General features: G+C 46.1%; 2 protein-coding genes, 1 long non-coding RNA gene, 1 other non-coding gene and 1 pseudogene across 6 annotated transcripts; 1 reads left to right on the top strand and 4 right to left on the bottom strand.

Annotated features, from left to right (window-relative positions):
• Nucleotides 1-26173: 26173 nt before the first annotated feature.
• On the bottom strand, nt 26174-31922 carry LOC123050328 (uncharacterized). Of its 2 annotated transcripts, XM_044473141.1 has the most exons (13): nt 31279-31922; nt 31053-31144; nt 30402-30471; nt 30261-30312; nt 29947-30024; nt 29544-29595; nt 29362-29451; nt 28934-29251; nt 28553-28782; nt 27246-27999; nt 27039-27169; nt 26829-26950; nt 26174-26638 (listed from the first exon to the last, which is right to left on the bottom strand). In XM_044473141.1, the coding sequence occupies exons 6-12, from the start codon at nt 29568-29570 to the stop codon at nt 26830-26832; spliced, it is 1671 nt and encodes a 556-aa protein (XP_044329076.1). In that variant the 5' UTR covers nt 29571-29595; nt 29947-30024; nt 30261-30312; nt 30402-30471; nt 31053-31144; nt 31279-31922; the 3' UTR covers nt 26174-26638; nt 26829. The 2 variants fall into 2 exon arrangements, with proteins under 2 accessions (XP_044329076.1, XP_044329077.1); XM_044473142.1 differs by having other exon boundaries at nt 30402-31144.
• Nucleotides 28190-28262, bottom strand: TRNAF-GAA (transfer RNA phenylalanine (anticodon GAA)). Its single transcript has one exon. It is a non-coding gene; the product is annotated as a tRNA-Phe (tRNA).
• An 836-nt stretch (nt 31923-32758) lies between the features above and the next one.
• Nucleotides 32759-36893, top strand: LOC123050327 (uncharacterized). 2 transcript variants are annotated; one of them, XM_044473138.1, is made up of 9 exons: nt 32759-33402; nt 33537-33628; nt 34210-34279; nt 34369-34420; nt 34657-34734; nt 35086-35137; nt 35230-35319; nt 35430-35747; nt 35899-36893. In XM_044473138.1, exons 6-9 carry the CDS (start codon nt 35111-35113, stop codon nt 36220-36222), a joined length of 759 nt encoding a protein of 252 aa, XP_044329073.1. In that variant the 5' UTR covers nt 32759-33402; nt 33537-33628; nt 34210-34279; nt 34369-34420; nt 34657-34734; nt 35086-35110; the 3' UTR covers nt 36223-36893. The 2 variants fall into 2 exon arrangements, with proteins under 2 accessions (XP_044329073.1, XP_044329074.1); XM_044473139.1 differs by having other exon boundaries at nt 34369-34734.
• A 2476-nt stretch (nt 36894-39369) lies between these two features.
• Nucleotides 39370-40245, bottom strand: LOC123050326 (E3 ubiquitin-protein ligase RING1-like; annotated as a pseudogene).
• Nucleotides 40246-45298: 5053 nt separating this feature from the next.
• LOC123050325 (uncharacterized) lies at nt 45299-49781 on the bottom strand. The gene is made up of 3 exons (XR_006423753.1): nt 49522-49781; nt 49295-49421; nt 45299-45720 (listed from the first exon to the last, which is right to left on the bottom strand). It is a non-coding gene; the product is annotated as an uncharacterized lncRNA (long non-coding RNA).
• Between the last annotated feature and the right edge of the window lie 22308 nt (nt 49782-72089).

The following is a 72089-nucleotide window of genomic DNA, read 5'->3' as shown; positions in this document are numbered from 1 at the left end:
CTTCCTAAAATTAAAATGTTTGCTTGGCGTCTTCTCAGCAAGGCTCTGCCTACTGGTATGAGAGCAGGAAGATTCTCCAACCATATTCCTCAAATTTGCTCCAGATGTACTCAACAAGAGGATGATTTTCATCTTTTTTTCCTTTGTCATTTTGCTAGAGCTGCCTGGTTTGCTCATCCTTGGTATATTAGATCTGATGCTCTCGTTCATAGTCAGGACTCTTTGATTACCACCATTACTTCTTTAATGGGTTCGCATCATCCTCATGCTTCGTTCCAGAATATTTTCAATTTTTTATGGACTTTATGGAAAGCTAGGAACGATTGTCTTTTCGAGCGCTGGAAAGGGCATCCTAATAGAATCCACGTTATGGCTTCTAGTATGGATTGTGCAATGCAGGTTGAGGCACTTTTGTCATCTGATGACCAACATAGTGTTACTAACAATCTTCATAATGAACAGCAAATTCCTATGCAGGGCAAATCCATCCAATCTGATCTCATCATTAAGGGGCCGAAGATTTATTCCGATGCGGCTTTTCGAACTTAAAAAATACCAGGTGCTCTTCGAGGGCAGGTTGGTACAGGTATTGGTATCTACTTTTCTCTCCCTGCTGATCATGGGGAGCTCAACATTCAGATTCAAGCTTCTGCACCTGTAACCATTGATCCCATTCAGGCGGAAGCCACAGCCCTGGCTTGTGCTGCTCTGCTAGCAAACTTCTTAAATGTGCAGCAGCCTACTTTTTTAACCGACTGTCTTCCGCTTGCTTCTGCAGTAGCTTCTAAGAATATCTCCCATCCTGCTACGCCTTGGAATATCAGAAATTACTTGGCTTCTTTTATTAGAAGTTATACTAATCTCAACGCTCAGGTCTTACATATTTCCAGGAATCTAAATGGAGTAGCTCACAACCTTGCTCAGCAGGTGTATCAGGCAACAAATCAACCTATAATGTCTTGCTCAACTCGATCACACGCTGCAGACCTCTGTCCAGTGGCGGCAGCTTTAGCTCACTTCTCTGTCACAGGCTACCGTCTACACAAGGTGTACTGCTGCTACTAAGCTCAGAGGACGCTTCAACAAAGTTGTGATTACTAGGCTTCTTCTTCAAAGCTTTCTTCAGGATTGAAGACACCTTCACGCTCCTTCTTACTTTCAGGATAGATCTACTAAGTGCCCTTCTCGCATTCTTTTAGCTGCAGATCAACTGGTTGACTTGTTTCAACCTATCTTTGCTATTCCATTCAGCTTCTTTTTCTGGCTGTATCTCCTGCTCTGTATTCTCTGGCCTATGAACCTTGTAATGACTCTTTAAGCTGTCAATGGAAAATGGGCACCTTCCTGGTGCCTTGCTTTGTTCAAAAAAAAAAAAAAACAGGGTCTAAAACAGTTGGTTACACAAAACTGATGTGCATAATCGTGTCTGGACCACTGTTCAGCCTGTTCTGAACATTCGTGCAACTCCGTATCCTCTTGTGTTCCTGTGCGGGAATTTTTCAGCCATTCGATATAGGCTCGCCGGGCGCGGGGTAAGGGGACCCACAATGACGCCATGGCCGCAGGGATACCACCGCTGGAGGCTGGAGGGAGGAGCCACCGCGGGAAACCCAGGCTGAGAACCGAAGAGATCAAGGGCCATGTGTTTTGCTTCCATACCACCTGATGTGATTATTGTGTTGCAATAAAAGGCGGATGTGATTGATAAATCTGTTATAGTGTTAGCTTTGGGCTTGCGTCTTTGCTTCGGTTTCTTGAACTTGCATCGTTCCAAACGGACTACTGAACCAGGGGTCCACAAATAACCATTGATAAACCTGTTATATTGTTCGGATTAATTAAGGATAATCCATGCATTTACTAACCGCTGGGAGTTGCATCTGCCGCGTTAGTTCCCTGAACAGACACCTTCTTAGTGGTGTCTCTTTCCTTTGTATAAATAAATAGCATATCTCATCTAACAAAGGACCTGGTGGGCGAAAATGGCATTTGGTGGCCGAGCTACCTGCAGGCCGGAATCAGCCCCCTCAGTGCTCGTCGCGATCCATGCCAAGCAGGTATCCAGCTACTGTATTTTACTGTATTTTGTAGGAGGCCGCTCCACGGTGCCCGTATTTGCTAGCGAATAAAAAGTGCGGGCTGACGTATACTAGCAGGCGCAAGAGTGCTGCCCAGTTGCATGTCTTGTCACGCGCGCACAATGCCAAAGACACATGTAGTATACGACATGGCATTGACTCCGTCAACATGTGCCAGGTTGGCTACAGCAGTAAAAAATTATGCACTATTTACGCACCGCATCGATTCTGCTGGCAAATATGTTTATGCACTACCTTCTTTTAAAGTCATGCTTTTTTTTTGAGAAATAAAAATATGTGATCAATTGTATGGGAGGGATGCTTCCCAGGAGGTGTCTGTTGAGTAAGAGGTGTCTCCCCAACATACCCCTTCACCATGTATATAAGTGGGTCTCCCACGTTGCGATGGAACTAATGGATCATTTGGACTCTTCATGTGTCTCTTTTACTTTCGCTCTATAATACGTTATCAGCACATAGTCTCTGCCTAGAGAGTAATTCGGCCAAAAAAACAGCGGTTACACGCAATGGAGAAACGCACTTCCGTGCGAGACAAAGCAGCGACCATCACGACGATGAGGCACGAGATGCAGATGGCCATCGCGGCGGCGGCAACAGTACGCGATGTAACAGTTGGCTGCGCAGGCACATGCAGCGGCAGCACCATGGAGCATGCATGCATCCGTGTACAGGAGATTAATCAGAGTGTTAATTTCGTTTGTCTTCTTGTGATTAAGAAACATGGAGTAAGAAGAATCTGATCAATTGCCTTTTCCTGCGAGAATTGCCTCACCGAATCGTCCAAGAAGAGGCCGGCCCGTGAGCATTTGGCGCAGTCGGAAAATCGATTGCCTTGGCAACATGAACAGCACGAGCAAGTCATTCGTTGACATGCATGCATAGATGCACTGTTCAGGACAAAAACCGATCAGGACATTGTCTACTTCATTTTGCCTTCTCATGATCAATAAATGATCTATATCAATCGACTCTGTTTCCTGTACGTACATGCAGATTACTTCTTCCGAGCGCATGCACAGGAAGAAGTGGATGGATCAAACACCAAAGAGAAAGAGGGAGAACTCGAAATGAGCGCTGTTCTTGGGAAAGTACTAGGAGTTCTAGTCCTCGACGACGCCTCTAAGCGGTGAGATTTCGTCCTTGATTCCGCGGCGCGCTTCTACAGCACGGAGGCAGTGCCCAACATGCGCAGCGGCCTCGACCCCATTGCTGGTGTTTCCAGCGACGGCGGTCCAAAAGATTGGCGGCGCGGCGTGCCTCTCCAGACGAGGGACGGTGGTACACCAGGGAACCATCCCCTAGTGTACCGACACGCTCCGGCGCGTCAGCGTGCAGCCATGCCGCGCGGCAGCACGCAGCCGTCAAAGCTTGGTGGAGGCGGCGTCCCAGGTGTGCACGCGGCCGCAACCCCGGCGGGCGATGTCCAGTCGGACTCGGCGCGATGGTGACCAGCATGTGGTCCCGGTGAATGGCATGGCCTGGCACCGGCGACGAAGGGTCTCCGCTCCCGTCTCCGAGAGGCGCTGCCGCCAATGGCGGTAGCAGCCACCAGCCCTATGCGCGGGACTGTCTGGTCCTTGGCCCAGAGGCGGCGTAGGCGTCGCGTGAATCTCGACCGGCGACGACCCCCGACTACGGCGGCGCACGGGAACCAGCGCCTGCAGACGGCGGTTAATTCCCTAAGGGAATTAGTAACCGCACGAGAAAGAGAAGGGAGAAAATCCTATCTCTTTGGCGATTTTGTAAATCAGCCATTGGATTATTTGTTAATCCTAGAAAAGTCCCTGCTTTCTCTGATTTAAGGCATATATGCTTATCAGATCTTGCGTTTTAGCCCCTTGGCTTTAGCACTTTGACAATAAGATTATTGTTATTTGCATGTTAAGCCATGGGCTTCAAAGCAAATGTGCAGGGTAGACCATTGGTAAATTGCATAATAATGATTATGCATAATTTTATGTCATGTAAAATGACCGTTTGAGGCCCCCAAGTCCTCATATGTGTTGCATAAGTATGTTTATACTTCTGCATTTATTTGTATTACATGGGTAATACTGTTGCAAAGCAATATGTTGATTCCATTATTTGCATAGAATATGGAATTTGCTTGCAAGTTTGGAAACATGAGGTAGTGAAGTGTATGACACTGCCTGACTATGTCAAATTTACATATGTCACAAGGAATCGACAAATGGTACCTACTGCTTAATTGCAGGTTATCCAATGTTATTGTGAGGTCTATATTATGTCATTCTGACATAATGACTATCTTCAATTTTCCACACAACTTATGGACTGCATCATGGCAACGAATTAATTTCGTTCACAACTGTGAGGTCTACATCACCATGTGATGACTACCTTCAATGTGTTTTTAATTAACATAAGGTTGTGAAATGCAACATAAGAGTGAGGTCTACACTACTTAGTAGTGATTATCTCCATTTGTTCAAAGCAAAAGTGAAGGCACAAAATTTATGACATAGCAATTATGAGGCCTACACCGCTGGTGCCTACCTTCATGATATTTTTCCAAATACTTGTCAATTTCACAGCATTTGTCATTGGTTGTGACTATAGTGTCACATACTCCATCAGGAGATGAATCCAAGGCATTGGTGACTATGCTGCATATTATTCTAGGAAGAGAATTATGCAAAACACTTGCATATTTTGGTGATTACCTTCCATGCATACACAACTTATGAGACGCCATCATAGCTATGAATTAAGTTTCATGCACAGCTGAGAGGTTTATGCCATTTTTTGGTGACTACCTTCATGTGTTATAAATAACATATGGTTGTGGGGACTATGATCAATGGGAACTGTCCATAAGAGTGAGGCACCACTAGGTGGTCGGCTATCTCTATGTGTTTTAAGAAAATTAAAGGCTTGTCCCTTTTGAGGTGACTACCTTTAATTTGAAGATCTACACCACATTGTGGTGTTCTTCTGGAAGGCTTGCCCTATGAATCACTAAGAATCACCGTGACCATGATTATGCTTAGCCATAGCATTTTCATCGTACTTAATTTACTGAAGGTAAATTAATGCATGAGTATTTCATGCATCATATGGCTGACCTTTTCGAAAGGTAATGCGATGCGATGACATTAGGTGGGAATAATTATTTGACATGGGTCGTGGACATAGTGATCTTGTCGACCCATGGCCTTGTGGCCATAAAGACTCCACCTGTAGAGAATGTCATGGCTATTTATAAATAGCTAAAATGTGCATATTTGCATTTCACTACAGGAATCAGCTATTTTGCCGTCTGCCACGGCGGACGGCAAAGGCATGAACGGCGGACGGCAAAAGGCTCCGGCAAAGTAGGCTACGGTAAACAGCTACTTTGCCGTCTGCTTCCTGGCGGCTGACGGCAAAGGCCCTTTGCCGTCTGCCGCGGACGGCAAAGAGAGCGGACGACAATAGTTGCGTTGTCAGTCCGTTAAGTGGCTAACGGCAGGCCTTTGCCGTCCGCGGCAGACGACAAACTTTCTAGTGTCTTTGCCGTCTGCCTTATGATGTCATCTACACGTCACTACATGGCAGGCCTTTGCCGTCCGCCGCTGACGGCAAAATCGTTTACTCTTTGCCGTCTGCCACTGTAGGCAAACTGACCAAATGGGTCAGCTCCCAGGAAGCACAGTTGGCTGCCACGTGGCTTCTTTGCCGTCGGTGGCAGACGGCAAAGAGCCTCAATATTGGCTCTTTTTCTGTTTTTTATTAAATCCAACAATTTTCACAGCACATATATATGACATATATAGATATATTTCACAAGGCAATTACAGAGCAAACATATAAGATATCCAACACATAACTTCATCATACATGCATAGTTCCATCCAACCATACCAAGTTCCATGCATAGTTCCATCATACATAGCATGTTCAACATAGAGGCATCCAACCATATATATTACAATAGTTTCATCCAACGATACATGCATAGTTCAACGATACAAAAGAAATAGAGAAAGGGATAAGGAGCACTCCATCTATGCAAGCTTTCGTCAAGTGAATGAAATCTGCAAAATGAAAAATAAGAAAGTTAGAAATAGGTGACTAGAATAAGAAGACTAGAACAAGAAGAGTAGAACAAGAAGAAGACTAGAACAAGAAGAGTATGTCATTTATGAGCTAACTTACGTGAAATGGATCATATATGAGCTAACTAAGTTGAAATGGGTCGTTTATGAGCTAGCTAAGGTGAAATGGATCATTTATGAGCTAACTTAGTTGAAATGGGTCGTTTATGAGCTAACTAAGGTCAAATGGATCGTTTCTGAGGTAACTAAGGTGAAATGGATCGTTTTTTAGCTAACTTAGGTGAAATGGATCATTTATGAGCTAACTTAGTTGAAATGGATCGTTTTTGAGCTAACTTAGGTGAAATGGATCATTTATGAGCTAATTTAGTTGAAATGGATCTTTTTGAGCTAACTTAGGTGAAATGGATCATTTAAGAGCTAATTTAGGTGAAATGGGTCGTTTTTTAGCTAACTTGGTGAAATGGATCGTTTATGAGCTAAATTAGTTGAAATGGATCGTTTATGAATCATTTTGGAGTTAACCTAGGTGAAATGGGTCATTTTAAAGCTAACGTAGGTAAAATGGATCATTTAGGAGCTAATCTAGGTAAAATGGGTCATTTTTTAGCTAACTTGGATGAACTGGATCATTTATAAGCTAACCTAGGTAAAATGGGTCATTTTAGAGCTAACTTAGGTAAAATGAATCGTTTATGAGCTAACTAAGCTAATTATGCAATTTTTGACATAAGTAAGCTAAGTACAGATCGTTTTAGAGCTAACTTAGGTAAAATGGATGGTTTTGGAGGTCAGTAAGCTTATTAAGTCATTTTGGAGGAGAAGAAGCTAAGTCTAGGTCATTATGGTAAGCATTGGAGGAAATAAAGCTAAGTCTAGGTCTTTATGCATGTGTTAAGCAAAACACTAGATAAACTTACCAAGATCCAGGAGGTGTAGGAGCGGGCTGGCTCGTGTCGGTAGCTGGAGAAGGATCGTGCGATGCTTGTCTGGAGTTACGCTGCACCAAAGATCATTTCCAATGTCTTCTTAGCATGATGACACTCAAATGTTAAGACTAGCAAGTAATGTCCATTCAAATTAAACTCATCGTGGTCCCAGGAGCAATCACTGGCATCGGCGGAGCGGTCTGGCCGGTCTTCTCGCACACAGACTGCACATTTGGTTTTGACGACTCAGTCATACTAGTTAGTAATGAGACAAACACTACATGAATGTTTTGGCTAATCTGCAGAAGAAACTTACCACAAGGAGCTCGTACATGGCCCTTGCCTGCATGTCATTCCGTGCCCTCTCCTCCTCCATCATCTTTGTCGTCCTCTCCTCCAACTCCCGCTGCCTCTCCGCCGCCTCCGCCAGAAGTTTCTCCGTTCTATCTCTCTCACTCTGTATAGCAGCCTGCAACACCACTCACATGACCATTTGTAATCATTGATGGAAGCGCACACAATGTAATGGAGAAAGATAACTGAGTACGTATCACTAACCTTGATGGCGAGTTGCACTGGCCGTTCACGAGGCCTTATCTCAGGAGCGGAGCTCGACTGGCGCGCCTTGATCTCCGGGAGAGTGCTAGGACAACGGATAAGTCCATCTCCAATGGCTATGGAGCCATGGGACCTCCCGCCACCAGATATCATCACCAGCTCTGGATCAATGGGACCCTGGCTCGGGTTAAAGTCCTCCCCTTTCCTCGCCTTCCCCTCATCTCTATATCTCACGAGCTTGTTGTGGGAGGAGATGTTGGTGAAGTTGTTTGCATCATCGAGGTCAGACTGAGAGAAAGCCTTGACTTTCTTGAAAGAGGCAGTGTGGGCCATGGCATACAGGTCGTACACCTCTGGCACCTTATCCACCTTATTGTGGCGTGCCTGAAAGAGAGAAACAATGTAAATTAGTAATTAAAGGGCTCAAGCTAGCATGATGAATGAATTGCATGAATCATGAAGCAAACCACATACCCAGTTGCGCCCGAACTGATATAAGTTGGAGCTGCCTTGATGGTGTGGCACACCTTCCATTTGGGCACGTTTGTCCTTGGCCTCGTTGTGGAGGGCTATCCATTCTTTTGAGCACCACTCATTGACCAACACCTCCCAACAATCCATCCGATCCGCACACCATCTCGGAGGCGCCTAAGTTAGCAAACAGAAACTTGAGCGCTACGGCTAAGAATTACTAAATGAAGGAACTTAAGTAGAAGGCCTTAAGAATTACCTTCATGTACTGCTCCTTACTCAGGAACTTATCGCGGCACGCCGGCTTGGTCTTCTTGATACCACGCAAGGCGTAGTAGTCTCGAACAGGTTTGCAGGCATTACATGGCCTTTGGGTAGAAAGCGTCCAAATACTATCATCATTGCATCGTAGCATTCTCTACCCAAGTTGAACTGAGCCTTCAGAGCCATTACTTGTGAGATGGCATCCAACTGACAAAGCTCAGTGTGCTCATGGAGCGGACGTTTTGAAGACTCCAACATTTCATTGAAGGCCTTTGCAGATTCCTCCATCTCCTCGTCCGAATCCCGAGCATCATCGAAGTCTTGCACCATGTTTTCCATCCCGGTACCATGCTCGTCGGTGCGACGACGATCCACCTCAGCTCGGTCACGTTGGGCAGACTCACCATGAAATATCCACACCGTATAATCGGGCGTAAAACCACTCTTCTGCAGGTCTTTGCCCATTTCAGCCTCTGTCCTCTTTTCCCAATTGCCGCACCATAAACAGGGGCACCAGGTTTTCCTCTGGCCATTTGCAAATGCGGCTCGCACAAACCCCTTGGTTTTTGTGAACCATTCAGTGCTCCATTTGTTCTAACCAGTGTGACCGGTGTACATCCACGCACGATCACTCATCTTGACTTTCAGAGCTACTAGACACACAACAAATATATATATATATATATATATATATAATTCACCATGTATATATTCATCAGTTGATCTACTTTGTCAATTTTTTTACGTCCATGCAACCTACACTCTAATAGGTAATGATAGGTCCTAATCCCACCCGAGTATGTTTAGATTGGGTTCATTTTCCCATGCTATGCTCCGGATCCTACGCAAAATTTCGGCAGCACCTCCCCGCTGATCTCCTGATACACGTCTCTGCAATAAACAGAGAGGATGTGTACCCGGAGAACAACAGGGGAGGCACTGACGAAACTTATGCGTCGGATCCGGAGCAAAGCATATGGGAAAACTGTTGGGGAACGTAGTAATTTCAAAAAAATTCCTACGCACACGCAAGATAATGATGATGCATAGCAACGAGAGGGGAGAGTGTTGTCCACGTACCCTCGTAGACCGACAGCGGAAGCGTTATCACAACGCGGTTGATGTAGTCGTACGTCTTCACGATCCGACCGATCAAGTACCGAACGCACGGCACCTCCGAGTTCTACACACGTTCAGCTCGATGACGTCCCTCGAACTCCGATCCAGCCGAGTGTTGAGGGAGAGTTTCGTCAGCACGACGGCGTGGTGACGATGATGATGTTCTACCGACGCAGGGCTTCGCCTAAGCTCCGCAACGGTATTATCGAGGTGTAATTTGGTGGAGGGGGGCACCGCACACGGCTAAGAGATCTCAAGGATCAATTGTTGTGTCTCTGGGGTGCCCCCCAGCCCCCGTATATAAAGGAGCAAGGGAGGAGGAGGCCGGCCCTAGGAGGGGGCGCACCAAGTGTGGAGTCCTACTAGGACTCCGTAGTCCTAGTAGGATTCCACCTCCCATATGGAATAGAAAAAGAGGAAGGGAAAAAGAGAAGGAAGGAAGGGGGCGCCCCCCTTCCCTAGTCCAATTCGGACCAGACCAAGGGGAGGGGTGCGGCCACCCTTGAGGCCCTTTTCCTTCTTTCCCGTATGGCCCAATAAGGCCCAATACGTATTCCCGTAACTCTCCGGTACTCCGAAAAATACCCGAATCGCTCGGAACCTTTCCGAAGTCCGAATATAGTCGTCCAATATATCGATCTTTACTCGGCCATTTCGAGACTCCTCGTCATATCCCCGATCTCATCCGGGACTCCGAACTCCTTCGATACATCAAAACTCAATGAAACTGTCATCGTAACGTTAAGCGTGCGGACCCTACGGGTTCGAGAACTATGTAGACATGACCGAGACACGTCTCCGGTCAATAACCAATAGCGGGACCTGGATGCCCATATTGGCTCCCACATATTCTACGAAGATCTTTATCGGTCAGACCGCATAACAACATACGTTGTTCCCTTTGTCACCGGTATGTTACTTGCCCGAGATTTGATCGTCAGTATCTCGATACCTAGTTCAATCTCGTTACCGGCAAGTCTCTTTACTCGTTCCGTAATACATCATCCCGCAACTAACTCATTAGTCACAATGCTTGCAAGGCTTATAGTGATGTGCATTACCGAGTGGGCCCAAAGATACCTCTCCGACAATCGGAGTGACAAATCCTAATCTCGAAATACGCCAACCCAACAAGTACCTTTGGAGACACCTGTAGAGCACCTTTATAATCACCCATTTACGTTGTGACGTTTGGTAGCACACAAAGTGTTCCTCCGGTAAACGGGAGTTGCATAATCTCATAGTCAGAGGAACATGTATAAGTCATGAAGAAAGCAATAGCAACATACTAAACGATCCGGTGCTAAGCTAACGGAATGGGTCAAGTCAATCACGTCATTCTCCTAATGAGGTGATCTCGTTAATCAAATGACAACTCATGTCTATGGCTAGGAAACATAACCATCTTTGATTAACGAGCTAGTCAAGTAGAGGCATACTAGTGACACTCTGTTTGTCTATGTATTCACACATGTATTATGTTTCCGGTTAATACAATTCTAGCATGAAAAATAAACATTTATCATGATATAAGGAAATATCTAATACTTTATTATTGCCTCTAGGGCATATTTCCTTCAGTCTCCCACTTGCACTAGAGTCAATAATCTAGTTCACATCGCCATGTGATTTAACATCAATAATTCACATCACCATGTGATTAACACCCATAGTTCACATCTCTATGTGACCAACACTCAAAGGGTTTACTAGAGTCAATAATCTAGTTCACATCGCTATGTGATTAACACCCAAAGAGTACTAAGGTGTGATCATGTTTTGATTGTGAGATAATTTTAGTCAACGGGTCTGTCACATTCAGATCCGTAAGGATTTTGCAAATTTCTATGTCTACAATGCTCTGTACGGAGCTACTCTAGCTAATTGCTCCCACTTTCAATATGTATCTAGACCGAGACTTTAGAGTCATCTAGATTTAGTGTCAAAACTTGCATCGACGTAACCCTTTACGATGAACCTTTTGTCACTTCCATAATCGAGAAACATTTCCTTATTCCACTAAGGATAATTTTGACCGCTGTCCAGTGATCTACTCCTAGATCACTGTTGTACTCCCTTGCCAAAATCAGTGTAGGGTATACAATAGATCTGGTACACAGCATGGCATACTTTATAGAACCTATGGCCAAGGCATAGGGAATGACTTTCATTCTCTTTCTATCTTTTGCCGTGGTCGGGCTTTGAGTCTTTACTCAATTTCACACCTTGTAACACAGGCAAGAACTCTTTCTTTGACTGTTCCATTTTGAACCATTTCAAAATCTTGCTAAGGTATGTACTCATTGAAAAAACTTATCAAGCGTCTTGATCTATCCTTATAGATCTTGATGCTCAATATGTAAGCAGCTTCACCGAGGTCTTTCTTTGAAAAAACTTCTTTCAAACACTCCTTTATGCTTTGTAGAATAATTCTACATTATTTCTGATTAACAATATGTCATTCACATATACCTATCAGAAATGCTGTAGTGCTCCCACTCACTTTCTTGTAAATACAGGCTTCACCGCAAGTCTGTATACAACTATATGCTTTGATCAACTTATCAAAGCGTATATTCCAACTCCGAGATGCTTGCACCAGTCCATTGATGGATCGTTGGAGCTTGCATATTTTGTTAGCACCTTTAGGATTGACAAAACCTTCTGGTTGTATCATATACAACTCTTCTTTAATAAATCCATCAAGGAATGCAGTTTTGTTTATCCCTTTGCCAGATTTCATAAAATGCGGCAATTGCTAACATGATTCGGACAGACTTAAGCATAGATACGAGTGAGAAACTCTCATCGTAGTCAACATCTTGAACTTGTCGAAAACCTTTTTGCGACAATTCTAGCTTTGTAGATAGTGACACTACTATCAGCGTCCGTCTTCCTTTTAAAGATCCATTTAATCTCAATGGCTCGCCGATCATTGGGCAAGTCAATCAAAGTCCATACTTTGTTCTTCATACATGGATCTCATCTCAGATTTCATGGCCTCAAGCCATTTTGCGGAATCTGGGCTCACCATCGCTTCTTCATAGTTCGTAGGTTCGTCATGGTCTAGTAACATAACCTCCAGAACAGGATTACCGTACCACTCTGGTGCGGATCTTACTCTGGTTTACCTACGAGGTTTGGTAGTAACTTGATCTGAAGTTACATGATCATCATCATTAACTTCCTCACTAATTGGTGTAGAAGTCACAGGAACAGATTTCTGTGATCCAATAAGGGAGCAGGTACAGTTACCTCATCAAGTTCTACTTTCCTCCCACTCACATCTTTCGAAAGAAACTCCTTCTCTAGAAAGGATCCATACTTAGCAACGAATGTCTTGCCTTCGGATCTGTGATAGAAGGTGTACCCAACTGTCTCCTTTGGGTATCCTATGAACACACATTTCTCCGATTTGGGTTTGAGCTTATCAGGATGAAACTTTTTCACATAAGCATCGCAACCCCAAAATTTTAAGAAACGACAACTTTGGTTTCTTGCCAAACCACAGTTCATAAGGCGTCGTCTCAACAGATTTTGATGGTGCCCTATTTAACGTGAATGCAGTTGTCTCTAATGCATAACCCCCAAAACGATTAGTGGTAAATTGGTAAGAGACATCATAGATTGCACTATATCTAATAAAGTACGGTTATGACGTTCGGACACACCATTATGCTGTGGTGTTCCAGGTGGCATGAATTTGTGAAACTATTCCACATTATTTTAACTGAAGGCCAAACTCGTAACTTAAATACCCTTCTCCACGATCAGATCGTAGAAACTTTATTTTCTTGTTACGATGATTTTCTGCTTCACTCTGAAATTATATGAACTTTTCAAATGTTTCAGACTCTTGTTTCATTAAGTAGATATACCCATATCTGCTCAAATCATCTGTGAAGGTCAGAAAATAATAATACCTGCTACGAGCCTCAATATTCATCGAACCACATACATCTGTATGTATGATTTCCAACAAATCTGTTGCTCTCTCCATAGTTTCGGAGAACGGCGTTTTAGTCATCTTGCCCATGAGGCACGGTTCGCAAGCATCAAGTGATTCATAATCAAGTGATTCCAAAATCCCATCAGTATGGAGTTTCTTCATGCGCTTTACACCAATATGACCTAAACGGCAGTGCCACAAATAAGTTGCACTATCATTATTAACTTTGCATCTTTTGGCTTCAATATTATGAATATGTGTATCACTACGATCGAGATCCAACAAACCATTTTCGTTGGTGTGTATGAACATAGAAGGTTTTATTCATGTAAACAGAACAACAATTGTTCTCTAATTTAAATGAATAACCGTATTGCAATAAACATGATCAAATCATATTCATGCTCAACGCAAACACCAAATAACACTTATTTAGTTTCAACACTAATCCCGAAAGTACAGGGAGTGTGCGTAGATGATCATATCAATCTTGGAACTACTTCCAACACATCGTCACCTCGTCTTTTACTAGTCTCTGTTTATTCTGCAACTCCCGTTTTCGAGTTACTACTCTTTAGCAACTGAACCAGTATCAATTACCGAGGGGTTGCTATAAACACTAGTAAAGTACACATCAATAATCTGTATATCAAATATACCTTTGTTCACTTTTACTAGTCTCTGTTTATTCTGCAACTCCCGTTTCGAGTTACTACTCTTAGCAACTGAACCAGTATCAATTACCGAGGGGTTGCTATAAACACTAGTAAAGTACACATCAATAATCTGTATATTAAATATACCTTTGTTCACTTTGCCATCCTTCTTATCCACCAAATAGTTGGGGCAGTTCCGCCTCCAGTGACCAGTTCCTTTGCAGTAGAAGCACTTAGTCTCAGGCTTAGGTACAGACTTGGGCTTCTTCACTTGAGTAGCAACTTGCTTGTCGTTCTTCTTGAAGTTCCCCTTCTATCCCTTTGCCCTTTTCTTGAAACTAGTGGTCTTGTTAACCATTAACACTTGATGCTCTTTCTTGATTTCTACCTTCGTCGATTTCAGCATCACGAAGAGCTCGGGAATTACTTTCGTCATCCCTTGCATATCATAGTTCATCACGAAGTTCTACTAACTTGGTGATGGTGACTAGAGAATTCTGTCAATCACTATTTTATCTGGAAGATTAACTCCCACTTGATTCAAGCGATTGTAGTACCCAGACAATCTGAGCACATGCTCACTAGTTGAGCGATTCTCCTCCATCTTTTAGCTATAGAACTTGTTGGAGACTTCATATCTCTCAACTCGGGTATTTGCTTGAAATATTAACTTCAACTCCTGGAACATCTCATATGGTCCATGACGTTCAAAACGTCTTTAAAGTCCCGATTCTAAGCCGTTAAGCATGGTGCACTAAACTATCAAGTAGTCATCATATTGAGCTAGCCAAACGTTCATAACGTCTGCATCTGCTCCTGCAATAGGTCTGTCACCTAGCGGTGCATCAAGGACATAATTTTCCTGTGCAGCAATGAGGATAATCCTCAGATCACGGATCCAATCCGCATCTTTGCTACTAACATCTTTCAACATAATTTTCTCTAGGAACATATCAAAAATAAAAACAGGGAAGCAACAACGCGAGCTATTGATCTACAACATAATTTGCAAAATACTATCAGGACTAAGTTCATGATAAATTTAAGTTCAATTAATCATATTACTTAAGAACTCCCACTTAGATAGACATCCCTCTAATCCGCTAAGTGATCACGTGATCCATATAACCTAAACCATGTCCGATCATCACGTGAGATGGAGTAGTTTTAACGGTGAACATCACTTTGTTGATCATATCTACTATATGATTCACGCTCGACCTTTCGGTCTCCGTGTTCCGAGGCCATATCTGTTATATGCTAGGCTCGTCAAGTTTAACCTGAGTATTCCGCGTGTGCAACTGTTTTGCACCCGTTGTATTTGAACGTAGAGCCTATCACACCCGATCATCACGTGGTGTCTCAGCACGAAGAACTTTCGCAACGGTGCATACTCAGGGAGAACACTTATACTTTGATAATTTAGTGAAGGATCATCTTATAATGCTACCGTCAAACAAAGCAAGATAAGATGCATAAAGGATTAACATCACATGCAATCAATATAAGTGATATGATATGGCCATCATCATCTTGTGCTTGTGATCTCCATCTCCGAAGCACCGTGCTTGTGATCTCCATCTCCGAAGCATCGTCATGATCACCATCGTCACCGGCGCGACACCTTGATCTCCATGGTAGTATCGTTGTCGTCTCGCCAACTAATTGCTTTTACGACTATCGCTACCGCTTAGTGATAAAGTAAAACTATTACATGGTGATTGCATCTCATACAATAAAGCGACAACCATATGGCTCCTGCCAGTTGCCGATAACTCGGTTACAAAACATGATCATCTCATACAACAAATTATATCACATCATGTCTTGACCATATCACATCACAACATGCCCTGCAAAAACAAGTTAGACGTCCTCTACTTTGTTGTTGCAAGTTTTACGTGGCTGCTACGGGTTTAGCAAGAACCGTTCTTACCTACGCATCAAAACCACAACGATAGTTTGTCAAGTTGGTGCTGTTTTAACCTTCGCAAGGACCGGGCGTAGCCACACTCGGTTCAACTAAAGTGAGAGAGACAGACACCCGCCAGTCACCTTTAAGCAACGAGTGCTCCGAACGGTGAAACCAGTCTCGCGTAAGCGTACGCGTAATGTCGGTCCGGGCCGCTTCATCTCACAATACCGCTGAACCAAAGTATGACATGCTGGTAAGCAGTATGACTTATATCGTCCACAACTCACTTGTGTTCTACTCGTGCATAGCATCAACGCATAAAACCAGGCTCGGATGCCACTGTTGGGGAACGTAGTAATTTCAAAAAAAATTCCTACGCACACGCAAGATCATGGTGATGCATAGCAATGAGAGGGGAGAGTGTTGTCCACGTACCCTCGTAGACCGACAGCGGAAGCGTTATCACAACGCGGTTGATGTAGTCGTACGTCTTCATGATCCGACCGATCAAGTACCGAACGCACGGCACCTCCGAGTTCTACACACGTTCAGCTCGATGACGTCCCTCGAACTCCGATCCAGCCGAGTGTTGAGGGAGAGTTTCGTCAGCATGACGGCGTGGTAACGATGATGATGTTCTACCGACGCAGGGCTTCGCCTAAGCTCCGCAACGGTATTATCGAGGTGTAATTTGGTGGAGGGGGGCACCGCACACGGCTAAGAGATCTCAAGGATCAATTGTTGTGTCTCTGGGGTGCCCCCCTGCCCCCGTATATAAAGGAGCAAGGGAGGAGGAGGCCGGCCCTAGGAGGGGGCGCACCAAGTGTGGAGTCCTACTAGGACTCCCTAGTCCTAGTAGGATTCCACCTCCCATATGGAATAGGAAAAGAGGAAGGGAAAAAGAGAAGGAAGGAAGGGGGCGCCCCCCTTCCCTAGTCCAATTCGGACCAGACCAAGGGGAGGGGTGCGGCCACCCTTGAGGCCCTTTTCCTTCTTTCCCGTATGGCCCAATAAGGCCCAATACGTATTCCCGTAACTCTCCGGTACTCCGAAAAATACCCGAATCGCTCGGAACCTTTCCGAAGTCCGAATATAGTCGTCCAATATATCGATCTTTACTCGGCCATTTCGAGACTCCTCGTCATGTCCCCGATCTCATCCGGGACTCCGAACTCCTTCGGTACATCAAAACTCAATAAAGCTGTCATCGTAACGTTAAGCGTGCGGACCCTACGGGTTCGAGAACTATGTAGACATGACCGAGACACGTCTCCGGTCAATAACCAATAGCGGGACCTGGATGCCCATATTGGCTCCCACATATTCTACGAAGATCTTTATCGGTCAGACCGCATAACAACATACGTTGTTCCCTTTGTCACCGGTATGTTACTTGCCCGAGATTTGATCGTCGGTATCTCGATACCTAGTTCAATCTCGTTACCGGCAAGTCTCTTTACTCGTTCCGTAATACATCATCCCGCAACTAACTCATTAGTCACAATACAATTGAACTAGATGACTCTAAAGTCTCGGTCTCTACATCATCCCGTATTCACACATGTATTATGTTTCCGGTTAATACAATTCTAGCATGAATAATAAACATTTATCATGATATAAGGAAATATCTAATACTTTATTATTGCCTCTAGGGCATATTTCCTTCAAAAACGAACCCAATCTAAACATACTCGGGCTGTCCATGGATAGCGTTGGACAATTCGAAAGAATCAAGGTTATAAATATGCAAATGCATGCATATTTATAACTATGACGCTTTCGAACGGGAGACACATATTGGTTACGCATACTGATGATTCAAGACACATATATAGCTAGCTATCAAGTTTCATCGGCACGAACACCGGAACAGAGCAAATAATTAACGGGGGAGGAGGACATGTCATTTGTGCTCACCCACGAACGAAGGGGCAGAGCTCGTCAAACGCACGGCGAGGTTGTCGACCACCAAACCTCGCAGCGATGAAACAACTGCACATTTAAATCTACCTGATCAACACAATTATATATGATGTTTTCATAACAAAATCGAAAAATATATGACCTAACTAATAATTCACAAATATATGACCCCATCAGCCTCTGCAAGGCCAAAGAACACCTTTTCGGGAGGTGTCAGGGGTCGGGGTGCCGTGTCGGGGTCGGGGTGCTGTTTTGGGGTCGGGGGGTCAGGGTGTCGTGTCGGGGTCAGGGGGTTAGGGGGTCGAGTGTCGGGGTGGAGTCGGGGTCGGGTGTCGGGGTGTGGTGTCGGGGTTGGGGGGTCAGGGGGTCTTCTCATTCTTCTACTACTTCTACTTCTTCTCATTCTTCTACTTCTTCTCATCCCCCGTCTTCTACTTCTTTTCTTCTTCTTCTTCTTCTTCTTCTTCTTCTTCTTCTTCTTCTTCTTCTTCTTCTTCTTCTTCTTCTTCTTCTTTCTCCTCCTCCTCCTCCTCCTCCTCCTCCTCCTCCTCCTCCTCTTCTTCTTCTTCTTCTTCTTCTTCTTCTTTCTCCTCCTCTCCTCCTCCTCCTCCTCCTCCTCCTCTTCTTCTTCTTCTTCTTCTTCTTTCTCCTCCTCCTCTTCTTCTTCTTCCTCTTCTTCTTCTTTTCTTCTTTCTTCTTCTCCCTCCTCCTGTTCCTCCCTCCTCCTTCTACTTCTTCTTCTAAACTAAAACTAAAACTAATCTAAAATAAACTAAAACTAAAACTAATCTAAAATAAACTAAAACTAAAACTAATCTAAAATAAACTAAACTAAAACTAAAATAAAACTAAAACTAATCTAAAATAAACTAAACTATAACTATAACTATAACTAAAACAGAAACTAAACTAAAATAAACAAAAAGAAACTAATTAAACAAAAAAAGGGGAAGAGGAGCTCACTTGGTGGAGGGGGAAGCCGGACGGCTGCGGCGGCCGCTGGAGGAGGCGGCGACCCGGTGGAGGGGGAGGCCGGACGGCTGCGGCGGCCGCTGGAGGAGGCGGCGACCCGGTGGAGGGGGAGGCCGGACGGCCGCGTCGGGACGGGGCGGGGACAGCCGCGGCGCGGCTTCCCGACGTGAAAGAGGCGGCGGGGCCGCGGTGGAGGTCGTGGAGGGATGCAGGGCGGCAGGCTACGCCTGACGGGGTCGACGGCGGCGGCGCGGGCCGGTGTGGGTGGGTGATGGTGACGGAGGGGAGGGGCGGTAGGGGCGGGGTGAAGTGGAAGGGGCGGCGGGGGTGCGGTGGAGGTCGGGGGTCGCAGGGGAGGGGTGTAGGGCGGCGGGGCAGCCGGCTACGACAGACGGGGTCGGCGGCGGCGGCGCGGGTGTGGGTGGGGACGAATGAGAGAGTGGGGAGAAGAGACGGGGCGGGACGGCCGTTAACGTAGCCGCCTCTTTGCCGTCAGCCAACGGTCGGCAAAGTTTCTTTGCCGTCCGCTTGTGGACGGCAAAGAGGTGGGGCCGGTGGGCTTGAGTTGGTTAAACAATAACTGGACCCACCCACCTCTTTGCCGTCTGCTAGCGGACGGCAAAGATTCTTTGCCGTCAGTCAGCGGACGACAAAGAACTGGCTGATGGCAAAGACTTCGTTTGCCATCAGCCACATCTTTGCCGTCTGTTTTCTTGTGGCTGACGGCAAAGACCTTCTTTGCCGTCAGCCAGTGGACGGCAAAGAGGTGGCAGACGGCAAATAAGTGGATTCCAGTAGTGTTTATGTGACATCGCTATGACTCGGTTTATAAACTTAGTATGTAATGGATAACGAATATCCATTTTCCCTCTAAGGCTTCACTGAGGCGAGATATATTGTTATAAGCATCACACGAATGATTATTCATTCGTATTAAGGACTTCAAGTCTGTTGAGGCTTATTATTCTGCTGTCTATAAATCAACACTAAGTTGAGATTATGTGATAAGGCGGCTTCAGATACATATCTGACTATAAGTCCTTACTGCACTTTACATTCTCCTAGGATGGTAAACAGAAATATCATCTTTGTTTCAGGTTGCAATGCCTGAAATTCACGCTAGTACTCTTAGTACTAAGCAATAGTGGTTAGAGAACCACGAGGAGTTGAATGTAAAGTGAAGAGAAAAAAATGACAAGCAGAAATTGAGTGTATATCTCAAAAGGGAATGGATCATTTAATTTAAATGATCATAATGACAACTTTCAAGTTTGTCAAAATGGTGGTTTTACGAAATGTCGTACTAATGATTACCAATCGGTCAAGTATTGGGTTGAATCATACCACCGGCTCACTGGAGGCAAATGATTTTAATGGGATAAGTTTGAAGTTCTACTTCAAAAGGAAACAACCAGAGAACATTCTGGCATGACAAAAGGGGAATAGACTCCTCTATATTGATGATATGCTTGTGGAATGATATTCCAAAGATATTCTGGAGATCTCGTGTAGTCTCCTAGTTATCCTTAAATATCATTGGCCTATAATTGTACTACTACATATAGTATAAATTGCAACATCTTGTCCCTCGGACATGATAGTTGAGATAATTGAGTGTATGAATTAGTTTATACTCAATCTTGTTGCATATATAATAATTTTTCCTCCTTTGTCATTATGATATTGGACGATTAGAGAAATTATTGACAATTCTGTTGGCTCCAACTTGACAAGTTGCAATATTCCCAACAATCATCAGATTGTTTTGTGCACTGCATGTGACATTGGGGAATTAATTTTAAGGCACTCTCACCTTAAAATTTGAAATGAGCCAGCCAATACTCTTGATTGCATTCAAGAATATGTTTGGATTATTCAACCATTATCTGGGTTATGTTGGTACTTCATGGTGTTCATAGATGCATCTAGAACATGGTCTTAGATGTGTATCATTCACACAAAACCATGTGTTTACTGAATTAATTGCTCAAATTGACGAATTTGGAGCAAATTATCCTCATGTGGGATAATTCCATTGGAATAGAAATGTCGTTGAACTTGATTCACGAGCATTCAATGGTTATATTCAGTATATAGTACATAACCAGAATGGTTTGGCTTGATCTCTTATGAAAGAGATTCAATATTGCATAGCCAATGTTGCAGAATTGTGATTTACCAACATTTTGTTGATGGTAACATGCGGTCTCACACTCCGCATATTTGATCTAAATGAGATCAAATGATACTGCACCCCCTTGCAGTTTGTACGTGGAAATAAGTGAAGTATTTCCCATCTGCGGTAATTCGGTTGTATACCGATATCACCACCCCAGCGTACATCATGGGCCTTCACATATGGTTGGGATCTATGTGAGGAATAACTGTGGTATGTTCGTTAATCCGCCGAATACCTTAACCCTTATAGGGGAGTTATTTGCAGCCCATACGCTGATTGCTTTTGCAATAAGAACATTTTCTGGCATTAGGGGGAGATGAGTACCATAAAGAATGCCAGGAAATGGATAAGAAATGTCATAGACATTTTGTCCACGTACTTAAGAATCTGAAATGCAGGTTCAAGTTATGAAAAATTTGCAGCATATTGCAAATAATCTGCCAAGTATATCTACTGATGACAAAGTTGTCACTATGGTCAAGTACCAGAACGAGTGGAGGTACCTAATAAACCACTCGTCTCCCTAGATGAGAGCAAGAGGGGGATAATTCTGGTCGCATGAGATTAAGTTCTCATATGTTTCGGCGAAAACAGAGGAGATTGACCCCTCGATCAGTAAATATGATTCAACCTCTGGTTGAATGACACCTGAGGGATGCGCGGCATCCAAAGTCCAACACATATGTGCACACATTTTTATGTGTTGGGACATCGAAACACCTTGACTCCGTTGTTGTGGGAAATCACAAGGAGTTAAGAGGCGTAATAAGAATTCCACAATGATATTGATTCATGAGAATCATATATGAGAAAGTCTACATATGTCGACATAAAATTCTTTCGAGAATTGCTAGAATCCTTTTGGGCCCTGAACCAAATCCATGGAGAGTGTTGTTGCACTTATATTGGTTCAAATGAAAGGAAGCAATTAAGGAAGATTGGCACTCGCTCATCAAAAGAGAGGTATTTACCATTGTAAAACCTGCTCCTCATAAGTATCTTCCAGAGGGAAGAGAAGTGAATTTTTGTTTGGAAACAAAAATAAATGAGGTGGTGAGAAAGCGAGGCTTGTAGCACAAGGGTTTTTCGCAGAGACCCGACATCGGTTACGATATAACATACCTTCTTGGTATGAGTGGAATTATGTTTCGATACTGAATGTTAATGGCAGTATAGATCCACACGGTTGATGTATGTAATGTCTACATACTCCCATGGGTCAATTAGTTTGGATGTATATATTGAAGTCATTGAATGACTTAATATTCTGAATCCAAAGGTAAATCGCAACATGCATGTGTGGAACTTCTGAAGTCATTCTATGACTTGAAGTAGTCAGAGAATTGTGTGGTGCAACCGACTAAGTGAGTTATTCCTTGACAAGGATTACTCTCATACTAATGATTGTTGACGTGTATTCATGAAGAAATCCTGGGTTGGATTGTACATCACCTTAATTTGTGGTGTCGATGATCTTATCATCAAAGTCTATATAAGACATGAAATACACACAATCATGTTAAGACGGATATTTGGGTTAAACCAAATTATGCTAAGCTTATGACTTGAGCATATTCCCCTAAGATATCAGTCTTCATATATCCGAAAGTATTGGAGAGGTCCAATATGGATATATTATATCAAAGACACATATGGTCATGTTATACCTAATATGGGATATAGATCCTTGAGACATAGGGTAGATGGTGATGTGATAGAGGAGCATGAATTGCCATATCTAAATACCATCGAAGCACTCATATATCTTGCAAAATATGTCAGGCCTGACACTATAGTTTTTGGCAATTTATTGAGAGTGCAATTCTCTGAAAGGTATAAGGTTTGTGTAAGGAATATCCTGGGATATATCCAAGGCACGGAGGGTCTTGATCAATTTCATTCGAAAAATCAAGATGGGACCATGGTTTGATATATTGATAGTGGCTAATTATTTGATCCCACAATGTCATATCAAAGACTGGGTTTGCTGGAAGAGTACTTTGAAGAAAGTATTCAGAATAGACTCTAAGCGAATCCTTCCAGTGATCATTCTATATCATTTGAAGCATCAGAAAATGTGGATGACTTCATAGAATGATTGGCCACATGTGAAATCATGTGGAATTATCATTATCTACCAAGATAATGTCACTTGTATTGCTTATGGGTTATATTTATCCTTGTGAATTACAAAAATGTAAGAGGATAGTATGCAAACAAATTATTGTGATATTCACAATGTCTCTATCAATATTTATATTCCAGAACTAGGTTCGTGGAATTGGTATGAGATATTCTTGAGGTTTGCAAATTTCAGGGGGAGTAAAATCCCAAGTTATAACCCGTTGGTGATCTTGAGATCACTCATATTGTACTCTTTTTCCCTTTATGAGTTTTCCATGATGTTTCTCATATAAGGTTTTTAACGAGACAATAATATAACTACAAGTGCGGATATGTGCCATATTGGTTTCTCCTTATATTTTTCTCACTTGGTTTTAAAGGAGTTTTCGATGGCACATTATTATAAGGTTTCTCCTCAATTTTTCCCACAGGGTTTTTGGAGGAGTTTTCAGTTTGCAATATACATATGACGAATTGATCAAGGGGGAGTGTTGAGAAATAAAAATATGTGATCAATTGTATGGGAGGGATGCCTCCCAGGAGGTGTCTGTTGGGGAAGAGGTGTCTCCCCAACACACCCCTTTACCATGTATATAAGTGGGTCTCCCACGTTGCAATGGAACTAATTGATCATTTGGACTCTTCATGTGTCTCTTTTACTTTCACTCTATAATATTTTTAACACGTACTCCCTTCGTCCGAAAAAGTTTGTCCCTTTGAGCGACAAGTTTGGGACAAGTTTTTTCGGACAAAAGGGAGTAACAATCAGCCACCCCTCGTGTGATACAGAAATAAGTATATGTCGGCCATCTACCTAGAGCCAGGGCTCCGCCGCCTCCTCCTTCTTCAAGAACGAAAGTTAGGATTCGTGCCTCTCACCGGCCCCGGCGCAGGTCCGCCTCGTCTCCGGTGGCCCTAGGGCCATGGAGGCGCGGTGGATCCTGGCAAGGGCCGGCGGGAGGGCTCCGTTAAAGTTTTTTTCAATCTTGTTAGGGTTTGTGTCCTACTCAGGAAGGCGAGACGGCGGCGGCTCCCTGAAGATGGAACAAATGTCTCCCCACTTAGCCCGCGTTCCGGCGGTGCGTCTAGCATCGTTGGTGGGCGTGTGGAGGTGTGTCTCCGGCAGATCTATCTTTGGTGGATTTGCTCGGATCTCGTCATTGTTCGTCTGCGTTCGTGCGTCTTCGGTTTGGATCCTTCCGATCTACGTTATTTTTCATCAGCGGCAGTTGCTGTTCTGGGGTGCTGGTCCTATGGAGCCTTAGCATGACGACTTCCCAACTGTCTACTACAACAAGTTGTGTCCGGCTCCGGTGATGGAGGGGCGATGACGGCGGCGCGCCTTCGGCTCACTTCGGTGCTCGTAGTTGTCGCTAGATGGTCTACGAATCTGGATGTAATTTTTATTTCTGTTGTTCGTTGTACTGCCATGATTGAAGATAAATAGATTGGAAGTTTTTTCGCAAAAAAAACCCTGCATAGATACTACAACTCGTTCAATCTATGATCAATTTTTCACACAGTATGAACAAAACTGCCCCAGCGAAAAAATTGCGTTCGTAGTTTGTCTTTTTACTAGCGGTTTATTATTAACCCCCCCCCCCCCCCCCACACACACACACACACACCCACACACACACACACACCCACGCGCGCGCGTGAATAATTCCATTACCAATTGAACCATATATCCTAATTTGGTTCCTCGATGCCATACCATAATCACACCTCACATCGACCTCATGGCATTCCACTAACTAGAGTTTTGCAGATGTGAAAATTCCAAGAAATTACCATAAATTATACTCGCAAGGGCATGAGATAAATCACACACACGGAATCATATTTTATTGTCAGTCCTCTAGCAAAGACTGAAAACTGATCAACTATCGATGCTCTTCAGTTTTTCAGCCAATCAAAAATAATACTCCATTGTCCTGATCATTTAAATTAAGATGCACCCTACCATTTTTTTATGGTAGCAGTTTTATCAGATGAAGACGGAAAAATAATTATTCTATTTTTATGTTTTACATCATTTTTTTTAACCAGCTAAAATAAGATGCACTCTACCTGGTGTGGTCATATTTTATTTTAAAATAATTTACACGCACCTTGCTCATCACTGATTTTATTTTTATTTTCTAACTAGCACCGTGTTAAGTTGTACGAAGATTGGTAGCAAAAACCGTTTTGGGGGATCATAGCATCACACTAGCTGAGATTCCCCACACACCCTACCCAATCCCAATATTAGAACAAGTATAAATTTTGACACTCCTGAAGAATTCTATTCCATCGCTCCAGTGTAGTGTGCCAGAGGAAGTGGACGACTGGGAAAAGGTAAACCTGTGCATCGCCTCCAAGCAAATGTGGAAAATTTAATTTAATGACACATCAGCCAGGCCCTGTCGCCGTATGTGGAAAATTCAAATCTGGCCAGGAGGCACATCACGTCTTGAGATCTCCACCCAAACGGAGGCCCATGTACAAATCTAGCACCTGTGTATTACCAGTTAATAGCTAGCGTACATGCATTGCAAATACAGGGTGCACACATCACATCGTCTCAACACATGGCCTAGATAAAGGCCTGCAGGTCGCGCGGCCTCCAAATGGCCTCACTCCCTGGTGGGTGGTTTCATGACTATTACTTTACAAAGTGATCTACTCAAGAAGCATAGTTTGACTTTAACAAGCCATTATTTGATGAGATTTTGGTTAGCTAATGTACCCAACTTGGCGCCCTGGGGGCTGAGAGATCTACTTGCATCTTGGGCAGGCAATGGCAAGTGCTGCCACAGCGTCGGGCGTCGGCATCCTTGCTGGCTCCGAGTACGGCCTACTCTTATGCCACAGCTGATCCAAGAGGACCAAGTCGAAACAAGCACTTTCGATCCATACTCTTAAGAAAAAGGAATGCAATCCCACCGACCAAACATACGAACCCGAATTACAAGCAAGCGTTAGCCCCACGACCGTAAAACAAATCACCAAAAGAATAATCTTTCAGGATCACTGTCGATTTCAGCATCAACTCTACTCTTCTGCTATCTAAACTAAACTACAGAAAATGCACCAGCGCAAATCCCACTAAAAAAGAGAAGGAGCATTGTAACCAGAGACAACAGCATGCATGCTCCTTACTCGAGTTAGACAACAGAGAGCAAAAAATGCCACAGGTGGCAGCAGCAGGACAACATGAGTCCATTCTTCTGCTTACAAATGCAAGCAAGCAAGCAGACAGCAAAAAACAACCACACGACAGCCCCCGCTAGCAGCAGGCAGGCCAATTCTTCATTCTTGTCTGTGGTTCCAAAACAGGACTGGTACCAAAACAAGAGCAAAATAAGCCAACCGACACACACAACACTGTCCATCAAGAGCTCGCATCGCAGGAGTCTCTAGCTTGCGCTAACCTGAAAAAACACAAATTTGACCTGAGAAAACACAAATTTGATGAGGTAACAAATAACAGATCCCTAGAATACATATCTCCATACTTCTAAGCACACCAAAGCAAAAAAAATATTCACTCAAGGAAAAATTCTAAAATGTAACCAAGTTGCTCAACATACAACCAAACTGATAGGAAATGACAACAATTACCTCAGTCACCCAGATAATTTTCTCCAATGAAGACAATCAGAGCCTTTAACTTGGTTTCCAGTTCTAAATTCACCTTCCTCCACTCACGAATAACAAACTTTCCGGCTGGTACTTCACCCATGCTGCTAATACCAAACAATTCAACATCAGCTAGAGTAACAGTCATTCAACGCACAAACAAACATTTTCACAACATATTATAAAATTTACCTGGGAGTCTTCGATTTAAACGTGTCACACCACAAGTTAATTTCTTCAATGCTTAACGATGCTGAATAACCCCACCGCCGTAGAAACGGAGTTGTATCAGGAAGAAATCTCATAACAAGTGAATATTGGCACTGCAAGTTTTCAAAAAGACACAAGTTCATAGATTGAAAAGACATCAACAGTAAAGTACAATGTGTTCAACATTACCTCACATTCAACACGATCTTTTGACTCAAAAGCTGCCTTGTGATCTTTTTCGAAAGATTTATACTTATCCCAAAACAAGAGTTCATCAGCAACATACTTCACAGACGTGTCATTAGTGTCAATAAGGAACATGGGATAAGTATATGGCTTCTCTCTGACCATAAGCCCAATCACCACAGATGAGTACCGTATCAAAGACAAGCACTTCATGATGTTTTTGTAGGCACTTTCGCTGTAAACATACTTGCCATCAGCACCTCTTTCCTTCAATAATCCATATACTTGCCGGAGTTTGTCATCCATTGCAATTGAGCTACACTTGTACTGGGCCTTTCGTTTGTGTATTGTCATTTCTTTAAACAAATCAACCAAAGTGTGATGAGGTTCAGCCGGTTTGATGACATTTGGTCTCTCAACCCTTAAGTTTGCTTCCATGAGAGCCTCTATTACCATCAGCCGTAGATGGCACACACATTTGCACAACTTATTCCAATTTTTAGCAAGCGAGTCATAGACAAGACCGGTTGATTGACATTGCTTAACTTTCTTTGTTGTGATGGTGCTAAAGATGATTGTCTTGAAAACTTCAGACCGCGGCGCTTCACCCAAGAGTAAAAGAAAGAAGTGGACGGCTGCCACAGATTCTTCATCCGGTTCCATGGTATCCTCATCCATGGTAATAGCATTCTGATAAACAGCATCGAGAACATCAACCCCCGCCTCCATTGAATCACTTCCAAATTTTGTATGTTCCCTGCAGCCAAACCCAAAACCTCTCACGAACTTGTTAAAGAAAGGAGTACCATTTGTGTGGACAAGCCAAAGCAATCCTTTGATGTTCTCAAGCAAGCTTTAATTGAGGCCCCTGTGTTGGTTCTCCCTGATTTCAGTAAAAGATTTGTGCATTTGGATCAATACCTATTCGGTGGATCTTTTTTTTTCTCTGCCAGGAACCAGATTTGAACTGGTGACACGAGGATTTTCAGTCCTCTGCTCTACCAACTGAGCTATCCTGACCTTTTCTTGTGCATCATCCTAGTAGAGTATTTGTATCTATGTCAATTAAAAGGACTAAAAATTAATTAAAGTATTTCAAATTTAAAATTTGAAAATGGGGGGGGGGGGGGGGGTAGTCCTATGCATTGTGCATGGTTTACTTAAATATGACCTTGAACTAGCTTTTTGCAACACAAACCACTATCTTTACTTTCCTTTAGCAATAGTATCAAACTATCAATTCATTAAGAATATGGCACATGAAAGAAAGTATATCCAAAGGATTCAAACAAAAAAAATTCTGGACGTACACAACTGAATATGTTGAATGTTGTCTAGACATCACAAATGTCCAAATATGTCCCAAATCTACCACAATAGCTGGTTCATCCGAGAAGTAGCACCATTTTGCAGATTTGAACAAAACTAGAAGCGCATACACTCTCCAAGCCAAAACGTAACCAGAACAGTTCTGTCGGAGAAACTCCAAGAAACGTCCTTTCTTCCTAGCATCCCACACACGTATTATATGATATGTATTCTGCAAAGTAAAGAATAATAGTCATAAGGATAGATGCACAGCATGTGGAACCATCAGAAGTAACATCAGGTTGTCACCAAACAGAAATGACATAACCAACCAAACTACAAACACACAGAACAGAAACTAGAACATGATACAAGAAACTCACTTTCATATTTTTATCAAGATAGGAAGTTACTGGAGTTCCATCATGCTTCTCCTCAGGGATAAGCTTCCCACCAACCACAATCTCTGGCCTAATATTGCACTTCTTGTTGCTCTCCAATGAGTGAGGAGAAATAGATAGATGATACTGATGAAGTTGACCGTAAAGATTCTCAAACTGTTGTTGAGTTGCATTTGCTGGCAGATAGTCCTTTGAAAGATAATCTTCAATAAACTTTTCTCGATTCAATCCAGCTGGAGCAGTCACCCAATCAGGAGGTCTCTTTTCTGCATTGTATCCATAAGGAAACACGGGTATGTCCTGATCATAGGCGAGTGCAATAACATCAGGAATTTTCAAAAGCACACAACAAAGACACAATTGAATTTTCAAAAGCACGCAACAAAGACACAATCTTAAATTTAGATTACTTCACATGATGACTGCACCAAGTGCGCCACTTTTTCCCTAGCCAAAGCCTTCGCAGCTTCCTTTGCCTTGTCTGCTTTTTCTTTGAGATACTAGGAAACAAATATACAACAAAGATTAGCAGGTTTTACACACACATTCAACAATTTGAAATAACAACAATGAACCAAGATATATGACGAACCTCAGGTTTCTTTTTGGGCCGGCCCATTGAAGCAAGATACTAGCTAGAACACCTGCCAAGCAAAACAGAGAAGAAAACTAATGAGATATTTTCATAGATGGAGCTGCAAGGAATAAAGAGGGACAGCTTTAAGGAACATCTTGTAAAATAGGATCACAATAAGTTAATTTCTTTTCTAAATGTTCATTTTTACTTCGCTATGATTTTCTTTTAGAAATATAACATACAAAATATAGATCTGAAAGAGTTAACATGAATTGATTCTAAAAAAGTCAAGCCTATTAAAGATGAGCCCTAAAGGAGGACAGGAGGAGGCAGGGGAGGGCCTCCCACAGACGGCACAGTGCCTACTTAGTGCTTTTTTTCGCATGCATCCAGCGAGGAACAAGGAAGAGCTAGTCACCTTTAAAATCAAACTCAGAAGCAAAGGAACAGAGGGCTGCAGAAGACAATCCCGTCACCTGCCTGCTGCTTGCTTGGCCTGCATCAAAACCAAACAGAGATGAAAGCTAATGAGATGCTGCAAGGAATAATGTTTAAGGGAACATGTTGTAACATAGAATCATCTCAAACTCAAAGAAAAGAAAATCTCCATCATAAAGATGGAGAGGAAGGGATCCACAATGCAGCAATCAAGAAGATGGAGAAGGGAAGGGACCTCAGGTTTCTTTTTGGAACAATTTGAAATAAAACAATGAAACAAGATATATGAAGAACCTCAGGTTTCTTTTTGGGACGGCCCATTTAAGCAAGCTACTAGCTAGAACACCTGCCAAGCAAAACAGAGAAAAAAGCTAATGAGATGTTTTCTTGCAGACGCACTCTGGAAAAGGAAATGCCTGCAAGCAATGAGCTTACCATCACTTTCTGGTTTCCTTGCAGACGCACTTTGGAGATAAATCTTGAAGATGGTCCAGCAACCCAAACGCTTCAGAGACCAACCCAAAAGCTTCAGAGACGCATTCAAATACTAACTATAGATATGACATAGTCAAGGGGACAAGAAAATAGCTTTGGCTTCAAGCAGAGGTTGCTACAAAGCACAGGATAAAACAGAAGCACAGGAATTAAACAATACCATCAGTTGGAAATGGAGGTGAAAATGTTATCAAATCAAACACTTGAATGAATAGAGGCTTTTTCTAAATGTATATATCCATCCAATAATTTGAGATAATTTTTAACACTAGTGTAATGTAGAAACATGACATTCTATAATGGGGCAGATGGAGTATCAAATTCAAGTTGCAGTCCCCAAACAACACTTTTGTAGTTAAATCTTGAAGATGGTCGAGCAACCCAAACGCTTAGAGACCAACCTAAAAGCTTCAGAGACGCATTCAATGCTGACTATAGATATGAAATAGTTAACATGAACTGATTCTAAAGAAGTCAAGCCTATTAAAGATTGCGTATAGATCAGCCTCGCAGGAAGACAGGAGGCAGCAGGGGAGGGCCAAGCTAGATCTCCCGCAGCCAGAGCAGTGCCTACTTAATGCTGGAGCTCACCTTGAGAATCAAACTTAGAAGCGGGGAGGGGGTGTTGGATGCCCTACTTCATCTTGGTGCTTCGCTTGTACTAGTAGCAGGCGGGAGGGCTGCTGCAACGGAGAAGGGGGGGCAGGCACGGTCAGATTTGATTGGATCCACAATGCAGGAAGGGATCCACAATGCAGCAAGATGAAAGAAAATAAAATCCCAATCAAGAAGATGGAGAGGAAGGGAAGGGACGGACCTGCTGCTTGGCTTGACTTGGCTTGGGGAGGAAGAACCGCTCAGCTGGAGCGTCGGCGGCGAGGGGACAGCAACACGGATATCACGGCGCCCAGCGTTTTATACCGAGCGACTAGGGTTACTTAGTGGACCAGGCTTGTGGTGCTCCATCCCATTCGCGTACTCTTACGTGGGCTCGGCGGGCCATAGTCCAGTAGTTGGCGGGCCTTAGCCTGCCCACGCATCCGGCTTGGGGTGCTCCATCCCCATTCACGTAATTGCGTGGGCTCGGCGGGCCGTAGTCCAGCAGTTGGCGGGCCTTAGCCTGCCCACGCATCCGGCTTGGGGTGCTCCATCCCCATTCACGTAATTGCGTGGGCTCGGCGGGCCGTAGTCCAGCAGTTGGCGGGCCTTAGCCTGCCGACGCACCCTCCTCCATCCATCCAACGAACAAGAAGAGGATCGATGGCGTCGTGCCGGTGCCGGTGCCGGTGCCACCAGGAAGGACACTGCTGGCTTGAAGAACTTCCCCTGACACAGCGTGGCCCAATGGAGAAGGGGACGTACGCGCCGGCTCTCGGTTGATGACGCGGGTCTCCGGCAACCGGCGAAGGACGGAAGGTGTCGATCGGCTCATACCAGCGAGCGAGAGCGAGAGCGATTCGATCTGATCTGATTTCAGGAGGAGGAGAGGGCAAAGTGATTAGGTTATGTTGATGAAACGAAGGGTGGGTGCTTATATAGCCCAGGCGCGCCTGGTGGAGGTGGGGGGCATTAATTACGTTCGGGCCCGCCTACCGTGTCGTGTCGCATTCTTGGGTACTCGCGCGACAAAAGCATGAATGTGCCCGCCAAGCGGCAGCAATAATCGAGGCTCGCATGGAAAGCGATGCGTCACTTAAAGCGACGCGTCACTTACCGAGGAATTGAATTAAATTCCTTGCTGAAATGGAGTCCTTGCTGAGCGTGCACGCCATACATAGGGGATTTATTTTTCTATCCTACGCACGTACGTACCACACAGGCACAGCTCAGGCTCAGCAGAGTTTTGTTGGACACATACATCGCCCCGCCTTGTCATAGTATGCTTTTGATTTTGGTTTACGGGCGTGCAAAACAAAACTCTGCTGAGCCTGAGCTGTGCCTGTGTGGTACGTACGTGCGTAGGATAGAAAAATAAATCCCCTATGTATGGCGTGCACGCTCAGCAAGGACTCCATTTCAGCAAGGAATTTAATTCAATTCCTCGGTAAGTGACGCGTCGCTTTAAGTGACGCATCGCTTTCCATGCGAGCCTCGATTATTGCTGCCGCTTGGCGGGCACATTCATGCTTTTGTCGCGTGAGTACCCAAGAATGCGACACGACACGGTAGGCGGGCCCGAACGTAATTAATGCCCCCCACCTCCACCAGGCGCGCCTGGGCTATATAAGCACCCACCCTTCGTTTCATCAACATAACCTAATCACTTTGCCCTCTCCTCCTCCTGAAATCAGATCAGATCGAATCGCTCTCGCTCTCGCTCGCTGGTATGAGCCGATCGACACCTTCCGTCCTTCGCCGGTTGCCGGAGACCCGCGTCATCAACCGAGAGCCGGCGCGTACGTCCCCTTCTCCATTGGGCCACGCTGTGTCAGGGGAAGTTCTTCAAGCCAGCAGTGTCCTTCCTGGTGGCACCGGCACCGGCACCGGCACGACGCCATCGATCCTCTTCTTGTTCGTTGGATGGATGGAGGAGGGTGCGTCGGCAGGCTAAGGCCCGCCAACTGCTGGACTACGGCCCGCCGAGCCCACGCAATTACGTGAATGGGGATGGAGCACCCCAAGCCGGATGCGTGGGCAGGCTAAGGCCCGCCAACTGCTGGACTACGGCCCGCCGAGCCCACGCAATTACGTGAATGGGGATGGAGCACCCCAAGCCGGATGCGTGGGCAGGCTAAGGCCCGCCAACTACTGGACTATGGCCCGCCGAGCCCACGTAAGAGTACGCGAATGGGATGGAGCACCACAAGCCTGGTCCACTAAGTAACCCTAGTCGCTCGGTATAAAACGCTGGGCGCCGTGATATCCGTGTTGCTGTCCCCTCGCCGCCGACGCTCCAGCTGAGCGGTTCTTCCTCCCCAAGCCAAGTCAAGCCAAGCAGCAGGTCCGTCCCTTCCCTTCCTCTCCATCTTCTTGATTGGGATTTTATTTTCTTTCATCTTGCTGCATTGTGGATCCCTTCCTGCATTGTGGATCCAATCAAATCTGACCGTGCCTGCCCCCCCTTCTCCGTTGCAGCAGCCCTCCCGCCTGCTACTAGTACAAGCGAAGCACCAAGATGAAGTAGGGCATCCAACACCCCCTCCCCGCTTCTAAGTTTGATTCTCAAGGTGAGCTCCAGCATTAAGTAGGCACTGCTCTGGCTGCGGGAGATCTAGCTTGGCCCTCCCCTGCTGCCTCCTGTCTTCCTGCGAGGCTGATCTATACGCAATCTTTAATAGGCTTGACTTCTTTAGAATCAGTTCATGTTAACTATTTCATATCTATAGTCAGCATTGAATGCGTCTCTGAAGCTTTTAGGTTGGTCTCTAAGCGTTTGGGTTGCTCGACCATCTTCAAGATTTAACTACAAAAGTGTTGTTTGGGGACTGCAACTTGAATTTGATACTCCATCTGCCCCATTATAGAATGTCATGTTTCTACATTACACTAGTGTTAAAAATTATCTCAAATTATTGGATGGATATATACATTTAGAAAAAGCCTCTATTCATTCAAGTGTTTGATTTGATAACATTTTCACCTCCATTTCCAACTGATGGTATTGTTTAATTCCTGTGCTTCTGTTTTATCCTGTGCTTTGTAGCAACCTCTGCTTGAAGCCAAAGCTATTTTCTTGTCCCCTTGACTATGTCATATCTATAGTTAGTATTTGAATGCGTCTCTGAAGCTTTTGGGTTGGTCTCTGAAGCGTTTGGGTTGCTGGACCATCTTCAAGATTTATCTCCAAAGTGCGTCTGCAAGGAAACCAGAAAGTGATGGTAAGCTCATTGCTTGCAGGCATTTCCTTTTCCAGAGTGCGTCTGCAAGAAAACATCTCATTAGCTTTTTTCTCTGTTTTGCTTGGCAGGTGTTCTAGCTAGTAGCTTGCTTAAATGGGCCGTCCCAAAAAGAAACCTGAGGTTCTTCATATATCTTGTTTCATTGTTTTATTTCAAATTGTTCCAAAAAGAAACCTGAGGTCCCTTCCCTTCTCCATCTTCTTGATTGCTGCATTGTGGATCCCTTCCTCTCCATCTTTATGATGGAGATTTTCTTTTCTTTGAGTTTGAGATGATTCTATGTTACAACATGTTCCCTTAAACATTATTCCTTGCAGCATCTCATTAGCTTTCATCTCTGTTTGGTTTTGATGCAGGCCAAGCAAGCAGCAGGCAGGTGACGGGATTGTCTTCTGCAGCCCTCTGTTCCTTTGCTTCTGAGTTTGATTTTAAAGGTGACTAGCTCTTCCTTGTTCCTCGCTGGATGCATGCGAAAAAAAGCACTAAGTAGGCACTGTGCCGTCTGTGGGAGGCCCTCCCCTGCCTCCTCCTGTCCTCCTTTAGGGCTCATCTTTAATAGGCTTGACTTTTTTAGAATCAATTCATGTTAACTCTTTCAGATCTATATTTTGTATGTTATATTTCTAAAAGAAAATCATAGCGAAGTAAAAATGAACATTTAGAAAAGAAATTAACTTATTGTGATCCTATTTTACAAGATGTTCCTTAAAGCTGTCCCTCTTTATTCCTTGCAGCTCCATCTATGAAAATATCTCATTAGTTTTCTTCTCTGTTTTGCTTGGCAGGTGTTCTAGCTAGTATCTTGCTTCAATGGGCCGGCCCAAAAAGAAACCTGAGGTTCGTCATATATCTTGGTTCATTGTTGTTATTTCAAATTGTTGAATGTGTGTGTAAAACCTGCTAATCTTTGTTGTATATTTGTTTCCTAGTATCTCAAAGAAAAAGCAGACAAGGCAAAGGAAGCTGCGAAGGCTTTGGCTAGGGAAAAAGTGGCGCACTTGGTGCAGTCATCATGTGAAGTAATCTAAATTTAAGATTGTGTCTTTGTTGCGTGCTTTTGAAAATTCAATTGTGTCTTTGTTGTGTGCTTTTGAAAATTCCTGATGTTATTGCACTCGCCTATGATCAGGACATACCCGTGTTTCCTTATGGATACAATGCAGAAAAGAGACCTCCTGATTGGGTGACTGCTCCAGCTGGATTGAATCGAGAAAAGTTTATTGAAGATTATCTTTCAAAGGACTATCTGCCAGCAAATGCAACTCAACAACAGTTTGAGAATCTTTACGGTCAACTTCATCAGTATCATCTATCTATTTCTCCTCACTCATTGGAGAGCAACAAGAAGTGCAATATTAGGCCAGAGATTGTGGTTGGTGGGAAGCTTATCCCTGAGGAGAAGCATGATGGAACTCCAGTAACTTCCTATCTTGATAAAAATATGAAAGTGAGTTTCTTGTATCATGTTCTAGTTTCTGTTCTGTGTGTTTGTAGTTTGGTTGGTTATGTCATTTCTGTTTGGTGACAACCTGATGTTACTTCTGATGGTTCCACATGCTGTGCATCTATCCTTATGACTATTATTCTTTACTTTGCAGAATACATATCATATAATACGTGTGTGGGATGCTAGGAAGAAAGGACGTTTCTTGGAGTTTCTCCGACAGAACTGTTCTGGTTACGTTTTGGCTTGGAGAGTGTATGCGCTTCTAGTTTTGTTCAAATCTGCAAAATGGTGCTACTTCTCGGATGAACCAGCTATTGTGGTAGATTTGGGACATATTTGGACATTTGTGATGTCTAGACAACATTCAACATATTCAGTTGTGTACGTCCAGAATTTTTGTTGTTTGAATCCTTTGGATATACTTTCTTTCATGTGCCATATTCTTAATGAATTGATAGTTAGATACCACACCTAATTGATGGTCTGCAGCATGAGTTCCAAGTGGATCCGTGAGGGATACACGGATTGCATCAACCAAGCCATCCTTCAAGACAGCAAATAGAATATATCATGGAAGAACCAGAGGCATCAAATCACATAAAAGACATGGCATCAGCTTTCAGTCCACAAGGAGATCAAGATTGAGACGGAGACGGACCTGTAGGGCATTGCCAGTCATGACGGACCTATATGCCCAGCTCTCTTGAATAAACTTCTTGGAACATAGTGTTTCTGAAAAAGCCACATAGATTTCAAGAATGAGTACGCCTTGACATCAAACCAAGAACAATTAGAAAATAAATGTTCTCATACCACATTGGAGTGAATGGTCCTAGGTACATGCCACATATTGAGCAAATCCAAAGAATTTTATAAAATTGACAGACAACCATCTGATTATATGGACGGAAAGAGTAATATACTGGTATCCACTCCCTTGCGTATTTACATATTGAGAATATAGATATAGCAAGTCAGTATATCATCAGAAGATAGCAACAAAGAAAGTATTGAATAAGTGATGAGAAACCAATGACAAATGAATGATCCACTCTTACGGCCTCTCTTTCTCTTTCGACATTTCATGGTGACCTCCTATTTTGTCCCTCTCGAGCTGCAGGACACACACACATGCTAATCTTTATGTCAAGCTGCAAGAAAGGAGGCGGCCAGCTGGGAGAAGGTGGCGGCGAGGACTGCAGCAGGATCCCAAAGGAGCGGCTGGGCGAAGGAGGTGCCTAAAAGTAATAACAATTTAACTTGAGAAGGTGACACTCAATTTTAATATACTAAATATAAATACATTGGTACCCAGGATCTAAAAGCAGAACACAAACCACTGTCTGGTCCCCCAGCTCAACCACAAAAATAATGGGGGTGGGGGTGGGGGGTTGGGGGGTAACACGAATGCGCGGTGCAGCTCGTCCTCCCAACCAACAGCAAAAGCAGCCCAGGTTCCCCCAATTTCAACCACTGTAATTGGGGGAGGAAGAGCTAGCACGAATGCACACTGTTGCTGCCCCCAGTCAGTAGCAAGCCAACCACCCTAGGCAGAGCTACTACCAATTACACGCATTATCAATATAACTCAGAGGTAGCAGAGTTTTCTACTGAATGTATACATGTGTATAGTCACTCAGAGGTAGCAGAGTTTTGGAGTTCAAAGCGTTTACAGAAGCTGAAACAGAACCATATCTGTGTTTACATCAGGCTTACGATATTATGGCATGCCTTTTCTTCTCTATCCGTCGCAATAAATCTTTGATGGTTGACACTAAGATAAAGCACATGTTCCATCAGAAAATACTCCCCTTATGGTTCAGTCCATCAAAAACAATATATTCCATTTCATGCTTTCTCAATTATTTTTGGTATCAATACAATTGGATAAGAAGAATGTATGATAAAGGCTGGAAGATAACAATAACCTAAAAGCAGAAGGTCCTCCAGAATCTAGAGTATTAACAGAGTAGCGCGATACAACTGATATGTAGAATTAGGCAGTAATATTAGTAGTGAAATAAGAATATGGTTATATCTCACATACAGAAAAATATATCAGAATCTGTAACGGGTGAACTGAAATATATCTGCAAACAGTTATATGATTTATCATTTCCATATCTGAAAAGAGGAGCTTACCCATCTTCTTCTTCCCAGCAACTCTGGAGGACTGCCAATCCAGCACCCTGCAAATGAACAGATCACATATCAAATTGAATCTGAAACGAATGAACATGACAGCGAAAAGGAAAATTCAGGTTGCGTCAGCCATACCTCTTGATAGATGTCCAGCTGCTGTAAGAGGCAGCGCCCTTTGGATCTAGAGCCCAGCTGAAACGGGAAAACAGATTGAATCTCAGGTCAGAAGGTGAGCTGGAAAGAAGAAAATAAACACATTCCCGCAAAATCTGGGGCCACCTGCTCTGGTCCTCATGCATTGGTACTGATTTATCCACGCTATTCAACTTTTGCTCTTACCGGCTCCTATAACATTGTAGTCTATACAAGGATGGCGTAATAACCATACTACTAGCCATTTTACTCTTACACGAGGCATTGGCAAAACCCAGAGAAGTAAATGAAAGCCTCAACCGCTGGCTGAATGCTTAATAGAACAATTTTCCTAGAGTGCAACTAGCATGGCTCATAGGAAAAACATTAATCGTCAGCCCCTGTTGACAATCACCACTGTCCAACTCATCGCGGTAAAATAAGGTAAATTCTAAATCTAAATTTAGATATTGACCATTTGAACTATTGGGTAACAATGGAAAGCCATACAGGGGTGGACTAAAACCGCCACTCTCTTGTCGTTTTCTACACGTGGCATCAGGCAACCCAGACACATAAATGAAAACCCGATCTGGAGGCTGAACACTTAATTAATAGAACATTTCCCTACAGTCCAACTAGCATGGCTCATAGAAAAAATTAAGCATAAAATTAGCTGTGTTGCGCGTGACATGGCCAACCCATACAAATAAATGAAAACCTCAACAGCAGGCTTAACACAGTGCAAGTAGCATGGCTCATAAACATTAATCGTCAGCACCCTGTTGACAATGAACTATTTAGGAAACAATGGAAAGCCATACAGGGGTGAACTAAAACCGCCACTCACACGTGGCATCGGCCAGCCCAGACAAATAAGTGAAAACCTGAACAGGAGGCTGAATGCTTAATTAATAGAACATTTTCCTACAATCCAACTAGCCGTGTTCCAAGTGGCATCAACCAACCAAGACAAAAAAATGAAAACCTCAACTGCAGGCTGAGCACCTAATTAATAGAACATTTTCTTATGGTGCAAGTATGGCCCATAGAAAAAACGAATTGACAGCTCCCAACAACAATCACCGCTCTTTAGCTCATCAATCATTGTTGCATTGCAAGATAGATAAAGTAAATACTAAACCCTAAATCAAGATATTGGAGTACTTGGTAATAATGGAAAGCCATACAATGTAGGTTCTATGTCAACCCGGTGGCACGTGCGGTGGCAATCGACTCACGCAAGCAACCCTTATAATGAAATAATAAATATGTAAAGGCGGTAACAAGTGCGAGGCGAAAGGTTATACATCCTTATCCCCCTATTTCCCTCATCCTTGCAAGCGCCTCAATCGAGATCATCATACGAGCGACCGCTCGCATTCCCATCGTTTTTGTAGTCGCCATAGCCAGCAGCGTCCTGGTCGCTGCTCTCCGCCTGCTGAGCTCCAAAAGCGGCCCTGAGAGGCCACGGCAACGAGATCCTGAACCTCCTCAACATGACCCTAGGCAAAGGGCTGCCATCCGGGGACGCAGGTGCCGCTACCGCAGCGGCAGCTGCCTGGCGCTGGTGGTCATAGATGACGGCAGACAGGGAGGAGCTGTGGAGGTCAAGCCATGGCAGGATGCAGTCCTTTTGGAGGACGTGCTGGGCGCCCCCATCGACGGCGACATCAGGGAGTGCGGCAACCGCAGCCTTGGCGGTGGGCAGGGTGCCGTAGCGGCTGGGGTCGTTCTCCGCGAGCTGCCGGATGAGCTGCTTGAGGCCGGATCCCATGAAGTAGTCGACGAGGCTGACCCCGCCGGCGCCGGGGCGGCTAGGAGACGAATCCGCCGGGGAAGGAGGAGCCCTCGAGGAAGATCTGGATGGTGGCGCCGCCGGAGAGGAGGCCGCCGAGGTGGACGTCGAACTGGTTGCTGGGGTTGGAGGAGGCGGCGGCGGCGGGGGTCGCGGAGGGGGAGGGCGGGCCGAGGAACCACCACGAGGTCGCTGGGTTGCGGAGGTCGAGGAAGCTGGAGAAGGGGAAGAAGGGAGACGGGTGGGGCTGGTGGTGGGGATGGGGTTTGGGGGCTCCTCGTCGTCGAAGAGCTCCTCGACGAAGCCCCCGGCGCAGACCGGGCAGAAGACTTTGTCGTCGCGGGAGGCGGGGGCGGCGATGGTGATGGCGCGGTCGCACTGGTGGCAGTAGTAGCCCTGCTGCGGGAGAGCGACCGACGACGACATGGCGTCGGCGGTGCAGACGGAGGAAGGGGCGCCGTCGCGGGAGCGGGGGGTGGGGGCGCCGGCGGCTGAGAAGCAATCAAAAGGGGATTAGGGTTAGCTGGATGGTAGACAGATGGGCTTTGCTGCGGTTTGTTTTGGTTAGTTGGGCCCGAAATTTTTGAACACGAGCACGCCATTGAACTGGAAATTTTCAGGGATCCCAAATAGAAAAACACAACGGCGTTCCGATGCTTCCATAACATCCACCTGCCGAGAAGGCATTTAGCGCGCAAAGACTTACGGTAGTGGCTCGCGTTGCCGTCCTGCCTGGCGCACCACTGACCTGAGGTTTCATTTTGCCGTGGTTCCAACTCCATCCTCCCAGTGATTGATCCTAGCCAGTGTCAAACTTGTTTGACAAACACACAGTCAATTAGCAAGTGTTGCATAGTATCTTCCTGTTGTTTGCACAATGGGCATGCATCCTGATGGGGTAATCCACGTCGAGCAAGCCTGTCAGATGTTCAGCATCGATTTTTTAGTGCTGGCCAAGCAAAAAAAGGCATTGGAGGGGTGCCTTAGACTGCCAAGTGAATGAGGTCGTCGGGGATAACTCGAGGCCCATGTACCTAGCCGCATATGCTGAGCAGGCCGAGAAGTTACCATTCGCTTCCCAAGCCCACGTGACTGAATCTTCCACCCCATTCGTTAGTTGCCAGGCAAAGATTCGTGGCCACAAACGTATGAACTGGCCCAAAGCATGTTGGGTAATGTCAGGGCCAATGTCCCCTGCCCAATTGTCCTCCGCGAGCGCGTCTGCGACAAGTCTGCTTTTCTTGACTCTCCTCAGGATCCTTTCATAAAATATATGGCGCAATCTCGCAAATCCATAGACCGTTGATCCACCGATCCTCCCGAAACAGCGTTGCTCTCCCATCACCGATCGTCGTACATGCAGACGCCTCACTAGGGCGCAAGATTCCGGCGGGGACATTGATCTGAAATTTCTTCAACGGTCTGTCTTTAACAACCTTTTGCAGCCATGGCAACGCGCTTGTAGCGCCTTGTTCAGCCAGTGAAGATTGGGGATTCCTAAGCCACCATCCCACTTCGTCGTGCAGACCACCTCCCAAGCTACCGCCCTGTTTTCCACCTCGTGCTTCTTTTTTGCCACACCACAGAAAGCCTCTGCAAATCTTTACCAGGGCCGACAGGGTTTTGAAGGCAGTTCCAACGCTATCATAGAGTGGATGGGAATAGCGCATAGCACAGATTGGATAAGCAGGAGTCAGCCGTCTTTTGGTAGCATGGCCGCCTTCCAAAGCGGGAGACAATCGACAACTCGATCCACCAGACCTTGCAATTGCGTCGTTGTTTGTTTTCTGATCGTCAACGACATACCCAGGTATTTGCACAGAAACGGTGAAGTGGGGCAGCCCAAGGATGCCGAGACAACCTCCATCTCATCATGTGAGCATCTAACGGACATGGCCACGCACTTACTCATGTTCACCACCAGGTCCGAAGCCTGCCCAAACAGCCCCAAGATCGCTCCACACATGCTCGTCTCAGTCTCATTTGTTTTGAAGAACGCCACTACATCATCCGCAAACACGGACAACCTTTGTTTCAAGCCAGACCTCGCCAAAGGTGCCAACAACCCTCTTTTCGTAGCACCCGAAGGGGTTCTATACATAGGATGAAGATCATGACTAAGAGGGGGGCTCCTTGCCTTAGACCTTGACATGCTAGGTTTGGTTTTCTGGGAGCACCATTGACCATGACTCTCGTGGATGAGGTAGCCAGCAACCCAGAAATCCAAGAGATCCATCTTTCGCAAAAACCAAGCCTCCTTAGAACCTCCAAGACAAATGGCCACTGTAGTGAATCAAAAGCTTTGGTGATGTCCAGCTTAAACATGATTGTGGGTACTTTTAAGGTGTGCACCCGTCTCGCCATACATTGCACTAGCATGAAGTTGTCGTGTAGTGATCTACCTCCGACAAACGCGCTCTGATGATGCCCCACGAGTTTTGGTAAATCATCTGCAAGCCTCGACATAGGGGTCTTGTTGAAAATTTTGATTGGTCCACTAACAAGACTAATTGGCCGATAGTCCTTAATATCCACATCTCTGGCTTTCTTAGGCAGTAGCGAGACGATCGCTTTATTGATTGTTGCCATACCTCGGACATCTCCTCGGCGAGAATGCTCCAGTGCATTCATAAGGTCACCTTTGATGATGGGCCAACAAGTCACATAGAATATGTATGTGAAGCCGTCAGCCCCTCGCGCCTTATCGAAGGGCATAGCTTTGATGGTCTTGAGCACCTCCTCTTCCGTGAACAGTTCTTCCAAATGCGTGAGGTAAAGGGTGGTAAGTCAAGCATGTCCAGATTAATCGAAGCTTCCCGGGCCGGGGCTGATCCAATTGATCCGCATAGTATCCGTCCACCACTTCGGCTATGTTATCTTGTCCCGTGTATATCCCACCATTGTGATGTAAAGAAGTGATAATGTTTTTCTTTGTCTATGGCTTGCTTGCTTTTGGAAGTATGCAGTGTTCACATCCCCTTCCTTCAGACGAAACAAATGAGATCGCTGTCTCGCTAGCGTCCTCTCAAGTGAACAGATGCCCAACAGTTTTTCTTGAGTAGCTTGTGTAGCCCATGCTCTTGGTCCGAGAGAGTCCTGCTCTCTACCGCCACGTCGAGCCTACCAATAACTTCCATTGCGATGGAGAGTTGAAGGCGAATGTTGTCGATCCAACGATCACTCCAGCTTTGCAGGGCCTTGGCAGTGGCGTGTAACTTACTATCCAGGACTATAAAAGGGTTTTCTTGGGAAGATACGGATTGCCATGCCTGCTAGACCGTGTCCACGAATCCCTCAACCTTGGGCCAAAAACTTTCAAACTTGAAACGCCGGCCCATCTCTAGTTCTGCGTCAAGATCCACAAGAAGAGGACAATGATCCCATACCGCCGAGCCCAGAACCGTCAATAGGTTTTTGGGGGCGTATATCTTCCCAAGAGTTGGAAACAAAGACATGATGGATCTTCTCCATCGTGGGATTGCGCCTTTCATTACTCCACTTGTACCACCTCCCATTTATGTATAGCTCCTTGAGCTCAAGCCTATCGAGATGGGCTCTGAATCTGGCCATCATCTGCCTGTTGAACGTGGCCTTGTTCTTATCTTCCGGGTTGACAAGCAAGTTGTAGTCTCCCACAAAGGCCCACGACCCAACATGCAAATCCTGGACGTCACAAATCTCTTGCATGAAGTCAACTTTCACCGCATCACCTTGTGGCCCATAGACCCTTGTGAGCCACCACAATGGAGCCCCTTCATGCTTTGACTAGGGTAGTGAGCGTGTTCGCCGTACGGTGTAGGCTCGTGACAGAAACTACCAAGCTATCCCATGCCAATAAGATCCCGCCATGGGTACCCATCACCTGGACGTAGTCCTGGCCATCTCAGGCCCGGCCCTGTCGGCCCACCCAGGCCCTGCCCTAAAATCCAGGGCCTAGGCCCGATGGGCTTGTCCGTGGGCCGGGCTTGGGCCTGAGTTTTGAGCCTACCGGTAGGGCTTGGGCGGGCTTGGGCTTGGCATATTGGCATTTTAAGGAAGAGGCCCGGCCCACGACCCTAAGCCCTAAAGGCTTTTCAGGGCTTTTTACCAGATGGGTCGGGCTTGGGCTTGAAAAGGGTAGGCCCGATGGTAGGGCCTGGGAGGGCCCGGGCCTCAGTTTTCTGCCATGGGCTTTTTTAGGCCCAGCCCAAGCCCGGCCCGCCCGGCCCATGGTCAGATATAGCTGGACGTAGTAAAAATTCTCAAATATATTGCCGAGACGTTGCCTTACAACATCACTAGAGATCACTTCTAGTTTTGTCTCCTGAAGACACACAATTCTCACACTGGACGCCGCCATTACTTGAAAGACGGTACTCCGACGTGCTGGTGAGTTCAAACCGACCTCCATGAGCTGCCCAAAGGTCCGGCTGTACACACTGACCTGCAGGTTGTCGAGCGCGTCGTGGCGAAGGTCGGCGGCGCCGCCGTAATGCTTATGCATTGGTCGAACTGCACGCTGCGCGACCAGTTGGTGTCGGCGGCGTCATCATCCTCAAGCTCCACCAGACACCATATCGCCGATCTTGGACTCCATGCTGGCGGCATGATCTTTTTTTTTGTGGGTAGGAAAAAAAACAGATCCTTGTGGCGAGCAACGCATGCCTTGGATCACTTGATGGAGGCGACGGAGGCCTCAGCACTGCGCTGATTCACGTCGAGGGAGGGAGCGCACCCAGTGGTCGTCGGCTTTGCTACACACACGGGCATGGCTATTACGGGATCAACGGAGAGGCCTAGCTATGATCTTTTGATTGGATCAAATAAAGTGGAGGGCCCCACCCCCGCCTGAAAATCAGGGGGAGCAGTGATTAGTTTTGAAGGAAACTCCGTGAAACCCCCGTAAATGTCCGTCCGCAGAACAAGCCCGGCAACCATGGGACCCACATGCAGGTAGTTAAGTCACCCCAATCCCGTCATTTCCCAAGCCACGTAGGAATCCCGTGTTTGGATACGATCTAAAGGTCAAAGGCAGCCGGGATGAAGAAAAGGTTTTGCGTCGCCCTCTACGTTCCCAGGGTTAAAACAGACTTGACGTTGCTTTTGACCTTGGGATCACGTTGCTCCGTCTGACCAGTGCGTCTGTGAGACAAAACGGCCGAGGATCGAAATTTTATTGATGGCTATTCATAATAACAACAAAAAAAAGATAGGAGTATCATTGACGTTGCTAGTGCATAATGAGAAGGAATTAATTAATTACCATGATGTGAGTAAACAGCAAATACTCCCTCCGTCCCAAAAAACATGTCGCGGGCGTAGTTCATCGGTAATTTTGCAAAAAAAACCTCATGGTTTCAAAAGCGTTTCAAACAAGTCCTCCGCCCCGTCTTCTTCCTCTGCCCGTCGCCTGCGCTTCGCCAGGGGCCGGCGCCGCCCAGCTGCGTGATTCGCCAGGGGCCGGCGAGCCCAGCTGAGCTCCTCCTCCGTCGCCAAGTACCTGCTCTCGCCGCCTTCGCCAATTACCTCCTCTACCGCCGCAGCCCAGACCTGCGCCGCCGTGGTCTCCTCCCGCTGCCTGCGGGCTTCGCCGGAATCTCCTGCCACGTCTTCCTCGAGGCCGCGCGCTTCCCTCCTGGAGCCCCCGCGCATCCTCCTGGAGCCCCCGCGTGCGTCCTCCCTCGTGCTCCCGCGCATCCTCCTGGAGCTCCCGCGCGTGCGCCGCCGCGATCCCCTACTGGCATCGCCGGAGCTTGCCTCGACAATCTGGTGGACCAGGAGCTCGCCGGTGGAGATCTGCCTGTGCTGCTGCTGCTGCTCCCTCTCCCCTGCCTGTGCTGCTGCTCCTCCTCTGACCCTGCCCGTGCTGCTTCTCCTCTTCTGATCCTGCCCGTGCTGCTATTGCTGCTACTCCTCTGCACTCTGTAGAAGATACAATGCTTATTCATCAGAGTACTGTTGATTTACTGTTACTGATCAGAAAATTAAAGAGAGCATGATTAATTCAGAGATCAGATGATGCTAATTTAGATGATGCCAATTCAGAGTGAAACTGTAAAATTCAGAGGATGCAAATTGTTGTAGCACTAGCAGCATTCATAAAACAGTCCAGGTTAAAACTTTGTAGCACTAGCAAATTCAGATGATGCCAATTCAGGTTTGTAGCACTAGCAGCATTCATAAATCAGTCCAGGTTAAAACTTTGTAGCACTAGCAAATTCAGATGATGTCAATTCAGGTACAGAAATTTTTATCCTCAGTATTTTTGGTAATTTCAGTTAACTGAATATTTCTATCCTCAGTATTTGCTTTGCACAAATGAGCTTTAAGTATAATCTATCTATTTTCCTTCTTGATTCAACATATGTAACATTATGCATCCTGATTGTATAAGCAAAATAAACTCCAAATCTGAAGAAAAATGATGTTGTTGATCTTAGAATACTCTTTTTGTGTGTGTATATTCTTGTTATGGTACCATGGTGTACTCATCTTTTGTCATTGATGGCAGGAACACATGAATATGGATTTGAACTTGATGCCTCAAGAGGAAGAACATGAAACCATTGATTTGAACTTGATGCCTCAAGAGGAAGACGATGAAGGTATTAATTTGAATTGGATCCCTGAAAAGGAGGAACCTCAAGTGGCAGAGAATGTGGCTATGGATTTGAACTTGATGCCTCAAGAGGAAGACGATGAAGATATGAATTGGATGCCTCAAGAAGATGAAGGGAAAGAGGATGAAGCTCAAGAGGAAGAGGATGAAGTTATGAATTGGATACTTCAAGAGAAGAGAAGAGAATTGTCAGATAAGGAGAGGCATGGTGTTTACTTTGCCTTGCTGGTAATCGAGCTCAAAGATGGGTCTGTTCAACCAGACGACAAGCTGCTAGTCTCAAACCTGTTGGACATAAGTGTACGATCTGTTGAAAGAATCTGGGAAGAGGCTAAAAAGCAAATTGCCGATGGCAAAGAAGTAGATGTCTCAAGCAAGAAGCCAGGAAGATCAGGCCGAAAGAGAAAGGAGCTGGATCTAGAGAGGACCTCAACAATCCCACTGAATAAAAGAAGAACAATTCGATCTCTGGCACGGTCTCTAGGTGTGGCCAGATCGACCCTACATAAGAGGTTCCAGTTGAATGAGCTCAACCGCATCACAAGCACCGTGAAGCCTCACCTCAAGCTAGAGACAAGCTTGCGAGATTGAAATTTTGTATGTCCATGGTCGATGACAATTCGATCTCAACTTCTCGGGCTATGTTAAAACCAATGACGAATATGGTTCACATCGATGAGAAGTGGTTCGACATGACGAGAGTGAAGAATAGTTACTATGTACTTCCAGGAGAACCTGAACCGAAGCGCACCGTGTCAAACACTCACAGCATTGGGAAGGTAATGTTCCTAACAGCTGTTGCCAGGCCTCGATATAACAATGAGGGGGAGCTAACATTCGATGGGAAGATCGGCATTTGGGCATTCGTTGAAGAGACTGAGGCGAAGCGGACAAGTCAGAACAGAACAAAGGGAACAAAAGTGTTGACATCAGTGAAAGTAACCAGGCTTGTGTGCAGAGATTATCTAATCAATAAGGTTATCCCGGCAATTCAGGATAAGTGGCCTGACGATGATGAGGGAGCAAAAATATTCATCCAACAGGATAACGCAAAGCCTCATGTCCTTCCCAATGATGTAGCTTTTCGAGAAGCTGTGGAACAAACTGATCTTGACATCTGATTGCTACAACAGCCCCCAAATAGCCCTGAGTTAAATTGTTTGGACCTCTGCTTCCATAACTCTCTCCAGTCTCTAACCGACTGCAGGTCACCTACAAACATCCAGGAACTGGTACAGGGTGTGGAAGAGGAATTCGAGAACTACGATCCCGACAAGTTGCACAGAAGCTTTATCACATTAGAAGCAGTTATGTTTGAAGTTATGAAAGACAAAGGAGGAAATCAATATAAGTTGCCCCACTTGCACAAGGATCGCGTTCAGAATGCTGGAATGGAAATAACCGGTGTATATTGCGACAGTCGGGTAGTTGTTGATACTAGGGCCCTTATAGAAGAAATGGAAATTGCAATAGGAAAAGAAAATGAAAGGAAAGAATTAGCTAGAGAAGGGAAAAGAAAGAAAAGTAAAGGGAAGGGAAGGGAAGAAGTGGCCAGAGAAAGAATGTAGTCAAGAGGGGGCAAAGAGGCCCTTATGTCATGTAGTCAGGTGCTCCTTGTGTATGTCTTTGTGTAATCTTGTGTCAAGAGGGGACAAAGATGCCCTTATGTCATGCCCTTGTGTATGCCTTGTCTAATCCTTGTATATAAACTCCTCGTTGGAATTTATTGGAATTTGGGTTATTTGGAATTTGAATTATTTGAATTGATTTGGATTAATTTAATTTTTTTGGATTTATTTGAATAATTTGGATTAAAACTGAATTTGTGCTAACTTACTTTGCAATTTAGGACAATATGGATCTGATCAACAATAGAAAAATAGAACATGTATTGTCAATACAGGTTTGGACTTGTACTCCAAATGAAGCAAAACTCTTACAGACTGTCAAAAAGTCATAGTACTCCAAATTAACTTCTGCTTAGTGCTAGAGCAGGTCTTCTAAGCTAAGATCCTAATTAACTTCTAAGTACCTACACAGCATAAGATAGTAGTGGTGGTAATCCTTCTGCTAAATGCTAGAGCAGATCTTCTCAGCTAACAAAAGAATATGAGGTTTGCATGGTTTGTATGGTGGCTCCAGTAATAAAACTTTAGATATCTACTGATGATGATATCTCCTTGTTCTGTTCTGACAGTAGCTAGGTACTGTAGATATGATAGTTGAAGTTTCAGAACAAAGGAGAAGGAAAAAGTAGGAGTAGTCACTATAATCTCAGTTAACTGAAAACAGCAACTCTGCAAGTTGAGGTTTAATTTACAGGAGTATCTTGAACTTTAAAAGTGCAGTCCTAACTTGAATATTTAAAATGCTATTGGAACAGTACTAATTTCAGAGTTCATAGTTCATGACTGAATTTAGAGACAGTATAAATCTTACAGAAAACAAAATTGTTCAGAGATCGAATGCTTGCAAAACTGTTCAGTTATCTGTGCAAAATTGTTCGGTTAACTGTGCAAATACTCCAAACTCTAAACTAGCAGAACTAGTCCAAATATTCCAACCAGAAAATGAACAGAATTAATTTGGATTTTATTTGAATTTCTTGAGAGCATCTTTACTTTTGGGGTTTTGGGCTAGGGTTCTTCTTGCAAGCAAAATGTTCTTCTTGCAAGCAAAATAGGACAACAAAATTCATTGAACTATTATCAAGCTTTCTTATGATAAAAAAAACTGAAGATTTCTGTAATCTTTAGCAATCTCGATGACCCATGCCACTTAACTGAAGAAACAATACACATCAGTTACAAACTGCAACAGACCAAGAGCACATGATAGATAAATCATCATTCCACGGATGAAGATGGCAATTGATACCTGTGCTATGGAGCCGAGAACCATGGTGAGATCATTGAGCACCTCTTATCTGAAGAAGCAACGCCAGCACTTATCTGAAGAACCATGGTGAGAATCATCATTCCAGGGCTTCTTCCATGCCACTTATCTGAAGAAGCAACACCAGCACTTACAGGACAAAGAAAAGAGACAGAGCACAAGGGAACAGAGACAGAACCATGGTGGTCAGCAAGCAAGCACGCACGCACCTCTCCTGCATCCATCCCAATGCACTGGGTGTCAATGGCGCCCGCGAGCTCCATCCCCCTCGTTCCCGATCCCCACTCTCCCTCTCCCCGAGCGCGTCGCCCCTGCAGCCTCCCGTCGCCCGCCTCCGTTCGGCTCCCTCGCTGCGGCCTTGCCGGATGTCGGCGACCTCGAGCGCCGCCCTCCTCCCTTCCGCGCCGTGCCTCCCCGCGCTACCACCGGAGGGGCCAACTCCGGCGGCCCCGGCGCCCGCGCCAAGCCGCCGTCAGGTCCCGCGTCATCCAAGACCCCGCCGGCCTTCCCTGCTTCTATTGCGCGGGAACGACGCATCGAGCGCCCGCCTACAGCCAAGCCGCCAAGGCCCTGCTCTGCCGTCCGCCACTCCGTCGACCCTGCCTCCATGGCCTTGCTGCCGCTGCCATCCCTCAACTCCTTCTCCAGCGAGCCCCGTGGCCGATCTGCATCGCCCTTGCCGGACTCCATCCTTGCTCCGCCGCCACCACGCTCGACCCCAAGACATGAGGTTGTTGTTGGTGGTCCGGATCCAGCGCCTCCGGGCTCGCCGATGCCGGTTCTAACACAGCCGGAGCAGAGCGCGGCGGTAGCTGGGGAAATCGAACATTTTTATGACGAAGGGGGGAGCTTGGGGAGGCAGGCGAGTGGCAGATGCGGCGGTGGAGCAGGAGGCAGCTGCAGCAGGGGAGCGGGGAGCGGGGGAGCTGCGGCGGCGGGGACAGGGCAGCTGCGGCGGCGTGGAGGAGCGAAGCTACGGCGGCGGGGAGCAGCGGAGCTGGGGATTCTGTCGGAGGAGCAAGACGAGGAGCGCGGGTTCGGTCGGGAGAAACTGGAGGTTTTTTTTGCAAAACTGCCCTCGCGACATGTTTTTCGGGACGGAGGGAACATGTCGTGCTAGAGCTCCGCGTCGGCAGCTCCAGGACGTACGTACGTACAACCTGCAACACGGCATCGCCTACAGTCGCGGTGGAGGCGTCCGGGCGTATCAAATATACTACTCCTACTTACAACCTCGGCCATGCCAGCAAAGCAATCACGGCATCGCGTCGCCATTGCGCACACCGGTCCTTCTGTCCCGCATTTGCAACCCGCATCCAGCCACCGTCGAGTCGGGTAGCCGCTCCCGCGCGTGTCAGGTGGTGGCGCTGCAGCAGCCCATCTGGTGCGCCGTGCAGCACAAGCTCCAGTTCGCGCTCTTGGACTGCGGCCCGGTCACGCCGTCCGTGGCGGGCTCCCTTGCACCTCAGCCTCTGCCCGTCGCGACCAGGATGCGCCTCCTGGTCGCGGCCGGGTCCAGGTGGCACGCTCGCCGCTGACCAGGGAGAAGATATGCACCGTCCGGCCGTAGTTGTCCTTGATGCCGCGCCCGGACACCCAGGGGAACTGCAATGCGGCGGGCACGTCCATCAGCGGCGTCTCCACCTTGTGCAGGGTTCTTGAGCACGCTGCTCTGCTGCGACGTACGGTCACCTTGGCGCAAACCTCCAGCTTCCTCTTGCACCGGCCGCGGCGGTGTACTCTGACTTGTCCCACTCATTGCGCACGCTGTCGGGTGTCTTGATGCAAGCCGCTGCCACTGAGCCTGAGCGTGAGCACGAAGCCGCCATACTCGTAGAGCTGGTTCATTGACCGTCGATGGACATGTAGTCCCTGACCTGACCGTGAAGTAGTTCTGCGCCGTGTCCTCGATCACCGCGACCGCGATAAAGGTCCTTGTCGGCGAGGCTAGTCGGGAGGGACGCGCGCGTCGGTGTGAAGTGTGATGGATGGTCTGGACCACACGCCGTCGTCGACTGGCCGCTTGGCGCTTGCCTGCTCTGCTTCTACTCACCTACTCAAGTCTCAAGGACACACACCATGGACGCAACCACCGAAGAAACCGGGTCGGGCTCTCCTGCTGCTGGGCCAATCACGAGCGAACAGCTGTCCTGGTGGACCCCACAACTACAAACAACTTTTCATTCTATATAATTTTATTTACTCCTGCATACTAGTAGTAGTACATTTTGCCTTGCCTTATCCCCATGCCTACGTGCGATAGGATTCCGACGCGGTGAGGTTCGTCGCCTCGGACCGTACGTGGCCAGCGGCAAGATGGAAGCAGTCGTTGATAAGATGGAAGCAGCCGTTTTGATTGAATGAAAAATAGGGAAGAATGGAGTTTGCCTCGAGCCCGCATCTTCAACTTTTGACCGGCACCGCACGCACGACCTCCAGTGCCGTGGCATCTTGACCGACCACCAGCCACAGCCGACGACTGATCGCACGCGCACGCGCACGCGCTGCACTTCCATCTTCGAACGATGGCCCAGGAAAGCAGCTGGCCTTGGCTAGCTAGGCTTTATTCGGAGGGAGTTCCACCGCCGCGTCGTCATTTTCTTGGTTTGTGCTTTGTGGGCAGTGGGCTCCACGCAAGATGTCCATCTGATTTCTCTGCGCCGACGTGCCATTATTCGCATCCAGGTGGCCGTGCTTAGTATGGAAATTTTTAACAAGCAAGATGAGGCTGGTCTTCCCACGGTCTCGTCTCTGCAGGGGTTTACATCAAGCTCAACGGGTACGACTTCAAGTCTGTGCTCGAGGATGACGATTTCGTTCCTGATGCTTAATTTATACTACACCTACAATACTCCTATTTGGGAGCAACATAATCATGGTCTTGACAAAGGAGCTAAGGGCATCTCCAACTTCAACTCTCAAATTTCCTCTCGCATCGCGTGGACACGGATACACCATCCAACCGTAGCCGCATACTTTTCAAACTCTTTTTCAACAAACCGGATGAAATTCGTGCAAACAAGGCCGGATTTCATACAAACGGGTCAAAAATGGTTATATTTTGGACAATTTTTCAACTAAAAAACTAAAAGTATGTGCACGTACGGTCACGCGGAGCTCCACTCCACCACACTCACCGCCGGAGCTATGTGTTACGAAAAAAGGCTGTGGCCCAGCCAATCCATGGCAAACACAGATTTATTGATTGGCTGGGCCGCAGCCCTTTATCAGATAAAATCTATATTGAGGCTATATCGGGCCGTGAGTGCAAATATAGTGGGCTTTCTTCCTAGTGGCCCGCCCAGATTTATTGATGTAGCTCCGCCACTGACCACACTGACATACTACACTATCTACGGCCGGCCGCGGCGGATCCCTTTATCTTTCCCATGTCCGGCAGCCCGCTAATCGGACTGCCGGGAGTCCCGGAGGCATATTCTTCCCCCGTATATTCCCTATGTGCAGCTATGCCGCTCATCGGAGAGGCAAAAAAGGGTGCATCAGTCGGAGGAGAAGGGTGCTTTCTTGGAGCTCATGCGGGTGCCCAGGATGGTCCGAGATAAAGGAGAACCGACCGGATCATCGATAGTGACCTTCCTGGGACCCAAGCAGCGGCGGCCTCTATTATTCTACTTCTCCTCGATGATGGCGGCGGGCACGGACATGTTCGCCGCCACCTCGTCGACGCCCGCGCAGCCGGCTTCTTTCTCTGCCTGCATGGCATAGCTACGCGCGCAACGGCGACCTCTATTATTCTACTTCTCCTCGATGATGGCGGCGGGCACAGACATGTTCGCCGCCACCTCGTCGACATCCTCGTAGCCGGCTTCTTTCTCTGCCTGCATGACGCAGCTACGCGCGCGTCGACGACGGATGGCACGGTTGCAGGCGGTGGAGGCACGGCACAACACGGCGTCCTCGACGGCAGCAACGATGCTCGTGCCACCGTGCTCCCCATGCGTGCCGGGATGGAGCAACTCGCCACTCCCCCGCGACCTGGCGTGGAGCGGCGAATTGCTAAACCACGCGCCGGCTTGGGGCAGCAACTTGCTCCGTCAGGCTAGGCGAGAGACGTGGAGCAACGAGGTGCCTCGTTCGTATCCGCCAAGCTCGGTGGCCACATAGCTGGCTTTTGTGCCAAAGAACTACTCTTTTGGCTCGTCGAATGTCATCGAAAGATTGGAGAAAATGATGGAAGGAGGAGATGGGGAGCGGCGGAGCGGTAAGATTCTTGCCCGTCGTCTGGCCTGGTTTATATAGAGGGCGGATGAGAGGAGCCTGCCCAGTATTGCGTTTGACGCTGGCCCGCTCGTGGTCGGAGTAGGTTCATCTGCTTCCACGTGGGTTTAATGGAGGCGTTTGAATATGCCGAGGAGGCTATTCAGCCGGGCGTGCAGCGGATGGCGGCCTTGGCCTGCGCACTGCTTCAATGGCGGAGACAGTGGGAGGTCGCATCCGCCCTGAGCTGTCTTCAATGTGGAGCTGCGTGCTGTACAGCAACATGAATGCGGGCAACTGACTAACGTGCGAGAAGCGTGCGGGAGGGTGGAGGGTTTTTTGGCGGACCAGGACGGTAAGCGGGCATGACAACGGTCAGACTCATGCGTTTGTCTTCGGTTTACGGAAGAAAACACGTCTAGATCGTGCTGCGGACCGAAATAAGTCCATGTTGGATGATTTTTACGGACTAGACAACGCGGTCCAAACGATTGTGAGGATCAGTGTTGGAGATGCGCTAAGCAAGAGGAGGATTTGCTGGACCGTGATGCACAAAATAGAGCTCAAAACTCTGTCCATGAGAACAACTCTTTGAAGACCAACGATGGTACATCTGTGCGTGCAGGGAACCTATGCGATAGCTTTTTTTTTTTGAGCGAAACCTATGCGATAGCTGGGTCAGAGGTGAACCTTCGAGCTGACCTGGCTGCAGTTGACCACTAGACCGGACGGGGCCGCAGGCAATGCTCGCCTGCGTCCATTCTCCATCCAACGATCAGATTAAATATTCTCCCCACGTCTTTTTTTCCAGCAAAAAAAAAACTACCGAGTGCCCCGTACATTTTTCAGTCTTTGGATGGGTTTGTACGTATTTTCTTCTGTACACTTGAGTCGGCCGCCCGAGGCAAACTAGCTTTTTTTTTGAGTCACGCACCGTCGGCTCTCAGCTCCGGGCATTACCTTTCGCCGGCGAACCCTGCCACCGCCGAACACATCCTCGCGCTACCGACTACGTAGATTCGTCCGTGTGCATGTGCGGAGCTCCTCGTCAGACACTTTGGGGTCGGCCTGCTTGCTTTACGGCGCGCCGACGAGCCCAATTGGGACGCCGCCATGAGCACGTGTCCGGTGCAGCTTCCTATCGCTGCCGTAGCACGTGACGCGCAGCATTCACATCAAACTGAGGATCACCGGCACTGTTCTGCTAGATGTTCCGGCCGGCCACGTTGCTATGCAGACGACCTCGCGCGGGTTTGCTCTGCTCAACTCATCTCTCGCATCGACAGACACGAGGACTGCGGCGAACACCTCGGGCATCGACGCAGGGATCGTGGTGGCGCTTGTTGTACCGGGCATGCCGGCCGCTATGCATCAATGCATGCCACCACGTCCTTGTGCCGTCGTCCGGGCCACGCAGCATCGAAGCGAGGGCCGACAGTGCCGCTCTGCCAGCAACACTGTTGTGCACCCCACGGCCATGAACGACTGCGTCGTCCTCGCGTGGGTCAAGTCACCTCCGGAATTGACTGCCGCCAGAGACGCCCCGTGCCGGCCATGTCGTTGTTCATGTCGCAGTCGTAAATACGCGGGCCGTGTAGACGAAAATACGATGGCCATCGGGAGAATACATGGGAATTTATGTTTTCCTTTAGCTGAAAAGAAAAAAAAAACTGACGTGGGGAAGGAGATCTGGTCTGGCCGTTGGATGAAGAATAAACGGAGGGCAAAAATCACAAATCTGACATGTGGACCAAAGTATTTCACAAAGTGAACCATGTTTGAAAATTTTTCACACCGCTCACCTTTTATGTAGCGTCTCGCAGTTAGGCGTTGCACCCTACTGTGCAGCGCCTTACTGACAGGCGTTGCACACTTGGCAGCGTGGCACCCCTCGTCCAGGCCCGCCCCCACACCTGGCCATGCAGCGCCTTACATCTAGGCGTCACACGTGTAATGTGCAGCACCTAGCTGTTAGGAGCGGAGGAAGAGAAGCGTTGGATATGCGGGCGATGCGGATGCGAGAGCAACCACCTACCCCTCCTCGACCCCCCCCCCCCTCCGCCTGGTTTTTCACACATTGTGGAGCTATCTGCTAGGCGCTGCACTATCAGGTGTGGGGCGGGCCTGTACCGGGTTGCCATGCTGGCCAGGCGTGCAGCGCCTGGTAGTAAGGCGCTGCTCAGTAGGATGCAAGGCTTGGCTGTCGGGCGCTGCACGAGTGATTTTTTTTCAAACACGGTTCAATTTGTGAAATACTTTCGGCCACATGTCAATTTTGTGATTTTTGCCTAAATGGAGGGGAGCACGGATGGGAGCACAATGACGGAGCAAATAAGTCTCGTCCAGACTGGACCAGCCCGACATGAGAGCGATGGCGCTGGCGAGGTCAGCCAACACGTTGTTGGCCCTGTTGTAGTCAGACCGGCTGAAGACACGCAATCTCCATAGATGGCTCTTCTCCGACTGACAATGACTCTCTGGGCAAGGCCATGAAACGTCAAGCCGCGCGCAATTTGGACTCTGCACCATGTACATCTTCCGCAAAATCTTTTCATTCCTTCTCGGATTCTTGTTGGAAATATGCCCTAGAGGCAATAATAAATAGGTTATTATTATATTTCCTTGTTCATGATAATCGTTTATTATCCATGCTAGAATTGTATTGATAGGAAACTCAGATACATGTGTGGATACATAGACAACACCATGTCCCTAGTAAGCCTCTAGTTGACTAGCTCGTTGATCAATAGATGGTTACGGTTTCCTGACCATGGACATTGGATGTCGTTGATAACGGGATCACATCATTAGGAGAATGATGTGATGGACAAGACCCAATCCTAAGCCTAGCACAAGATCGTGTAGTTCGTTTGCTCAGAGCTTTTTTAATGTCAAGTATCATTTCCTTAGACCATGAGATTGTGCAACTCCCGGATACCGTAGGAATGCTTTGGGTGTACCAAACATCACAACGTAACTGGGTGGCTATAAAGGTGCACTACAGGTATCTCCGAAAGTGTCTGTTGGGTTGGCACGAATCGAGACTGGGATTTGTCACTCCGTGTAAACGGAGAGGTATCTCTGGGCCCACTCGGTAGGACATCATCATAATGTGCACAATGTGACCAAGGAGTTGATCACGGGATGATGTGAGTTACGGAACGAGTAAAGAGACTTGCCGGTAACGAGATTGAACAAGGTATAGGGATACCGACGATCGAATCTCGGGCAAGTAACATATCGATAGACAAAGGGAATTGTATACGGGATTGATTGAATCCCCGACATCGTGGTTCATCCGATGAGATCATCGTGGAACATGTGGGAGCCAACATGGGTATCCAGATCCCGCTGTTGGTTATTGACCGGAGAACGTCTCGGTCATGTCTGCATGGTTCCCGAACCCGTAGGGTCTACACACTTAAGGTTCGATGACGCTAGGGTTATAGGGAAAGTATGTACGTGGTTACCGAATGTTGTTCAGAGTCCCGGATGAGATCCCGGACATCACGAGGAGTTCCGAAATGGTCAGGAGGTAAAGATTTATATATGGGAAGTCCTGTTTTGGTCACCGGAAAAGTTTCGGGTGTTATCGGTAATGTACCGGGACCACCGGGAGGGTCCCGGGGGTCCACCAAGTGGGGCCACCAGCCCCGGAAGGCTGCGTGGGCCAAGTGTGGGAGGGAACCAGCCCCAGGTGGGCTGGTGCGCCCCCCCACCAAGGCCCAAGCGCATGGGAGAGTGGGAGGGGGCAAACCCTAGGTCCAGATGGGCCTTAAGGCCCACCCTAGTGGCGCCCCCCCTTCTCCTCCCCTTGGCCGCACCCTAGATGGGTTTGGGGGCTGCCGCCACCCCTGGGGAGGGAACCCTAGATGGGGCGCAGCCCCTCCCCCTTCCCCTATATATATTGGAGGTATTTGGGGCTGCCATACACATGAGAACGTCTCCTTTTTGGCGCAGCCCTACCCCTCTCCCTCCTCCTCCTCTCCCGTGGTGCTTGGCGAAGCCCTACGAGATTGCCACGCTCCTCCATCACCACCACGCCGTCGTGCTGCTGCTGGATGGAGTCTTCCCCAACCTCTCCTTCTCTCCTTGCTGGATCAAGGCGTGGGAGACGTCACCGGGCTGCACGTGTGTTGAACGCGGAGGCACCGTTCTTCGGTGCTTAGATCGGAATCAACCGCGATCTGAATCGCTACGAGTACGACTCCTTCATCCGCGTTCTTGCAACGCTTCCGCATCACGATCTACAATGGTATGTAGATGCACTCCCCTTCCCCTCGTTGCTAGATTACTCCATAGATTGATCTTGGTGATGCGTAGAAAAATTTGAATTTCTGCTACGTTCCCCAACAGTGGCATCATGAGCTAGGTCTATGCGTAGTTTCTATGCACGAGTAGAACACAAAGTAGTTGTGGGCGTAGATGTTGCCAATTCTTCTTGCCGTTACTAGTCTTATCTTGTTTCGGCGGCATTGTGGGATGAAGCGGCCCGGACCGACCTTACACGTACGCTTACGTGAGACAGGTTCCACCGACTGACATGCACTAGTTGCATAAGGTGGCTAGCGGGTGTCTGTCTCTCCCACTTTAGTCGGAACGGATTCGATGAAAAGGGTCCTTATGAAGGGTAAATATAAATTGGCATATCACGTTGTGGTCTTACGTAGGTAAGAAACGTTCTTGCTAGAAACCTATACAAGCCACGTAAAAAAAACTTGCAACAACAATTAGAGGACGTCTAACTTGTTTTTGCAGCATGTGCCTTGTGATGTGATATGGCCAGAAGATGTGATGTATGAGATTGATCATATTCTTGTAATAGGAATCACGACTTGCATGTCGATGAGTATGACAACCGGCAGGAGCCATAGGAGTTGTCTTTATTTTTTGTATGACCTGCGTGTCATTGAATAACGCCATGTAAATTACTTTACTTTATTGCTAAGCGCGTTAGCCATAGAAGTAGAAGTAATCGTTGGCGTGACAACTTCATGAAGACACAATAATGGAGATCATGGTGTCATGCCGGTGACAAAGATGATCATGGTGCCCCGAAGATGGAGATCAAAGGAGCAAAATGATATTGGCCATATCATGTCACTATTTGATTGCATGTGATGTTTATCATGTTATGCATCTTATTTGCTTAGAACGATGGTAGTAAGTAAGATGATTCCTCACTAAAATTTCAAGAGACGTGTTCCCCCTAACTGTGCACCGTTGCGAAGGTTCGTTGTTTCGAAGCACCACGTGATGATCGGGTGTGATAGATTCTAACGTTCGAATACAACGGGTGTTGACGAGCCTAGCATGTACAGACATGGCCTCGGAACACATGCGAACACTTAGGTTGACTTGATGAGCCTAGCATGTACAGACATGGCCTCGGAACACAAGAGACCGAAAGGTCGAACATGAGTCGTATAGCAGATACGATCAACATGGAGATGTTCACCGATGATGACTAGTCCGTCTCACGTGATGATCGGACACGGCCTAGTTTGACTCGGATCATGTATCACTTAGATGACTAGAGGGATGTCTATCTGAGTGGGAGTTCAATAATCAGATGAACTTCATTATCATGAACATAGTCAAAAGGTCTTTGCAAATTATGTCATACGCTTTAGTTCTACTGTTTAAGATATGTTCCTAGAGAAAAATTTAGTTGAAAGTTGGTAGTAGCAATTATGCGGACTGGGTCCGTAAACTGAGGATTGTCCTCATTGCTGCACAGAAGGCTTATGTCCTTAATGCACCGCTCGGTGTGCTGAACCTCAGCGTCGTCTGTAGATGTTGCGGAACATCTGACATACACGTTTTGATGACTACGTGATAGTTCAGTGCGTATTGCTAACGGTTTGGAATTGTGGCACCAAAGACGGTTTCGAAACGTCGCAGAACATATGAGATGTTCCGAAGACTGGAATTGGGATTTCAGACTAGTGCCCACATCAAGAGGTATGAGACCTCTGACAAGTTTCTTAAGCCTGCAAACTAAGGGAGAAAAGCTCAATCGTTGAGCATGTGCTCAGATTGTCTGAGTACCACAATCGCTTGAATCGAGTGGGAGTTAATCTCCCAGATGAGATAGTGATGGTTCTCCATAGTCACTGCCACCAAGCTAGTAGAGCTTCGTGATGAACTATAAATATCAAGGATAGATGATGATCCTTGAGCAACTCGCGATGTTTGACACCGCGAAGGTAGAAATCAAGAAGGAGCATCAATTGTTGATGGTTAGTAAAACCACTAGTTTCTAGAAGGGCAAGGGCAAGAAGGGATACTTCATGAAATGGCAAATCAGTTGCTGCTCTAGTGAAGAATCCCAAGGTTGAACCTAAACTCGAGACTAAGTGCTTCTGTAATGAGAGGAACGGTCACTGAAGCAGTACTACCCTAGATACTTGGTAGATGAGAAGGCAGGCAAGGTCGACAGAAGTATATTGGATATACGTTATATGAATGTGTACTTTACTAGTACTCCTAGCAGCACCAGGGTATTAGATACCGGTTCGGTTGCTAAGTGTTAGTAACTCGAAATAAAAGCTGCGGAATAAACGGAGACTAGCTAAAGGTGAGATGACGATATGTGTTGGAAGTGTTTCCAAGGTTGATGTGATCAAGCATCGCATGCTCCCTCTACCATCGAGATTTGGTGTTTGCGTTGAGCATGATTGGATTATGTTTATCGCAATACGGTTATTCATTTAAGGAGAATAATGGTTACTCTGTTTATTTGAATAATACCTTCAATGGTCTTGCACCTGAAAAATGGTTATGAATCTCGATCGTAGTGATACACATGTTCATGCCAGAAGTAATGATAGTACCACATACTTGTGGCACTGCTATTTGAGTCATATTGGTATAGAACGCATGAAGAAGCTCCATGTAGATGGATCTTTGGACTCACTCGTTTTTGAAAAGATTGAGACATGCGAACCATGTCTATTGGTATATATGCATGAAGAAACTCCATGCAGATGGATCGTTTGGACTCACTTGATTTTGAATCACTTGAGACATGCAAATCATACCACATGGGCAAGATGACTGAAAGTCCTCGTTTTCAGTAAGATGGAATAAGAGAGCAACTTATTGGAAGTAATACATTTTGATGTATGCAGTCCAATGAGTGCTGAGGCATGCAGTGGATATCGTTATGTTCTTACTTCACAGATGATTTGAGTAGATGCTGAGTGTATTTACTTGATGAAACACGAGTCTGAATTATTGAAAGGTTCAAGTAATTTCAGAGTGAGGTTGAAGATCGTCGTGACAAGAGGATAAAATGTCTGTGATATGATCATAGAGATGAGTATCTGAGTTACGAGTTTGGCACACAATTAAGACATTGTGGAAAGTGTTTCACAATTAATACCGCCTGGAATACCATAGTGTGATGGTGTGTCCGAACATCATAACTGCACCCTATAGGATATGGTGTATACCATGATGTCTCTTATTGAATTACCACTATCGTTTATGGGTTAGGCATTAGAGACAACCACATTCACTTTAAAAGGGGCACCACGCAATTCCGTTGAGACGACACCGTTTAGAGAAACCTAAGTTGTCGTTTCTTAAAAGTTTGGGGCTGCGATGCTTATGTGAAAAAGTTTCAGGCTGATAAGCTCGAACCCAAAGCGGATAAAACGCGTCTTCATAGAATACCCAAAACAGTTGGGTATACCTCCTATTTCAGATCTGGAAGCAAAAGTAATTGCTTCTAGAAACAGGTCCTTTCTCGAGGAAAAGTTTCTCTCGAAAGAATTGAGTGGGAGGATGGTGGAGACTTGATAAGGTTATTGAACCGTCACTTCGACTAGTGTATAGCAGGGCACAAGAAGTTGTTTCCTGTGGCACCTACACCAATTGAAGTGGAAGCTTATGATAGTGATCATGAAACTTCGGATCAAGTCACTACCAAACCTCGTAGGACGACGAGGATGCGTGCTACTTCAGAGTGGTACGTGATCCTGTCTTGAAAGTCATGTTGTTAGACAACAATGAACCTACGAGCTATGGAGAAGCGATGGTGGGCCCATATTCCGACAAATGGTTAGAAGCCATGAAATACGAGATAAATGGAGAAGAAGACGGACGTGGACGGTAATGTTACCGTCTATGAAGCTCGACTTGTGGCAAAGAGTATTTCCACAAGTTCAAGGAGTTGACTACGATGAGATTTTCTCATCCGTAGCGATGCTTAAGTCCGTCGGAATCGTGTTAGCTGCATTTATGAAATCTGGCAGATGGATGTCAAAACAAGTTTCCTTACCAGTTTTCGTAAGGACAGGTTGTATGTGATACAATCAGAAAGGTTTTGTCGATCCTAAGGATGCTAAAATGTATGCTAGCTCCAGCGATCCTTCCATGGATTAGAGCTAGCATCTCGGAGTCAGAATATACACTTTGATGGAGTGATCAAAGTTTTTGGGTTTATACAAAGTTTGTTAGAAACTTGTATTTACAATAAAGTGAGTGGGAGCGCTACAACATTTCTGATAAGTATATGTGAATGACATATTGTTGATCCGAAATGATGTAAAATTTCTGGAAAGCATAAAGGGTTGTTTGAAAGGAGTTTTTCAAAGGAAGACCTGGATGAAGCTGCTTACATATTGGGCATCAAGATCTATAGAGATAGATCAAAACGCCCGATGATACTTTCAAAGAACGCACACCTTGACATGATTTTGAAAGAGTTCAAAATAGATCAGCAAAGAAGGAGTTCTTGGCTGTGTTACAAGGTGTGAGTATTGAGTGAGACTCAAGACCTGACCACAGCAGAAGAGAGAGAAAGGACGAAGGTCGTCCCCTATGCTTCAGACGTAGGCTCTACAGTATGCTATGCTGTGTACCGCACATGAAGTGTGCCTTGCCATGTGTTGGTCAAGGGGTACAATAGTGATCCGGGAATGGATCACGTGACAGCGGTCGAACTTATACTTAGTAGCTAGTGGACTAAGGAATTTTCTCGATTATGGAGGTGAAAAGGAGTTCGTCATAAAGGGTTACGTTGATGCGAACTTTGACACTAATCCAGATGACTCTGAGTAGTAAACCGGATTCGTATAGTAGAGCAATTACTTGAAATGGCTCCAAGTAGCGCGTGGTAGCATCCACAAGATGACATAGATATTCGTAAAGCACACACGGATCTGAAAGGTTCAAACCCGTTGACTAATAACCTCTCTCACAACCATAACATGATCAAACCAGAACTCTTGGGTGTTGGTCACATGGTGATGTGACCTGTCAGTGTTAATCACATGGTGATGTGAACTAGATTATTGACTCTAGTGCAAGTGGGAGACTATTGGAAATATGCCCTAGAGGCAATAATAAATAAGTTATTATTATATTTCCTTGTTCATGATAATCGTTTATTATCCATGCTAGAATTGTATTGATAGGAAACTCAGATACATGTGTGGATACATAGACAACACCATGTCCCTAGTAAGCCTCTAGTTGACTAGCTCGTTGATCAATAGATGGTTACGGTTTCCTGACCATGGACATTGGATGTCATTGATAACGGGATCACATCATTAGGAGAATGATGTGATGGACAAGACCCAATCCTAAGCCTAGCACAAGATCGTGTAGTTCGTTTGCTCAGAGCTTTTCTAATGTCAAGTATCATTTCCTTAGACCATGAGATTGTGCAACTCCCGGATACCGTAGGAATGCTTTGGGTGTACCAAACGTCACAACGTAACTGGGTGGCTATAAAGGTGCACTACAGGTATCTCCGAAAGTGTCTGTTGGGTTGGCACGAATCGAGACTGGGATTTGTCACTCCGTGTAAACGGAGAGGTATCTCCGGGCCCACTCGGTAGGACATCATCATAATGTGCACAATGTGACCAAGGAGTTGATCACGGGATGATGTGAGTTACGGAACGAGTAAAGAGACTTGCCGGTAACGAGATTGAACAAGGTATAGGGATACCGACGATCGAATCTCGGGCAAGTAACATATCGATAGACAAAGGGAATTGTATACGGGATTGATTGAATCCCCGACATCGTGGTTCATCCGATGAGATCATCGTGGAACATGTGGGAGCCAATATGGGTATCCAGATCCCGCTGTTGGTTAGTGACCGGAGAACATCTCGGTCATGTCTGCATGGTTCCCGAACCCGCAGGGTCTACACACTTAAGGTTCGATGACGCTAGGGTTATAGGGAAAGTATGTAGTGGTTACCGAATGTTGTTCGGAGTCCCGGATGAGATCCCGGACGTCACGAGGAGTTCCGGAATGGTCCGGAGGTAAAGATTTATATATGGGAAGTCCTGTTTTGGTCACCGGAAAAGTTTCGGGTGTTATCGGTAATGTACCGGGACCACCGGGAGGGTCCCGGGGGTCCACCAGGTGGGGCCACCAGCCCCGGAAGGCTGCGTGGGCCAAGTGTGGGAGGGGACCAGCCCCAGGTGGGCTGGTGCACCCCCCCACCAAGGCCCAAGCGCATGGGAGAGTGGGAGGGGGCAAACCCTAGGTCCAGATGGGCCTTAAGGCCCACCCTAGTGGCGCCCCCCCTTCTCCTCCCCTTGGCCGCACCCTAGATGGGTTTGGGGGCTGCCGCCACCCCTGGGGAGGGAACCCTAGATGGGGCGCAACCCCTCCCCCTTCCCCTATATATATTGGAGGTATTTGGGGCTGCCATACACATGAGAACGTCTCCTTTTTGGCGCAGCCCTACCCCTCTCCCTCCTCCTCCTCTCCCGTGGTGCTTGGCAAAGCCCTGCGAGATTGCCACGCTCCTCCATCACCACCACGCCGGCGTGCTGCTGCTGGATGGAGTCTTCCCCAACCTCTCCTTCTCTCCTTGCTGGATCAAGGCGTGGGAGACGTCACCGGGCTGCACGTGTGTTGAACGCAGAGGCACCGTTCTTCGGTGCTTAGATCGGAATCAACCGCGATCTGAATCGCTACGAGTACGACTCCTTCATCCGCGTTCTTGCAACGCTTCCGCATCGCGATCTACAATGGTATGTAGATGCACTCCCCTTCCCCTCGTTGCTAGATTACTCCATAGATTGATCTTGGTGATGCGTAGAAATTTTTGAATTTCTGCTACGTTCCCCAACAATTCTCGCATTTCTTTTACTTCAAAGAATGTTGGAGTATCTATTGGAAAGAGTGATCATGAAATAAAGCTGTTAGTTGGGGTGCTCAAACGTATGGAGATATATCGTTTAAAGGTTTCTCCAAAATGTTTGAATACCCTTCCTAACCCCGAGACCGAGGAGGAGGAGGAGGTGGTTGCCACATATGATGGTCCACTTCTTTCACACTTGGTTGGTGAGGTTACCGAGGTTGGAATGGATGAAGTGTTTTATGACTACACGGTGTCTTCACGTAAATCAAAGTCACATTCCTCTAAAAAGAAACAAAAACCGCCCAAGAACGCCAAGTCATCCACATCAGCACGAGTTTCCACATGAGAGACATGTTTTGGAATAGCAGAGGTCTAACAGGCTTGGCGAAACATAAACACGTTGGTGATTGTGTACAGGAACTTGGGCTAGATTTTGTGGCTATTTCCGAGGCTGGTAAACTTCCCTGTGACCGTCTTGGATCGCTTTGTGGGTGGTCACTTTTGAAGGAAATATGCCCTAGAGGAAATAATAAAGTATTATTTATTTCCTTATATCATGATAAATGTTTATTATTCATGCTAGAATTGTATTAACCGGAAACATAATACATGTGTGAATATATAGACAAACAGAGTGTCACTAGTATGCCTCTACTTGACTAGCTCGTTAATCAAAGATGGTTATGTTTCCTAGCCATAGACATAAGTTGTCATTTGATTAACGAGATCACCTCATTAGGAGAATGACGTGATTGACTTGACCCATTCCGTTAGCTTAGCACTCGATCGTTTAGTATGTTGCTATTGCTTTCTTCATGACTTATACATGTTCCTATGACTATGAGATTATGCAACTCCGGTTTACAGGAGGAACACTTTGTGTGCTACCAAACGTCACAACGTAAATGGGTGATTATAAAGGTGCTCTACAGGTGTCTCCAAAGGTACTTGTTGGGTTGGCGTATTTCGAGATTAGGATTTGTCACTCCAATTGTCGGAGAGGTATCTCTGGGCCCACTCGGTAATGCACATCACTATAAGCCTTGCAAGCATTGTGACTAGTGAGTTAGTTGCGGGATGATGTGTTACGGAACGAGTAAAGAGACTTACCGGTAACGAGATTGAACTAGGTATCGAGATACCGACGATCAAATCTCGGGCAAGTAACATACCGGTGACAAAGGGAACAACGTATGTTGTTATGCGGTCAGACCGATAAAGATCTTCGTAGAATATGTGGGAGCCAATATGGGCATCCAGGTCCCGCTATTGGTTATTGACCGCAGACGTGTCTCGGTCATGTCTACATAGTTCTCGAACCCGTAGGGTCCGCACGCTTAACGTTACGATGACAGTTTTATTGAGTTTTGATGTACCGAAGGAGTTCGGAGTCCCGGATGAGATCGGGGATATAACGAGGAGTCTCGAAATGGTGGAGACGTAAAAATCGATATATTGGACGACTATATTCGGACTTCGGAAAGGTTCCGAGTGATTCGGGTATTTTTCGGAGTACCGGAGAGTTACGACAATTCGTATTGGGCCTTAATGGGCCATACGGGAAAGGAGAGAAAGGCCTCAAAAGGTGGCCGCACCCCTCCCCATGGTCTGGTCCGAATTGGACTAGGGAAGGGGGGCGCACCCTTCCTTCTTTCTCCTTTCCCCTTCCCTTCTCCTACTCCCACAAGGAAAGGAGGAGTCCTACTCCCGGTGGGAGTAGGACTCCCCCCTATGGCGCGCCTCTCCCCTTGGCCGGCTGCCTCCCCCTTGCTCCTTTATATACGGGGGCAGGGGGGCACCCCAGAGACACAACAATAGATCCTTGAGATCTCTTAGCCGTGTGCGGTGCCCCCCTCCACCATATTACACCTTGATAATACCGTTGCGGAGCTTAGGCGAAGCCCTGCGTCGGTGAAACATCATCATCGTCACCACGCCATCGTGCTGACGAAACTCTCCCTCAACACTCGGCTGGATCGGAGTTCGAGGGACGTCATCGAGCTGAACGTGTGTAGAACTCGGAGGTGCCGTACGTTCGGTACTTGATCGGTCGGATCGTGAAGACGTACGACTACATCAACCGCGTTGTGATAACGCTTCCGCTATCGGTCTACGAGGGTACGTGGACAACACTCTCCCCTCTCGTTGCTATGCATCACCATGATCTTGCGTGTGCGTAGGAATTTTTTTGAAATTACTACGTTCCCCAACAGTGGCATCCGAGCCAGGTTTTATGCGTTGATGCTATGCACGAGTAGAACACAAGTGAGTTGTGGGCGATATAAGTCATACTGCTTACCAGCATGTCATACTTTGGTTCAGCGGTATTGTGAGATGAAGCGGCCCGGACCGACATTACGCGTACGCTTACGCGAGACTGGTTTCACCGTTGCGAGCACTCGTTGCTTAAAGGTGACCGGCGGGTGTCTGTCTCTCTCACTTTAGTTGAACCGAGTGTGGCTACGCCCGGTCCTTGCGAAGGTTAAAACAGCACCAACTTGACAAACTATCGTTGTGGTTTTGATGCGTAGGTAAGAACGGTTCTTGCTAAGCCCGTAGCAGCCACGTAAAACTTGCAACAACAAAGTAGAGGACGTCTAACTTGTTTTTGCAGGGCATGTTGTGATGTGATATGGTCAAGACATGATGTGATATAATTTGTTGTATGAGATGATCATGTTTTGTAACCGAGTTATCGGCAACTGGCAGGAGCCATATGGTTGTCACTTTATTGTATGAGATGCAATCGCCATGTAATAGTTTTACTTTATCACTAAGCGGTAGCGATAGTCGTAAAAGCATAAGATTGACGAGACGACAACGATGCTACGATGGAGATCAAGGTGTCGCGCCGGTGACGATGGTGATCATGACGGTGCTGCGGAGATGGAGATCACAAGCACGGTGCTTCGGAGATGGAGATCACAAGGACAAGATGATGATGGCCATATCATATCACTTATATTGATTGCATGTGATGTTAATCCTTTATGCATCTTATCTTGCTTTGTTTGACGGTAGCATTATAAGATGATCCTTCACTAAATTATCAAAGTATAAGTGTTCTCCCTGAGTATGCACCATTGCGAAAGTTCTTCGTGCTGAGACACCACGTGATGATCGGGTGTGATAGGCTCTACGTTCAAATACAACGGGTGCAAAACAGTTGCACACGCGGAATACTCAGGTTAAACTTGATGAGCCTAGCATATAACAGATATGGCCTCGGAACACGGAGACCGAAAGGTCGAGCGTGAATCATATAGTAGATATGATCAACATAGTGATGTTCACCATTGAAACTACTCCATCTCACGTGATGATCGGACATGGTTTAGTTGATATAGATCACGTGATCACTTAGAGGATTAGAGGGATGTCTATCTAAGTGGGAGTTCTTAAGTAATATGATTAATTGAACTTGAATTTATCATGAACTTAGTCCTGATAGTATTTCGCAAATTATGTTGTAGATCAATAGCTCGCATTGTTGCTTCCCTGTGTTTATTTTTAATATGTTCCTAGAGATAAAATTATGTTGAAAGATGTTAGTAGCAAAGATGCGGATTGGATCCGTGATCTGAGGATTATCCTCATTGCTGCACAGAAGAATTATGTCCTTGATGCACCGCTAGGTGACAGACCTATTACAGGAGCAGATGCAGACGTTATGAACGTTTGGCTAGCTCAATATGATGACTACTTGATAGTTTAGTGCACCATGCTTAACGGCTTAGAATCGGGACTTCAAAGACGTTTTGAACGTCATGGACCATATGAGATGTTCAAGGAGTTGAAGTTAATATTTCAAGCAAATACCCGAGTTGAGAGATATGAAGTCTCCAACAAGTTCTATAGCTAAAAGATGGAGGAGAATCGCTCAACTAGTGAGCATGTGCTCAGATTGTCTGGGTACTACAATCGCTTGAATCAAGTGGGAGTTAATCTTCCAGATAAAATAGTGATTGACAGAATTCTCTAGTCACCATCACCAAGTTAGTAGAACTTCGTGATGAACTATAGTATGTAAGGGATGACGAAAGTAATTCCCGAGCTCTTCGCGATGCTGAAATCGACGAAGGTAGAAATCAAGAAAGAGCATCAAGTGTTGATGGTTAACAAGACCACTAGTTTCAAGAAAAGGGCAAAGGGATAGAAGGGGAACTTCAAAAGAACGGCAAGCAAGTTGCTACTCAAGTGAAAAAGCCCAAGTCTGTACCTAAGCCTGAGACTAAGTGCTTCTACTGCAAAGGGACTGGTCACTGCAAACGGAACTACCCCAACTATTTGGTGGATAAGAAGGATGGCAAAGTGAACAAAGGTATATTGGATATACATGTTATTAATGTGTACTTTACTAGTGTTTATAGCAACCCCTCGGTATTTGACACTGGTTCAGTTGCTAAGAGTAGTAACTCGAAACGGGAGTTGCAGAATAAACAGAGACTAGTAAAAGGAGAGGTGACGATGTGTGTTGGAACTAGTTCCAAGATTGATATGATCATCATCGCACACTCCCTATACCTTCGGGATTAGTGTTGAAACTAAATAAGTGTTATTTGTTGTTTGCGTTGAGCATGAATATGATTTGATCATGTTTATTGCAATACGGTTATTCATTTAAGTTAGAGAACAATTGTTGTTCTGTTTACATGAATAAAAACCTTTTATGGTCATACACACCAACGAAAATGGTTTGTTGGATCTCGATCGTAGTGATACACATAATCATAATATTGAAGCCAAAAGATGTTAAGTTAATAATGATAGTGCAACTTATTTGTGGCACTGCCGTTTAGGTCATATTGGTGTAAAGCGCATGAAGAAACTCCATGCTAATGGGATTTTGGAATCACTTGATGCTTGCGAACCATGCCTCTTGGGCAAGATGACTAAAACGCCGTTCTCCGGAACAATGGAGCAAGCAACAGATTTGTTGGAAATCATACATACAGATGTATGTGGTCCGATGAATATTGAGGCTCGTAGCAGGTATCATTATTTTCTGACCTTCACAGATGATTTGAGCAGATATGGGTATATCTACTTAATGAAACAAGAGCCTGAAACATTTGAAAAGTTCATATAATTTCAGAGTGAAGCAGAAAATCATTGTAACAAGAAAATAAAGTTTCTACGATCTGATCGTGGAGAAGAGTATTTAAGTTACGAGTTTGGCCTTCAGTTAAAACAATGTGGAATAGTTTCACAAATTCATGCCACCTGGAACACCACCGCATAATGGTGTGTCCAAACGTCATAACCGTACTTTATTGGATATAGTGCAATCTATGATGTCTCTTACCAATTTACCACTATCGTTTTGGGGTTATGCATTAGAGACAGCTACATTCACGTTAAATAGGGAACCATCAAAATCCGTTGAGACGACGCCTTATGAACTGTGGTTTGGCAAGAAACCAAAGTTGTCGTTTCTTAAAGTTTGGGGTTGCGATGCTTATGTGAAAAAGTTTCATCCTGATAAGCTCAAACCCAAATCGGAGAAATGTGTCTTCATAGGATACCCAAAGGAGACAGTTGGGTACACCTTCTATCACAGATCCGAAGGCAAGACATTCGTTGCTTAGTATGGATCCTTTCTAGAGAAGGAGTTTCTCTCGAAAGAAGTGAGTGGGAGGAAAGTAGAACTTGATGAGGTAACTGTACCTGCTCCCTTATTGGAAAGTAGATCATCGCAAAAATCAGTTTCTACGACACCTACACCAATTAGTGAGGAAGTTAATGATAATGATCATGAAACTTCAGATCAACTTATTACTGAACCTCGTAGGTCAACTAGATCAAGATCCGCACCAGAGTGGTACAGTAATCCTGTTCTGGAGGTCATGTTACTTGACCATGACGAACCTACGAACTATGAAGAAGCGATGGTGAGCCCAGATTCCGGGAAATGGCTTGAGGCCATGAAATCTGAGATGAGATCCATGTATGAAGAACAAAGTATGGACTTTGGTTGACTTGCCCGATGATCGGCAAGCAATTGAGAATAAATGGATCGTCAAGAGGAAGACGGACGCTGATAGTAATGTTACTATCTACAAAGCTAGAATTGTCGCAAAAAGGTTTTTCGACAAGTTCAAGGTGTTGACTGCGATGAGAGTTTCTCACTCGTATCTATGCTTAAGTCTGTCTGAATCATGTTAGTAATTGCCGCATTTTATGAAATATGGCAAATGGATAAACAAAACTGCATTTCTTAATGGATTTATTAAAGAAGAGTTGTATATGATGCAACCAGAAGGTTTTGTCAATCCTAAAGGTGTTAACAAAATATGCAAGCTCCAGCGATCCATCCAGAAGGTATTTTTCGGAGTACCGGAGAGTTACGGGAATTCGTATTGGGCCTTAATGGGCCATACGGGAAAGGAGAGAAAGGCCTCAAAAGGTGGCCGCACCCCTCCCCATGGTCTGGTCCGAATTGGACTAGGGAAGGGGGGCGCACCCTTCCTTCTTTCTCCTTCCCCCTTCCCTTCTCCTACTCCCACAAGGAAAGGAGGAGTCCTACTCCCGGTGGGAGTAGGACTCCCCCCTATGGCGCGCCTCTCCCCTTGGCCGTCTGCCTCCCCCTTGCTCCTTTATATACGGGGGCAGGGGGGCACCCCAGAGACACAACAATAGATCCTTGAGATCTCTTAGCCGTGTGCGGTGCCCCCCTCCACCATATTACACCTCGATAATACCGTTGCGGAGCTTAGGCGAAGCCCTGCGTCGGTGGAACATCATCATCGTCACCACGCCGTCGTGCTGACGAAACTCTCCCTCAACACTCGGCTGGATCGGAGTTCGAGGGACGTCATCGAGCTGAACGTGTGTAGAACTCGGAGGTGCCGTACGTTCGGTACTTGATCGGTCGGATCGTGAAGACGTACGACTACATCAACCGCGTTGTGATAATGCTTCCGCTATCGGTCTACGAGGGTACGTGGACAACACTCTCCCCTCTCGTTGCTATGCATCACCATGATCTTGCGTGTGCGTAGGAATTTTTTTGAAATTACTACGTTCCCCAACAACTTTTTCATATGGTTGATGACCATGTGATTGGACCATCACAAACGACCTTAATGCAAGGAAGGAACATACTCGATGGAGTAGTCATTTTTCATGAGACCGTTCACGAGATGCATCGAAATAACATGAGTGGGGTTGTCTTCAAAATTGACTTCGAAAAGGCCTATGATAAAGTAAAGTGGTCATTCCTTCAACAAACCCTTAGAATGAAAGGTTTCTCTAGAAATTGCATGAATGGGTCCAAACTTTTATTTCGGGAGGTAGTGTGGCGATTAAAGTCAATGATGACCTAGGACTAGGTCAGGGTGATCCACTTTCTCCAATGTTGTTTAACATTGTTGCTGACATGCTAGCAATCTTGATTGAACGTACTAAGCAGGACAGATAAATTGCAGGAGTTGTGCCTC

Source organism: Triticum aestivum, chromosome 2D (genome assembly GCF_018294505.1).
Source record: "Triticum aestivum cultivar Chinese Spring chromosome 2D, IWGSC CS RefSeq v2.1, whole genome shotgun sequence".
Lineage (NCBI taxonomy): Eukaryota > Viridiplantae > Streptophyta > Magnoliopsida > Poales > Poaceae > Triticum > Triticum aestivum.
This window is presented reverse-complemented; position numbering and strand designations above follow the sequence as displayed.

Bases quoted from the DNA above. Each gene is read 5' to 3' on its own strand.
- LOC123050328 (XM_044473142.1), bottom strand. From the start codon at position 29,570: ATGGGCCGGCCCAAAAAGAAACCTGAG. The intron at 29,452-29,543 runs GTTCGTCATATA...TTTGTTTCCTAG, and splicing joins GGCCCAAAAAGAAACCTGAG to TATCTCAAAGAAAAAGCAGA. The intron at 28,000-28,552 runs GTACGTCCAGAA...GTTTGGCTGCAG, and splicing joins CATTCAACATATTCAGTTGT to GGAACATACAAAATTTGGAA.
- LOC123050327 (XM_044473138.1), top strand. From the start codon at position 35,111: ATGGGCCGGCCCAAAAAGAAACCTGAG. The intron at 35,138-35,229 runs GTTCGTCATATA...TTTGTTTCCTAG, and splicing joins GGCCCAAAAAGAAACCTGAG to TATCTCAAAGAAAAAGCAGA. The intron at 35,748-35,898 runs GTGAGTTTCTTG...TTTACTTTGCAG, and splicing joins ATCTTGATAAAAATATGAAA to AATACATATCATATAATACG.